The sequence below is a fragment of the Vipera berus genome (assembly GCF_964194415.1).
Source record: "Vipera berus genome assembly, chromosome: 4".
NCBI lineage: Eukaryota > Metazoa > Chordata > Lepidosauria > Squamata > Viperidae > Vipera > Vipera berus.
The window spans coordinates 39191780-39263868 of record NC_138206.1 but is presented as its reverse complement, the minus strand read 5'-3'; the positions used below and the strand labels follow the sequence as shown (position 1 = coordinate 39263868).

The window sequence follows — 72089 nt, the reverse complement described above, 5'->3', positions numbered from 1 at the left end:
GAGGCTGGTGTAGCACCCGGAAACCTGGCGGGCAAAGATCAACCAGAGGAATACCACCCTCTGGGCCCAACCAAGTCACCGTGATGCAAGCCAGGTCCACATGGTCACCCTTGACCAGATCCCAGACAAGAGGAGCCTTATTAACAACAGACCTGGCGTTCAAGTACACCAACCGGAGCTCAGGTGGCTGCACATCCTCGCTCCCGGGACCTCGGGGCAGAAGCAGAGGGTTGGAGCGCCTCACCGCTTGTAAATAGCGGAGAGGCCCTCCCAGATGTCGATACGGCCCTCTGTTCGTACACGTGCTGCCATTCCCTAACGTCGTGGGAATAGGTAATCCCACAACCCGCTCCAGAGCTCCGGAGGCAACTGACCCCCGCTCCCCCCCACACGATCAATCCCAGACCTGGCCTGAACAACGGTTGATGGACTACCCCCCATTTCCAAACAACCACGAGAACCCACCCCCCTCCCTAACCCCACAAGAAATTTAAGTAAAAAACTAACCAGGGGCCTCTTATTAAATTTATACCGGAGGCCCCTGCCCCTTCCCAGCCATCTCTCAGGGTCCCAACAATCAGGCCCTTCATCAAGATTAAAAGTGGCAAGAAAGGCGGGTTGCACCCAGGAAGGGGGGGCACCCCTGAGGGCGAACAAGTCCGTGCTGGTATAACAAAGATGAGGCATAAGTGTCCGAGCAAATCCAGGGGAAGGCAGTCCCATAATTATTTAATTATGTTAGGGTTGAGGAGATCATTTATAAACTCTGTTGACTCAGTGCCCTGCCCATTGATCGTGTAATGGGGCCACCCATCCTAGCTAACCATAACTGCTTTAATTGTCCTGCATCTCCTTGCGCGTATTCCTGTCCTGCTACTTTCTTTCCTCCTATTGCTCTTTTCTTTGCCCTTCCTATTCCTGTCAATCCTGCCTTTCCCTGCTGTGCCCCCTCTCCTGGCATATATATACTGTACATATATATATATATATATATATATATATATATATATATATATATATATATATATATATATATATATATATATATATATATATATATATATATATATATATATATATATATATATATATATATATATATATATATATATATATATATATATATATATATATATATATATATATATATATATATATATATATATATATATATATATATATATATATATATATATATATATATATATATATATATATATATATATATATATATACACACACACACACATATATATATATATATATATATATATATATATATATATATATATACATATATATATATATATATGATGTGGATTGTGTATTTAGGAATCACACAAAGTCACTGGAAGGTGGAAAATGATAAGAATAAGAATAGGAGGAGGAGGAGGAGGAGATTTTTTAATTGTACTAATTCTTTGTATTCTTTCTGTCATCAGTTCAGTTAACAAATAAATATTCCAGCCTTGCTATTTCTTCCAGTAAAATGTAATTATCAAAAATAAATTCTCCATTTACATTCAAATTATATTTATAAACTTAAATGAATTGTGAAGACTAGCATATACCACTGAAATTTTTAAGACACAAATCAAATTAAAGCATAAAACTATGGTGAGAATGCTTCATTCTCCGGCTAATTAAAACAGGAAATAAAAAGATATACTTAAAAGGATTATCATCATGAAATTACAAATGACCTGGCAACGAGACAAAGCAATTACAAAACTATTACATGGCTATTGATAAGACATGCTGGATTTACCACATATTTACAGGAGCTGGCCCAGACGTTTAGATTCTTTTATTATAGAAAATCTTTTTTTCCCCTAAATGAAAGAGTCCTAGCAATGGATGGACTACATTTCATGAAAACTGGGAAGAAGATGTTTTGCATACCTAATCTGAACTTGAAGAGATATATTACGCTCTGTGACTCAAGCATTCTGTTGTGTCTGTACAAATATACAGAGTATGAGAAACAAACAGGACAAAGTGAAAATCTAATTCAGAAAAGTAAATAGTATTAGCAAACATTATTAAAACCGGATGGAATAAAAGTCATGAGCTGACTGCAGTACTGAAGGATGTAACTTATAGAAAGGAATAGAACAGACAAAATGAGAATTGGCATTAGATATGAGGGAAATGCACACATGAATTCAGATCCAAGAAACTAAGCAAGAGGATCCAAGAAGCTAAGCAGGAGGATACACTCAAGAGAATATGGGTAAGAATCAGTAGTGGATTCAAATACCTGAACATCCAGTTCTCTGCGTGGATGCAGGCCTGAGCCTCTGAGCTTAGAATGGACTTCCAGAAGTGACATCAATGCACTTCTGGTGGGCCATTCTAAGCCTGGGAGACCTCCTCCAGGCCTCCTAGACTTAGAACGGATTTCTAGAAGCAGCATGGGTTCAGCCAGTTCTCTGTACTGAACCGGTTGAATCTCACCTCTGGTAAGAATATAAGGAAACACTTTGTCTAGTAGTGTGAATGATATAAAGTCACAAACTTGTTAATGCACTCATGGACTACCAAAATTTTAGGAATTATGAACACAGAAACAGTGGGAGACATCCAGAGGCTTCTGCAAAATCCAACAGTTTTATAAAGCCATTTGAAATGATGACTGCAATGTTGTGATACAAGCTCTGCCCTTACTTATTTGTGTGAGTCATTCTAACATATAGACAAAAAGTTCGGAACATATCACAATCACTTATCTTGTGTTTTTGCCTATCTTATTTGCCTATCTTTTCTCTCCTCTCTTAAGTAAATGCCTCTGAAATTTTATCAGTAATTGATCTTCTATTGGAAAACCAACTATGCAAAAACTGCAGTCCAAGAAGGGAGATTTCAAAAAAACAACATGTCAGGAGCTATTGCAACAATAGGCTATGAGTTTTTTTGCTGCCAATTATATCAAGATTTGCAATACAAATTTTTCATACCTTCATTAACTCAATACTCAGACTACTTATTTTTAAAATCTCACTTGTCTTTTGACTGATTAGAGTAATGCATTATCTTATAATGTTGCCAAGTTTGTTTAATGTAGCAAGATTTGACAGAACCTCACTAGGAAATGTTTGGCATAATTAAACATGTTCCAATTATAGAAATAATATCTAACTCTTAAATGTCCTGTTTATCTGTTTCCTAAATATATTTACAATAATCTCTTCCCTGATACTGAAGGCATTTCAATAAGAATCTCATTCTAGTGACATAATATTCTAGAAAACTGGCACATTCAATGTACCCTCATTTTGGAGAAATCAACCAAATAATTTAGTGTTCTTTTTATTTTTGGGATTCTGTAGCTATAAATGATCAAAATATCCCCTCACCAGCAAGCAATACCAAGATGAACAGAGATTAAAATTAGATCAACAATCAAGAAGTAAACAACATTCCAATCAAGAAAGCACCAACTCAGACAAACAAGCTAATGGTAAACAGTAGCCTAATCAAGGAAACACCAAGACCAGTCCTACCAACACTGACAGGGCAAACCACTAGTACAATATATAAAACGAGACCAAACCGCATTCCCTTCTTGCTCTGATGATGTTACCTAATTTAGTAAAAAACCATTTGCAAGAAAACAACCAAAGAAGTCCAAAGAACAGCAAGGACTGCACAACTGAAGAAGCATTATAAAAACTGCCTAGAGTCCTTTTGTAATTTTGTATCATATCATTCGCAATACTAAATATAAATACATCAATGCATTTTAAACTTTACATATAAATCAAATCACATTAATCATGTAAAGTATTGTTTTCCTAATTTTTGGTGACCATTCCTAATTTTTGATGTCTCTTTTGACACCATAGATAACACTACTATGCTTTCACAAATCGTTAAAAAGTAGACTGGAGTTTAGACGAAAGAAAGGCTACTTGCCAGCTGAGAAACTGAAAGAAAGAAAGCAGCAGTGACAAACTGCTTCCATAGTGTTGCCAAGAACATTCATCCATATCTTTGTACACTTGCCAGAAGTCAGGTATTCTTTACATTACCTAAATTAAAATCCTACTGACTTTTTATCCTTAAAATATTGAGACAGTTTACAAAAATGAGGAGGCAGGAATTCAGATTATATCAAGATAAACACTTACAGTAATGTTAAGAGGATAATGCAAAACATTCAAAAGACTTATTGTCCAACATGCAACAAACAATATGGATCAACTGCCTCTCTTGCTGTGAGTTTTGCAAAGCTTGTATGTCTGCTTTGAATGGCCTCTTGCTTGTTACTTTACACAAAAGTGCAAAAAGTGGCATTGAGCAGTTTCCCTAAGTTTGAAGACCATGTTATAATTTGACAGTCCCACACATTATTCCCACACCTTCAGAATGTTTTTTTGAATGCTTTGCACAGCCCTTTTCCAAAATTAAATTCTAACAACCTACCATAAAAAATATACAACATCTTGAATATCTCTTTTCATAAGGAAGGTATCTGAACAGGTTTAATAAAAAAATGCAAATTATTCATAACAAAACATACATAATGCTCCAGATGAAAAATAATAAACAGAATGTATAGTTCAAAAACAGCAAAACTAAAAATGCAACTATATTATTCAATTGATTTTTTTAAAAAAATATTTTAAAAAGATTCTTTTAATGTAAGCCTGCCTTCCCTCCAAAATTGATTATGCTGTTAAATACATACAGGGAGGTATCACTTTCATTTTAATGTTTGTAACCTGACAACACAGTTTATTATTCAGTAAAGGTAAAGATAAAGGTTCCCCCGCACATGTGTGCTAGTCATTTCCAACTCTAGGGGCCGGTGCTCATCTCTGTTTCAAAGCCGAAGAGCCAGCGCTTGTCCGAGGACGTCTCCGTGGTCATGTGGCCGGCATGACTAGATGCCAAAGGCGCACGGAACACTGTTACCTTCCCACCATGGTGGTCCCTATTTTTCTACTTGCATTTTTACGTGCTTTCGAACTGCTAGGTTGGCAGAAGCTGGGACGAGTAACAGGCGCTCATTCTGTTACGCGGCACTCGGGATTCGACCCGCCAAACTGCCGACCTTCTGATCGACAAGCTCAGCCTCCTAACTTTGTTTTCTGTATAGGACAGTTGGCATTTCCCCCATTTCAGTACCTATTAATAAATCACTGTAAAAATTGCAGAATTGCACTGAGATGGGGGAAATGCCAACTGTCCTATACAGAAAACAAAGTTCATTTTAGCATATGAGCTGCTTTGATAATTTCTCCTGGGTGTTTTTTCAGTGATTTAAAGGCATCATTAAGCAGCACTGAAAGAACTGGGTATGACCCTGATTTTCTTAAAAAAAAAAGATTCTAATTTTTCAGCAAAGTATTAGCTATGCTCCTCATCAAAAAGGTCACTTACAACCCTTCCCATCAAAGCAAACTTTTGCAGCTTAAGGTAAAACTATCTCCCGAAGAATGATAAATATGCCATTCCAGTGAAATTGGGAAAACAAGGTATATTTGTGCAGGATAAAAATACAGACTAATGTAAAGGGTTCCAATGGTCAGCCTTCTTTATTTCATTAAGATTGGATTTCTGAAAATGAAATGACTTGCTTGAAGCAAAGATTTAATAAATCCTCAACTAACTATAGATTGCATTAAATTTTCAGGAACTTTTATCTCCCAACTTTCTGTGCACATTGGTGCATATTCCCATTATAGAGATAAACTAATTTTTCTGTAAAAAAAATCAAATCACAAGAAAGGACTTAAATAGTATGCTCTTGTACAGCTCAATAGACACTGTCAGAGGCAATTTCTTTATCTCACATTTTGGGCAGTTTATTCTAAGTACAAACATTGAAAATAATTATTCTAGTCCTATTATGTATATAGTTGGGGTATCTTGTTACAGGTAGCCACTGACGACACCAGGTGGCACCTGTAAGTGTCCTGATTGGCTGGCCACTCCAAGGTGGGAAAATCCAACATTCTGAGTGGACCAAGCGGGGTATTAAAGGACGCAAGGGGGGTTTCTTTGTTATCTTAGTGCTGTACTCAATAAAGGTTGTTACTGCTGAAGCTGTCTCTGTTGCCTCCACGTGGTCCTGAACTCACAACCTAACAGTGGCGACGAGGATGGGATGCTGCTTGCTGAATTAATTCCGTAGAAGGGGAACCGTCCGATTAGAAGACATCCGTCCTTCCTTGAAGCAGCTTCAGGACCGATCAGAATGTCAAACCTTGGAATCATCCATGAGTTCGACATCCGTTTCCCAGAGAGATGGGAGTCAGACTGGGACAAATTGAAGGCTACCTGTTGGTCAATCGCATAATGGAGGACTGCATGAAGGTAGTGGCTTTGCTGTGTCTCAGCAGTCCAGCCGTTTATGATGTAGCTGTCGGGTTGTGTAATCCAGCAGCCGTAGCATCTGTGCCTTATGCTGAACTAACCAAAAAACTTAATGGTCACAAGAGGTCCGAGATATACTGGTGCCTGCAGTTCATCCAAAGGAACCAGTTACCAGGAGAATGTACGAGCAATTTCATGGCAGCGGTGTGTCAAGCCACACGCTTGTGCAACTTCCCTGACCTGGAAGACCGTATTCGTGACCGGGTAGTTTTTGGACTGAGAGATGAGCGGGTACAGCAGAAGGTGGTAGCCAAACTGACCATGGACCTGCAACAGGTCCTAGACAAGATAATGGCTCATGAAGCCACCAGCCGCAAGGACTCCTTCCGACAGAGCAGCAGTTCGAGTGGATCAGTGCACCATGAGAGCATTGCAGACAGTGGGAGTGAGGAACCAGATGAAGAGGCAGAGATTGATGCGATCTCACAAAGGATGGAGAGGTCTCAAATAAGGCGCGACAATGGAGGAAGCCATAAGAAACTGAGGGCAGCAAACAAGCAGTTGAAGTACGCAAGTTACAACCCCAGGGAGTCTGACCAAAGGTGTGCCAGCTGCAGGGGCAGTCATTCGAGAGCATCCTGCAAATTCTGCAGCGCAAAGTGCCATTTTTGTGGGAAAACCAGACACATTCAAGCCGTCTGCTGCAACCGCAATCAGGACAGTCTCAACGAACTAGAGGCATCACCAGCAGGTACTAAACCCCCACCATTAATTGGCACTGAGCCCCCTTGGCCCCAGGCAAAAACAATTGTGGGAAGTGAGGGAGCATTGTCCATGTCACACTCCACAACTTATCAGCTGCACACACCAAAAATTAAAATTCTGGTCCACTTGCAAGGAATTCCTTGCAAGATGGAGATTGATTCAGGTTCTTCTGTCTCAATAAAATCTTATGAGATGTTACAATTTATTAGTGGTCAGAGCAGGAAGCGGATTCCCTTAAGACCCACTAAAATCCAGTTAGCAGATTTCCAATGGGCCCCAATCAAGCTGAAAGGCAAAGCTACCTTAGTAGTTAGTTATAAGGGTTTCCAGGGCCCATTGGATGTGTTGCTAACTGAGGGCAAGAGGGCTAGTCTGGTGGGGCTGAACTGGTTCAATGCCTTGGGCATTTGGCTAGGGGGGATTAACTCCATCCAGCCCAGGAGTTCGAAGCAGTCTGCAAAAAAATTGCAGACGTGTTCAATGACAAACTGGGAAAATACACAGGTCCTCCCATTAAATTTAATTTAAAACCCGATGTCCTACCAGTGCAAATTAAAGCTAGGAGGGTTCCGTTTGGTCTCAAAGACAAGACTGAGAGCGAACTGGAAAAGCTGGTAGGGCAAGGAGTTTTGGAGCCCGTGGATAGGGGAGTCTGGGAAACCCCCATTGTCACCCTATTAAAAGCAAATGGGGAAATTAGAATCTGCGCAGATTACAAGGCAACTATAAACCATGCTTTAAATCCGCATGCTTACCCAGTCCCAACGGTGAAGCAGGTCCTTGCAGCAATTCAGTCCAGTACTGTCTTCGCTAAACTAGATTTAGCGCAAGCCAGCAACTCCAGGTTCAAGGTGTTAGTGATGACTTACAAAGCCCTTCATGGCATGGGTCCGGATTACCTATGGCAACACCTGCGGCCGGCGTCAACTTCCCTCCGTCCAGTGCGCTCCCACAGAGAGGGCCTCCTCAGGGTGCCTTCGATCAAAGAATGCCGATTGGTGGCCCCCAGGGGGAGAGCGTTCTCTGTGGGCGCGCCAGACCTATGGAGCCGCTTACCGGTCGAGCTCCGGATGGCCCCCGACCTTCGCTCCTTCCGGCACGATCTCAAAACCTTCTTTTTTGAACAAGCTGGCCTGATCTGACGGGATGGGGTTGGGTTTTTTATAATTAGTTTTAATTTTTAATATGTATCAATTACTATGGGCATAGTTGTTTAATCACTTTTTAATTTTTGTACCCTGTTTTTATTATGTATTGCCCTGTTCACCGCCCTGAGTCCTTCGGGAGAAGGGTGGTATACAAATTAAATTATTAAATTAAATTAAACTCCCGGTCACCCCTGAAACGGCTGAGGTTCAGATGATCGTGACTCACAGAGGAGCGTTCAAAGTGAATCGCTTGCAGTTCGGCATCGCTGTTATGGGGGAAGGGGTGTTATGTATATAGTTGGGGTATCTTGTTACAGGTAGCCACTGATGACACCAGGTGGCACCTGTAAGTGTCCTGATTGGCTGGCCACTCCAAGGCGGGAAAATCCAACGTTCTGAGTGGACCAAGCGGGGTATTAAAGGACGCAAGGGGGGGTTCTTTGTTATCTTCGTGCTGTACTCAATAAAGGTTGTTACTGCAGAAGCTGTCTCTGTTGTCTCCACGTGGTCCTGAACTCACAACTTAACAAGTCCCATTTCTGAATTTTTGAAGAAAGAGAAAGAATGCAAACATCCAACCCAGCTTTATTGTATTATGATTGGTGACCAAATGATTAACTAAAGAGAAATAAATACTCTGCGTGGCTCAATCACACACTTTGCATTTAATACCACCTTCAAACATTTACCTTTTTATATGATTTACTTAATTAAAAATATTAGTAGCCCAGGAAAGTTTGTGACAAGATACAATCCATAAAATAAACAAGTAAAACAGAAAACAACAAATGAAACGAACAATATAAAATTGATAAAGAGGAATTTAAGAGGTGACGTGACTGCAGAAGCCAAGTCCTGAATGACAGTGAGAAGGAAAAAAAGACTTTACTTGGAATCAAAGAGCAGATAATGTCAATGCCAGCTTGGATTTTAATGGAAGAACATTTTGAGTGAGGGTGCCAGAAGCTAGCAGATTTCACATCACATCTCTCCAAACCATAGGAATCTTCATTGATACCTTGATAACAAGACTCAAGTATTATTCCGTTTAAACTGAAACATTAGGTTTCACATAGATTTCGCCCATTATCAGCACATTGTTAATATTAAAAAAGTGTATGGATAAAACAAAAAACAAGGGTAGATGCATATAGGGGACATCATTCCATTTTTAATGTGGGTAATTTGACAACACAGTTTATCATTTAGTAGGTGTTAATGAGCCATTACAAACAGTGCAGAATTGCCTTGAGAAAGGGGAGGTGCCGACTGGCCTACATGGAAAACAAAATTTTAGCTTATGTCCTTGCTCTTAATGTTTATGGTTTTAATTGTTTTAATATGTTTTTTGTGTTATTTTATTACTTATATTGTTTTAATTCTTGATTGATATAAGTTGGGCAGTTATATAAATGTTTTAAATAAATAAATAAAAATAACAGACTCTTTGCTTTTTAAATAAATCTGTGCACACAGCAGTGAAGGAATGAAGGTTGGCTTAATTTTTTCCCCCTTAAATCTTTACTTTAATATCAGCTGAGGAAAAAGCTGCTTATAGCTGAAATATATCAAAACATTTATATCTGAAAAATATAAATGAAATGGAATATAAATAGAAACACTATTATTACTTTCTAGAAGGAGTTAACAAGACAAAATATGATGGATATTGTGAAATACTTTGCTGCTATTATTTAATAATTATTACTTTTTGCTTCAAAAAAGGGACGCGGTGGCTCAGTGGGTTAGGACGCTGAGCTTGTCGATCAGAAGGTTGGCAGTTTGGTGGGTTGAATCCCGAGTGTCGCGTAACAGAGTGAGCGTCTGTTACTCGTCCCAGCTTCTGCCAACCTAGCAGTTTGAAAGCATGTAAAAATGCGAGTAGAAAAATAGGGACCACTACGGTGGGAAGGTAACAGCGTTCTGTGCGCCTTTGGCGTCTAGTCATGCCGGCCACATGACCACGGAGATGTCCTCGGACAAGCGCTGGCTCTTCGGCTTTGAAACGGAGATGAGCACTGGCCCCTAGAGTTGGAAACGACTAGCACGCATGTGTGGGGGAACCTTTACCTTTACCTTTACCTTACTTGAATGACAGATTCCCTATTGAACTCTTAAAATGACAAATAACATAATAACATTCTTGTAATGCAATCATTTCAAAAATAGGTACAGAGAAATCTACAAATTATCTTAGTGAAATGCTTTATTTCTTTAGTTGAATATTATACTGTACAATGTAATGATAAACTGTTGAAAAGGAATCGGATTTGTAACAGTGAAATTCAAATACCATTAGATCTTTGTAGGAAGACTAATTATATCTTTGTGCTTTATAATTTGGTAATTTATATTGTTATCTATTGTAAATGAAATTATCTTAGAAAATAGTTTAAGTGACCAGTCCAAACTTCCTTTTTTCTTGACCTCCTTAATAACTTGTTACTTTGTGTCCTGGTAATATAAAAAGTGTCCAATGTTTGAAATATGAAATTAGAAATTACCTCAGTTATGAAATAGCTGCTTCATTGTCTTGCATAATCAAGTAATAGATTCCAAGGATGCATTTTCATGTTTTTCTCATAATGGATGAGAAATAAACAATTTCCAATAGTGCCTTATTTGTTTGTTTGTTTGTTTGTTTATTTTCAGGATCCAATCTGGATCCATCACTGGGACCAGAGATTTAGTCTTCCAAGCTTCGGACTTGTGCTGGAGTCTATCCTCAGGGAACTTTTCTTTCACACATTCTGCTGAAGTAATACAAGAAGATATTTCATCCTGCAGATTTGCTGATCAGAGATTCCCTGAGTGCATTTATTATTTATTTATTAAATTTCTATGCCACCTAACCACTGATACAACAACTATTGTTGATAAGAAAGACAACAAAATCTGGATAATGCACATGGCGGTACCTGGAGACACCAGAATAGAAGACCTGTCCATTCGGACACCAATTCTTCATTCAGAGAAGATCATAAAATAAAAAGACCTGCAAATAGAAGTAGAAAAACTGTGGCAGAGGCAAACAAAGGTAGTCCCAATAGTAATATGGGCCTTGGGTGGAATCCCAAAGCAACTGGATAACTACTTGAACACCATCAGCATTGACAAATTCACCATCAGTCAATTGCAAATGGCTGCTTTACTTGGAACAGCTTCCATCCTGTAACAATATCTTTAACATCATAAAACATCTAAATCTGCCTAACCCAGGTTCTTAGAAGGAATTCAGTAGGTAGACCAAAATGCCAAATCCAGGCTGAACATCTGGCTGACTGTGCCACAAACCAGACTACTACTACTACTCTTACTACTACTAATAGTAGTAATAAGCACAATCATTCTTTTAATCAGGTATATTACTTTATAGCCAAACTATTTTTTTCTTTGCCTTTCTTACATTATGGAATGTAACTCCAGATATGCCAGTCAGTCAAGTGCCTTTCCCCATCCAAAGTTATAGCTCTCTGGGTCAAGAATTGGTGTCTGAATGTACAGTTCCTTGACAAATTTAAGCTAGAGTAGTTATGGGCTCTTTTCAGCTAGCAAAATGTCTTGAGACAATACTGTTTAACAAATCAGAAGTAATATTTGCCCATTTCAGCTCACAGGTGCCAATTTAATTGTATGCAGATCAGTGAAGCAGCTGGACATGAAATAGGCCACTGAAGGAAAAATATCCAGGGAACTGGAATGGATAATAATTTGAGCATGGTCATTTGACTTTGAGTAAAAACTCTGAGTTGGTTTCTTTCTGTGAGCCATTTGTTTTATTTTTTCTTATTTATCCATGGAATACTCATCAGGATTTTTAAATAAATAAATAAATAAATAAATAAATAAATAAATAAATAAATAAATAAATAAATAAATAAATAAGACTATGTAATTTACTATTTGTAATCATATGAGTCTTGGTTATTTTATTCAAAGGAAGAAATATTTTGAAAGTTATTAAAATAAAATATATGTGGGATATTTCCTATACAAATGTGAAATTTCCTGTAAAATCAAAGCTGCTTGCTTTGATAAATTATTTCACTTGTGGTTTAATAAAAACAAACATGCATAGATAGACCCCATATTTTTGCCAAATAAGAAATTTGTCTTGTTGCAAATATACATATTCTTCTTCTTGGTATGAAAAAAGATATTTTTATTCTACATATCATCAGCCAGTTTACTGTTTTTCTTCCTAATAAATCATTAAATATCTCCAAATTTACAGTGTCTTTGCTAGCTGTCAGAAAGAAGTTTTTAAATCATCCCACGTGGAGGCTGACAAATTGATTCATTAATTTATTTAGGTGAAAATGTAAGCCTTATAATATACACTTCCACAAGTCAACTAGCTAAGATAACACTTCTTGGATCTAAATAGTTTCAAGTGAAGTCAGTACTAGTATGAGCAATTTTCAGTACCTGACCTTATCTTCTGATCCTTTAGAAACATTTTTTGATTTCACTGTTTATTTATTTAAGAAAATGTTTATGGCTACCCAATTTATGGTGACTCCAGAAAGCTTCCAAGGCTAAAACCCCAATATAAAAAGCAATATCTCCCACACACCCTATGATGACAAATATCAGATGAATCCCTTGATGGACACCATATCATTCTTGAGTCTCCAGGCCCATTGGTAAAATCATATTATCATGGCTTTGTAAAAGAGTGTCAAAGTGAGGGTCTATCTTAACTCTCCAGAGATAATGTTCCACAAAGAGGAAGCCATCATGAAGAAGGCAACCTCAAAAAGCACCAAGGACCCCTCATTTCAACCCTGTGCTACAAGTATTCTCCTTCATTAATAATGATTCCATTTGACTTCTTTTCACAACTTGAATCTCACCTCTACTCTGTGGGTCAAAAAGCTATAATCAGTTGGGAATATCCTAGTAATAGCAATTAACTGGGTACTAGTCAAGAAGAAAATTTCTTTTGAAAGGAAAAGTCTTTTATTTGATTCAGAAGGATTTGCTGTTTGTGAAAAATGAGTCACAGTTATTGTATGAGGAATGGGTTAAATACATCCAGGAGGCACAATCTTTTGTTATGATGGAAAAAAATGTAGTTAAGTTCACAGAAATACATTCTTATGGTATATTGATACTATATGCCTATTCAGTCTGTAAAAATTTATTTAATAAAAATACACCAAATAAGCAATAAAACATAGGAACACTCTTCTTTACATAGTTCTGGTGCTTTAAAGTCTTCTCTAAGTGGTTTACAAAGTCAGCATATTGCCTCCAACAATCCTCACTTTACCAAGCTCGGAAAGATGGAAGGCTAAGTCAACCTTGAGCCGGTAAGAATCAAACTGCCAGAAGTCGGCAGAATTAGCCTGCAATAGTGCATTCTAACCCCTGCACCACCACAGCACCTATGGAACCCAAGTAATGGGTTATTGACCTGAAATAATGATGGTACACTTTTTGCCATCCTAATTATCTTCATGAATTAAATTTCCTGATGTATTTTCTAGGATGAATCTAGAATAAAGAGGAAAAACTAACACAAGATTTTACCACAAAAGATTATCTAGTTAAGTATAACAATTTTGAAATATCAACCTTAGAGATAAATGAAAAGGATAAAAGTTAGAATTGTTCATATTGATTTAGGACTTTTAAATTATTTAATTTGTATTTATTTTCAAGATTTCTAAGGCTACTCAACTCAAACAATATTATTCTGGTGGCATATGAATAAAAACAAACAATAAATCAAAAAAGAAAGAACATTGTCATAGTATAATAAAAAGCCATTATAATATATAAAGTTAAAATATAAAATGGTGACCAGCATGTAACAGAATTACGTCAAGTCATCCCGCTATATAAAAATGCTGACTAGATAGATTTTCTGCCACAAAGTACAATATTGAAAGGATTAGGTTTGATATGTTTTTCATTCTACACTCATATCAAGCTAGCCATTTCCTTGTTGGACTGTCAACCATTTGATCATTTTACCTGTCCTCATTCCACATCTGCTAGCACTTAAGGCTTTTCTTTTATGAAGAAGCTGATGATCTGGACTTGACTCTGTCACCTCAAATTCACAGGATTTTTAGGTGACAGTCTGTGAATGATATAACAAACCAATCTGTTCTAAATGGAATGTTTCCCAGCAGAGATAAAACCCTATCTTTTTTTGTACAGGCTACACAGAATTTGATGCACACAGTTACAAAATAGCAAATAAGGAGGAAAACATATTATTTATAAATCATAAAATCAATTGCTACAATGTAACATGTAATCATCTAAGAGAACGATAATTACATGGAAAAACAGATGGGTATTCTGATTAGATAAAAAAACACCGAACAATGAACAAATACAACTGGTATTAAATATGTGATTTGTGACTCCTTTCATTCAGATAGACAGAGAAATTGCAGACAGTACCATATATCACTTAGTTTTTCCTTATAAGATTTATGCATGGCTGCTATGGTACCTGGAATAGAGAAAAAGAATGAATGCATTACAAACCTTACATATAAAAAGGTGAAAGATATCAAGGTTGCTTATATGCAACAATTTCAGTCTCCTATACCATGAACAAAAGAAAAAGAAATTAAATTATCTGAACCATTTTCAACCCCCCTGTCTCAAAATGGATCAAAGTTACTGAAGCTTACCCTGTATGAATTCAGTTACTTCAGTTACTTACTTATTTCAAATTCTGTGCCATCCTAAAGTCTGCCTATTATCATAGTAGAGCTTTAAACAGATTTTTGTCAAATAGATAAAAAGCATTGAATTACCTCTTTCCTTGCATTGGAAAATGAATAAGATGTTGCTTTGACACATGCAATAATTACTCAACATATAATCTGATTATTATATGTTATTGTGACCAAGAATAATTGTATGTCATGTGACTAAAGTATAATATTTATTTAAGACATCATTAAAATCACTCTGACAGAAATGATACATTTGTTTCATGCTTTGCCAAAAATGGACATGTATTTATTGCGAAAAACTTGACATTATACAGTAGTTCTTCACCTATTTTCAGTTAACCTATAGCCCTTCAGTCCCTTTTACCTATTAATACTAATGTAATTATACAAAAGCTTGCTAAGTAGGTAAGGCTGTACTCATAAATGTTCATAATGAAATGAGAAAAACCTGCTAAAGAAACAAGGAAAACACTTGCAAAATTCAGTTCAGCCACTTAGCTTTCTTGGATTATTCTGCTGTACTGTTCCAGAATACAGAATAAAAGAGTTGGAAGGGACCTTGGAGGTCTTCTAGTCTAACCAACTGCTCAGGCAGGAAACCCTAAACTATTTTAGACAAATGGTTGTCCAATCTCTTTTTAAAAACTTCCAGTGTTGAAGCATTCACAACTTCTGGAGGCAACTTGTCCCACTGAATAATTGTTCTGTCAGGAAAGTTCTCATTAGTTCTAGGTTGCTTCATTCCTTGATTAGTTTCCATCCATTGCTTTTGTCCTGCTTTCAGCTGCTTTGGAGAATAGCTTGACTCCCTCTTCTTTGTGGCAACCGTTAGATATTGGAACACTGCTATTGTGTCACCCCTCGTCCTTCTTTTCATTAAACTAGACATACCCAAGGCCAGCAACTATTCTTTACATGTTTTATCCTCCAGTCCTCTAATCATCGTTGTTGCTCTTCTCTGCACTCTTTCCAGAGTCTCAACATTTTTTTTTACGTTGTGGTGACCAAAACTGGATGCAGTATTCCAAGTGTGGTCTTAGGAAGGCATTATCAGCACTTCACGTGATCTTGTTCTATCCTTCTGTTAATGCAGCCCATGACTGGGTTGGCTTTTTTGGCAGCTGCAGCACACTGTTGGCTCATATTTAAGTGATTGTCCACTAGGATTCCAAGATTCCTCTCACAATTATTACTATTGAGCCAGGTAAGATCTATACTAGTAATTAATTAATAAATATTAAGTGATTAATATTTATATGTTACCTATATGTAAAGGTGTAGGTCTATATATATGTTGTTTATAGTGTGTTTAAATGTGTGTTATGTATGTGCACACTCTGAGAGCAAGCAACTAAATTTCATTTTTAATGTGTGCCATTGTGCCCACTGCTTTGAAGGAGCAGGCAGGACAGCAGGTTTAAACAGAACTTAACTTTATTCTGAACCAGGCAAAGAACAGTAAACAGCGCTCCTATTTATACTTACAGCTGTCAGATGTTTAACCAATCGGGGCTGTGCCGGTTTCCCGCTTTGTTTGTTCTAGCCAATCGGTGTCGGGCCGGTTTGACAGCTCGGAGCTGTCAAACCAGTGGCGCGTGCGCGGTAGCCGGCGACTTTGACAACCGAGAGCTGTCAACCGGCTTGCGCCTGTGTGGTTAAGCTCCGGCAGCTTTTGACAGCTGTCAAAAGCTGCCGCGGCTTTTACCTCAGCCCTGTTGAACTATAATAATGACTGATGTGTATGATTAAACATGTAAATACATAACACCCCTTACCCCCTCCCTCTGATTGGGTCGAACGTTCCCCCGGCTGTTTCTTTGCGGTTTTCCCCATTCAAAGTCTTTCAGGTAGGCGGGGGGTTTCCTTGCTCTTCCAGAACGTCGGGGGGGGGGGTGTTTCATCTGCCCGTTCCTCAACCCTTGGTGTTGTGTCCCTGTTAGAGTCCGGCTCGGCGGGCAGGGGGTTTGGCTCCTCGGTTTCCGGGTCCCTCTCGTTGGATGCGTATTGCTGGAAAAAGTCATTATGCTCGGGGTTTTGTTGTGATGACGTTTGCTCGGGGGGGGTTTGGAGTGACGGTATTTGTTCGGGGGGGTTTTCTGGTATTTTGTTGCTCCCCCTTCCCCCCATGTTTTGCGGGCTGCGTTGCCGTAACTGATTGATGTGTCTACGGAGGTGGTTGTTGTTTCTGGTATCGATGATGTATGACAAGGGTCCAGTCTGTTCTATGATAACCCCTTGTATCCACTTATTGCCACCTCCGTAGTTTCTTGCCCAGACGGCTTGCCCGGTATTGAGAGTTCTGTGCCGGATGGGTAGTTCTGGGTCCGCGGGGTTTCTATCTGGATGTAAGCGATCTAGTCTGGTCGTAAGTCGTTTGCCCCAGCGGAGTTCGGCTGGGGATTTTCCGGTGGTCGTGCAGGGGGTGGTGTGTTGTGCTAATAGAAATTGTGCAAGTCTGCGGTGCCAATTGCTGGTGATGATTTTCCGCAGTGCCTCTGGTTGACATTACCATCACCTCAGCCAAGCCGTTCGTCGAGGGATGAAACGGAGCCGTGGTGGTGTGTCTAATAGAGTTCGCCGTTGTGAAACTCTGGAATTCGTGGGAAGTAAATTGGGGGCCATTATCGGAGACTAACACATCCGGAAGCCCATGTGTGGCAAACAAACCCCTTAACACTTTTATTGTGGCTGCAGAGGTCGTGCTTGTGACTGGGGCCACCTCCAGCCATTTGGAATAACTATCTACCACGATTAGGAACATTTGTCCCTGGAAGGGACCTGCAAAGTCTAAATGGACGCAGGACCAGGGTGTTTTTGTTGTTTCCCACCTGTGTACAGGAGCTTGGGGCTGGGCGGCTCTGACAAGTTGGCAGGGGTAACACCCAGCCACGTGTGTTTCTATTTGTTTGTCGAGGCCAGGCCACCAGACGTAGCTTCTGGCTAAAGCTTTCATTTTGACAGTTCCAGGGTGACCCTCGTGCAGGCTTGCTAGGACTTTGGTCCTATGTTTCTCAGGAATTATTACTCTGCTGCCCCATAATATGCACCCCTGGTGGGAGGATAATTCTTTTTGTTTTAGAAAGTAGGGTTGGAATTCTGGCCCTGGGGGTGTGGGTTGCCACCCTGAAGTCACGTAGCCTAAGACTCTGCCCAGGATTTTGTCTGCAGCTGTGGCGGAAGAAATGTCCCTGACTGATAAGGGGCATTCTGGTAATTCAGAGATAGCTAGTATTTTTCCAGCTGGTGCAGGGTCAGGGTCTATCTCTGGTAGGGGAAGCCTGCTAAGCCCGTCTGCGTGACCCATGCTTTTCCCTGGCTTGTGTTCTAGTGTAAAAGAATAGGCTGACAAAAAGGTAGACCATCTGAGGATGCGGGGAGACAAAATTTGGGGCGTTTGTTTATTGACTGTAAAAATTCCTAACAGAGGCTTGTGATCTGTAAAAATGGTAAATTGGCGTCCATAGAGGTAGTCGTGAAACTTCTTCACGCTGGCCACTATGGCTAAAGCCTCTTTATCGATTTGAGCGTAATTGCGCTCAAGTTTTGAAAGCGTTCTGGAATAGAACGCTATAGGAGTTTGGGTTCCTTCCTTTGTCAGGTGACTTAGGACTGCTCCGATGCCGTAGGGGGAGGCATCGCATGCCAAGCAAAGGGGTAACTGTTCATTGAACAGTGCTACGGTGGCGTTGCTGGACAGTAAGTTTTTTAGTAGCCTAAAGCTTGAATCGTGCTGCGGGGACCAAGACCATGGGTTGCCCTTGTCTAAAAGCCTATGGAGGGGTTCTGCTATGGTAGCCTTATGTGGCAGGAAGGCGTGGTAAAAATTAACTAACCCCAGGAAGGCTTGCAATTCTTGTTTGTTTTTTGGAATAGGGGCTGTTTTGATGGCTTTTATTTTAGACTCAGTGGGGTGTATCCCTTTTGCATCAATTTTGAAGCCTAGGAATTCCGCTGAAGGCACCCCTATGGAGCATTTGTCCCGCCTTAATTTAAGTCCTGCTGCTCTGAACCTATGGAGCACTTTTTCCAGCTTGGTCGCTAGGTCCCTTTCGGATTCCCCTGCAATTAGAACGTCGTCAAAATATGGGCAGACCCCATGGATTCCTTTGAGTGTTTTCTCCATAATTTCCTGAAAAATCCCTGGGGCTGCAGATATGCCGAATTGTAGGCGGTTAATTTTGAAGGCTCCCTTGTGCGTGACAATTGTCTGTGCTAGGGCGGTGTCAGGGGTGACAGGCAGTTGTAAATACGCCTGTGCCAAGTCTAATTTAGCGAAAATGGCGCCTGACTTAATGGCCGTGAGTATGTCTTTGACAGCCGGAACCGGGTAAGCGTGGGCATTTAATGCGCGGTTCAGGGTGGCCTTATAATCAGCGCAGAGTCTAATTTGTCCATTGGGCTTGATTGGGGTTACTATAGGTGTTTCCCATTCGGCCCCTTCGACTGGTTCTAAAACTCCCAGTTTAACTAGCCTGTCCAGTTCGTTTTCTATTTTGTCTCTTAATGCAAATGGGACCCTCCTAGCCTTAATTCTTATGGGCATTACGTTAGGGTTCAGTTTTAGTGACACCGGGGGTCCTGTATACTTTCCTAACGAGCCGTCAAAAACGTCCGCAAACTGATGGCAGACGGTGTCTAAGTTTGACAGCTGAATGGCGTTGACACCTGTTAGTGCTATTCCTAATGCCTCGAACCAGTCCAGCCCCAGCAGGCTGGTCCTGTTTTCTTGTGTGACTAATATAGTGAGGGGTCCCTTAAATTGTCTAAATTCCGTTGGGACTGAGGCTTTTCCCCTGGGTTTAATGGGGTTTTTTTGAAAATCCGCCAGGCGGAGTTTGGTGGGTCGCAAAACAGGTTGCTGCCGACTACGGCTGCAAATGTTTTTGTAAGTTTGCCATGAGATGAGAGAGACGGAGGACCCCGAGTCAACCTCCATCTCACAAGGAACCCCGTGAATTAGGACATCCACCTTAACTTTGGGCTTAAGGATGGTGTGGATCGTATTTTTCCCTGTATTTCCCTTAACATTTAGTACTAGGGGTTTAGAAATTTGTTTTTCCCTGGGTGTGGGTCGGTTCGTACCTGCAGACGTCACCTCCAATTCGTGTAGGTTTTCTCGGCTTAGGCTATGGCACACGGCTTTGAGGTGACCTGTCTTCCCGCATCCGTGGCATTTGGCACTGCGGAACTGGCACGATGCCCTCGGGTGGTTTCCACCGCAGCTGGCACATTTGACCTTGCTAGGCTGGTAGCTGGGGCTCTTGTTGTTGTTGAAGGAACCCCCTCGGCTGTTGCTCTGGGACTTGAGCCTCTCGAATCGGCGTTGAACGGCATCGATGTCCGTGGAGACGTCGTCGTCCTCTGGGGCGCTGTAGGCACCGTCCTCCTGGTGCACGGACCCGCTGGGTCCACTATCAGGGGATCGGGGGTTGTCGCTGTGACTATCTTCGTAGGCGATGACTTCCATGGCTACTTCTGCCAGCGTTAGAGTGGGTTTGGCAATTAGTTTTCTTCGCAGGCGCTCGTCCTTCAGCCCAATAATGATCTGGTCACGGATCCGGTCCTCCAGGTCAGGGAACCGGCATCGCCATGCAGCGTGCCTGACTCGAGTTATGAAGTCGTTGGCAGGTTCGTCGGGGAGTTGTACGCGCCGGGCGAAGTTCACTCTCCAAAACAGCTCTGACTTTGTTGGCATAAAATGTTTGCTCAGTCCCTCAGTGAGTTCTGCGTAAGATATGGTTGCGATGGGTTCCGGACTGAATAGACCCACAGCGGCATCATATACGGCAGGCCCGCTGAGCCAGAGAAGTGCTGCTGCTTTGGCCCGGTCATCGGTTATCTTCTTTACCACCAGGTACCCTTCCACCTGGCCTAAATGTGATTCCCAGCACTCTGGGTGGCGGGTGTTGAATTCGCGGATATGGCCGTGGTTCGTCATGCTGTCCGGTCGTGGGTACTGCTCGCGTTATGGTGGAAGCTGTGCTTCCAGTCAGTGACTTCAGCTAGTGACTTAGCTCGAGACTAAGGAAAAAAATCTCTTCTCCCCTTAGACGGTGACTTCAGCTACGCGAAGCAGAGCATCCCACCTTCATCGCCAGTGCTTTGAAGGAGCAGGCAGGACAGCAGGTTTAAACAGAACTTAACTTTATTCTGAACCAGGCAAAGAACAGTAAACAGCGCTCCTATTTATACTTACAGCTGTCAGATGTTTAACCAATCGGGGCTGTGCCGGTTTCCCGCTTTGTTTGTTCTAGCCAATCAGTGTCGGGCCGGTTTGACAGCTCGGAGCTGTCAAACCGGTGGCACGTGCGCGGTAGCCGGCGACTTTGACAGCCGAGAGCTGTCAACCGGCTTGCGCCTGTGTGGTTAAGCTCCGGCAGCTTTTGACAGCTGTCAAAAGCTGCCACGGCTTTTACCTCAGCCCTGTTGAACTATAATAATGACTGATGTGTATGATTAAACATGTAAATACATAACACCCACAGTAAAAAAATGACAATAAAGGTTATCTATCTATCTGTCTGTCTGTCTGTCTGTCTGTCTGTCTGTCTGTCTCTCTCTCTCTCTCTCTCTCTCTCTCTCTCTCTCTCTATATATATATATATATATATATATATACACACACACATACACTTTGAGAGCAAGCAACTAAATTTCATTTTTAATGTGTGCCATTGTGCTCACAGTAAAAAATGACAATAAAGTTATCTATCTATCTATCTATCTATCTATCTATCTATCTATCTATCTATCTATCTATCTATCTGTCTGTCTGTCTGTCTGTCTGTCTGTCTCTCTATCTCTATACACACAAACATATACATATACACATACACACATACACATATACACATATACATATACAGGTTCAAGTCTGTCAAGATCATTCTGTGTTTTTTGACAATAAAGGTTATCTATCTGTCTGTCTATCTGCCTCTCTCTCTCTCTCTCTCTCTCTCTCTCTCTCTCTCTCTCTCTCTCTCTCTCATACACACACACACACACACATTAAAATGTAATCATCAGTGATATGCATTTGTGTTCTCATGTAAGTGTGAATATCTTAGCTCTGTAGTCTAAGGATCCTATGGGTAGGATACTGCAACGGTTGGGTAAGGTACACAGAGGCTGGCACAAGTCAAGAAGGTTGTGTGGAGGTTCTGGATATGTGTCGAGTTGGGGACAATGCACAGAGAGCTAACATACAAAGGTTGTCTAGGTTGCTTAGGTATGTAGAAGAGGTCCTGTGTGGGTTAGAAATAGCACATGATGGTCAGAAATGGTGCACGTCAGGGAGGGTCTGTGGGTGTGCATGTTGGGAAGTTGCATGGGGTGAGGTGGTTGGGACGGTGCACAGGGATTTATAAGAGGTACATGTTTTGGAAATAGCACACACAGGCATTGCTAGTCAAGGAGAAAACATGGGAATGTGCAAAAATTACCAAATAGTTGGGGAATGTCTGCAGGGTAAGTGTGCCAGTCTAGTGATATTACTTCTCTAGGATTTACAGGTTCTCAAGTAAGGTAATTATTGATTTCAAAAGCTCATGTTATTTTGTCATTTTGAAAAAAAAAACTTATTAGGAATCATGACCAAGAATCACACTGATTGCTAATTCAGTGGATTGGATTGGTTAACAAAATTGCAAGGAAACCCCATATATTTTTCATTTTTCATTGAAGACAGATAAATTATTCGCACTACTTAAACATACTAAATATATAGTTTAGTTTAATGCTTATTGTTGTATCAATTTACTTTACAGTGGTTTAAGAACGTTCTCAACTAAAATCTTTGCAAGTATTATAAGTTGTAAAGAAGCCACATTGACAGAGTTATTTTCAACTCTGTCTGTGTAGGTAACCTACTCTGAGACATTGGCACCAAGTGAAAATAGTTGGTTTTCATGATTATTTTGCACAGGAAATTGTGTGATCAAATGCACATTTTTGATACAAAGTTCTCAAATCTAATCTTGCAAGCGGAAGGCTAAAGGCATTTACATTTAAATGCACTTCAGCTAGAACTTAAATCCCAATTTAACTCCTGCCAACAAAACTAAACTTATATGTATAGAAAAAGTCAGCCTGATAGATTGAGAATCATGTATGATGCATATGATTTTGAATTTGATGCTGGTTAATGCTATCCGAATAGGCAGATAATTATAAGTTACTCACCAAAGCCTTAAGAACTTGAATGCTGTTATTTATTTTAAAAGTTACTAAATTGAATTTTCCAGGTTTGAGATGAAAAAAAGCAGCATAAGCTCATAAGATGAAAGAAACAACAGCAGGGCACACACAACATCTACCAAAACAGCAGAAGTGAATATTTAGAGTGGCAATTCTGAAAAGCAAACTCACAAATGAAAAAATGTTCTCAATTGTTTTATAAATAGATATGAGCATTTTAGATTCCATTTGACCCACCACTGAAACTTGATTATGGGCTGATTTAGTGGCCCATAATCAAGTTTCAGATGACATCTAAAATGCTAATATCTATTTTTATCCATAGCTATCCAACTTTGTCCTCTTCAGACATCCTTCCCATAGCACAGTACTCATTTTTGGATATGATCTTGTTTTTAAGAAGTCAAGCTCTGAGAAGATATAGATTTACTACTCCAAAAAAAGTCTCTTTTAACCAATTACATAGTTAAAACAAAATATAAAGTTCCTAGCATTCTCTAATAACATTTGTATATTTAAATAATTTATATCACTACCAACTTTCTAAAAGTAATAAAACAAAAACATCAGCAGTTGGGATTGTAAGAACAGATATGATAACTGCTCCTTGGACAGGTTCAAGATGTCTTCTTAGCAGCAATCAAAAAGTCATTTTTGTGACACACTTCTTTTTTAAAAAAAAATCTGTCTAGACTATAATTTGGATTTTTAGTGGTCTTTCTTATGGTATTTAACTTTTTTGGAATCAGCCAAGGTTGCTAGATATTATCACCTGTTGTGATTGTTTTCATCCTGCTTTTCAGGCAAAAATAATATTCTATATTTGATTAATAAAAATTTAATACCTTTATTTGCAGGCACACAGTAAAAAAGAGATGGAGAGTGAAGATGAAGAGGTGAGACTTGGTAATTATATTATTACAAATTTATAAGAATACCCAACTCTACAATGTCTTGGGGTGGTACACACTAAAACGAATGTGTAATGCAATGAAAAACATTCCATGAAAATCCAGTTAAAAACAACTATATTCAATAAATATGTAATCAACTGTACATGACTGCTTCCCACTCTAATCCAAGGCTTTAAGAGCCATTTTAAACCCTACAAGGGTGCTTAGAGAGAGGTTATGTCAGAGAAGGATAACTTTCTAGGTTTCATTAAGTGACACTACCTGGAGAATACCAATTCTGCCTGATTGTACAGGCTAGGCAGCAACCATGGATAACATGTACTCCATTAGATTACTAGGATCTGTGCTATGAAGAGCTTTTTAACTAATAACCAGCACTTTGAACTGTCCATTGAAGTTCACTGGTATGTGATATGGGACTGAAAAGATATGCCCCTAATTCTCCAAGCCTCCATGTTTTGGATTACCTGTAGCTTACAAATAGTTTTAAAGGACTGCCCCATATGCATTGCAACAGTCTAGTGTATGATGTGGTCAAAGTGTGAGCAACTATATGAAGGACTTCCCTATCCAAGTATGGCTACCATTGGTGCCCAAGATGGATTTCTGCAAACGGCATGGATCAGAACTACTGGAATGACCATGTTTCTCATCATTCCATCTGCCATTCACCCCACACAACCTCAGGAAGTCGAGTATTAGTTTTTTTTAGTTGATTTTAAATATTCAATAAAAGTTTCATAAAAATGTAAAAAAATGAGTCTGCAGCCCATGAGAGGATGTATATGAATATATAATTTGATTAAGATTTTGTGTGTGTAAAAATTAAAAGTACTAATTTAAGTAATGTTACAGTATCGTATTGTTCATTTTTCTAGATTTATATTTATGGCTATTTATAGCTCTCTTTCATATAGCCATGCCTTATCTTGATAAGCATAATGCTAGTGCTGGTACTGAAACTGCAGTTCCTCAGTTTTGATTCTCACACTTTACCTTCTGGTTGCCTGAATAATGTTTGATGTAAAGGATTTGATTCCCAATTAAAGTTTTATGGGCTTGGACTTAAGTTTTCAGAGTGCAGCATCATATTTCCACTAAGGTTACCTAGCTATTTGGCATTTTCCATTTAGGACATTTGGGCAATAACTGGAAAGGAACAGAACCAGTTCAAATCTGTCCATGTTCAAGTATCTCTATTTTCTCTCCCCCATCCTCTCTTTATCTACACATTCACACACACGTCATATAACAATCTCCCCTAATATATTCATGTTTCTATTAGTTATGGGATGTGTGGAGCCTTGGAGGGATGATAAAAGGTCTATTCTTCACAAATGCCTATGTATATTCCAAATTATTTTCTCTAGATTGAAATGGATGATCTAAGTAAATCAATTTTCTTCAGTGCTTCGATTTAAATAGAATTGCTTTGACAACCGGCACTGAATTTACATTCGAATTGTATTGCAGTCACGATATACCCAAATACATTTTCCTAATATATGCACATTTTATGCAAAATTCTCTAACATAATTATTCCATCACTTTCCCTAAAATATGTTGTTTCCTTATAACTTTTACAAATGAATTGTTGTTATTTATTAATATTAAATGAAATCAGACTTCTGGTGCATAGCATCCTCAAATATATGCACATGTTGCAAGGCAGCACCGGGTTCCCAATGGATATCATAAATTATGAACTGTTTTGGGCTGTGATAGGATTTGGGTATCACATTATTTGTTTAAAAACAACAACAACAAAAAAATAAAACAACATATTTTTAAAAGTTCCTAGCAGTAGCTTTTTCTTAACTGCTGTTTGGAGATATTAGAATTTAGAGACATGCTAAATAATAGTTATTGATAGTTTTACTTCCCATGAGTATGTCTAATCCAGGAGTCAGCAACCTGAAACAGTGAAAGAGCCACTCGGAACCGGTTCCCTCACAAAAGGAAAAACTGGGAGCCGCAAAAAATGTGTGCACATGCGCGTACATGCGCGCATGCGCAGAACAGGGTTTGACTGAAGAGTGGAGCCAAGGCGAGATATGCACCTGCCCTGCATATTTGAATTGATTGGTTGAACTTTTTTAGTCCCACTTTTTTTTTTTTTTGGACTGCACATGGCAGAGGACTGGGAGCCGCAGGAGACAGCTGAAAGAGCCACATGCGGCTCCAGAGCCGCGGGTTGCAGACCTGTGGTCTAATCTCATATATCTGATGTGAAGACTGGATATATGCCTAAAGATTGGAAAAATGCCTACAAAGAGAAGGGAAATCAACGTGAATTCAAAAACAGTAAGGCAATTAGCTTGTTAAATAAGTGTGTCTGGGAAAGGATTTAGAAAATTTGAATCAAAACGTACAAAAAGTAACAATGAATAAATTTTAGGAAGTACTGTATGATTTTACATTGGGCAGAACGCTACAGACCAGATTTTTACTCTTTAGCAGATCACTGTCAATTGCATTTATATGAGAAAATTTCCAGGATGTTTGTTAGTTTAGAGATAATGCATGATAAAGTGAGAATTTAATTATGGAATATTTTGCACAAATTTGGAGAAGTATTAAAAGTGGTATATAATAGAAGTTAAGCAAGTGTGAAATAAATGGAATATTAGCAAACAGTTCAACATTGAGCAGGAAGTAAGAAAAGGGTGTACAGTGCCCACTTGATTATTTATAGATAATACAGCATTGTAGCAATGCTGGAGCTCATTTGTTAAAGGATGTACTATAAGATATACGACTTATTTCTATGCAGATTATGTATTGTTGGCTGAGAACCAGAATGATTTGCCATGAATGTCAATAGATTGTATTTAAATTTAGATCTGAAATTAATGAGTCCAGGACAAAATTAGAGGTGAAAAATAAATGAAGACATTTTAAGACATGCAAATGGTAATGCAAAGGTCATGGGCAGTACGTAGCTGATGGTGAGAAATGAATGTTTGTTGAAGGAAGTGACAATGTCTTGTCTTCTATAAAATCTTTGTTACAACAAAGTGAGAATTGGGTATGTCAGGAGAAACATAAAAGCTGAATGCAAAGGAAAAGGTTTACTTATATAGTTAAAGGAGAAGAGATAGGGAAAACAATATATAGGTGCAGAATGAAATCAGTTGAATATAAAAGTGACTGACTAGTATGAAAGAGGTTCATTGAGAAGGAAGGTCTTACCAAGACAATGAATGGAACTGAATTGAGGAACAAATATATGAAGAAATAATGAAAGGCTAGAGAAGGGGAAGGCTGAAAAAATCATGGTTGTACAGAAATGATGAAATCCTCAGAAAGAGAGAAATACATTTAAATAGCAAAAAATGTGAAGAGGTAGGTGGATATGGTAGAAATAATTTTGGTGTGAAAGAATATAAAGGTATGAAGAATATAGCGAACAATGTTTGTGTAAACTATTTCATTTTTTCTTATCTTATGAGTTTGTTTAGATAATCAGATAATTATTTTTTGTTCATTTCCTGTTGTGGGAGATGAAAATATAGCCCCCTCCTCATATAATAAGATGAGGCTGGAGCAAACCTTTGATAGGCCCCACAGTAGTGATTTAAAACAAAGCTTTGACTTGAACTTTATACTATTTCACAGTATGAATGTACTATTTGTATTCTGTGCAATATGACATTGCAAAGTAGATAGGTCTATGTATATTTGGAACATGAGTATTATAACCATGGGAGAAATAGGGAACTGAAAGTAGGTGATGGATGCAGGTTCCAATGTACACGGGTATATTTGGAAAGTTATGTTCAGCAGAAGGTATATGTGGAAAGTAGGTCAGCAGAGAGTCAGTAAGAGGTCAGCAAACATCAGCAGAAGTCAGCAAAAGTCAGCGGACCATCTGCCTACAGTCTTAGAACAAGAAAGGGTATAAAAGGTTGGGACTGGACCTGATTGATTTGCCATTGGCCTATAGCTGTCCTATTGGAATTTGCTATAACCATTTGGTCTTCATTGCAATGGGTTATTAATGTATGTGATGATGTGTTATTATGTTTGCTATGTTCCATATTATTAGAAAAATAAACCTCTGAATCTTAAAGTAAGAATTATTGGTTTGTGTTGCTGTCTCTTGTCTTTTCCATTGGGTTTTTGCCACGACACTGTGTTCTGATGTTTATCCAGGAAAACAAAATTATGCTGAGTATGTACACAAGCATATACGTTTACAGAGATTATAAATACTATTCAACATAGTAAGCATATATGCATACATACTTATTATTAAATAAGTAGTGTAGCATAACCTCCTCAGAGGCTGCCAAAGCCCAGACCCTCCTAGCCCTCCCCCCTTCAGTTATGCTTAGCAGCCGTGCTCTCAAGGCGTTGATATAATGTCCTTTTTAGCGGGAACTCACATGGAGTGAAGGGGAGGCAGGTTCGGGTTGTCAAAGGGGCTTACAGGAACAAAGATGACCAACCCCTAGCCATGGCGGTCAGTGTGTAACAGTGTTTATCAACCCCCTAGCAGTTGTGACAATAATAGTCAATGGCTTGCAGCAACTGCTTGGGCAGCAATGGAAAGCATGAGCAAAGATAGTGCTCTGCAGCAACAGCTCGCCCTGCAAGGGCAGCTCCCCACAATGTCTACAGCTTGCAGAGGTAATAATGATCAAAGTTCAGATGGCCGCTGATCTCCAAAGCAGTAGCAACCAGCCTTTCCTTCTCGTAGTCCCAGGTCTCTCTATGCCAGATCCCCCCTTCCTTTCTAGTTAAAACCTGAATTTAAAACCAAGCTTTCCCTCTTCTCACTCTCTCTTCCCTTCGCTCGGGATATCCCCCTGCAAAAGAAAGCAATAAAACTCCGCTTTCTCACTCTCGCTCTCCTTCCCTCTATTTCAGAGGAAAAGAATCACATAAAACCCCAAAGTCATCTTTGGCTTCACCTGGTCTCCCCCCGAAAACAACCACCACCACCCCTCCTCCTTTTCTCTTTTCCCTTTTCTTTCTTTCTGCCCAATCCACGCCCATTGCGCCCAAACCGGCAGCAGCTGTCTGAGCTTCCTACTTCCCTCTCTCCGGCCAGGCTCATGCAAAGCCTTTCAGCTAGCCCAGCTACAGTAGCATAGCATTTTATTATTGACTTAAACATATGGTTTTTCTTTTCAAAAATATTGTTTTAAAATATTGCATGAGTAATCATTTTCATTTGCTGTACAAATTAGAATCTTCCTCCCAGAACCAAAACTTGGAAGCTACTTTTTTCACAATTTAATTATTTATATATTCACATTATACAATATTAGTATATATCTACAGGACCATAATGAATACATATGCAAGTACATATACCTACTAAAATATATCTGCAATCTTAACAAACGTATATTTGGGTTATGTCTGAAAATAACATTTACGATTTCTCATATATCAGTGGATGTTTGTAGAATTGTCCTCCTAACAAACAATTGTTTGTTCTTACTAAAGTATAACAAATTCATTGTGCAATTTCATTGTGGAAAAAGTGACAGGGAGATGATCCAATAAAATTGCTTACAACAGATATTGCAAACAAAAGTAGATACAATTTTTGTGCCATTCCACTGATTGAACTGTCTGAGAGATTGAAAAGCATTGTGAAAAAAAGCTCCTTACTCTACCATTGATAAAGCTTGTTGTTAAATGTGTTCTATGTCTTAAATTTTATATATATATATATAAATTCATATTCATGTATTTTGTAATTTCTAAAATAAGGTTACCATTCACACCTACTTGAGGCAGACCTAATCTACTTAAATATCCCTCACTAATAAATTAATTAATAAAATAACTACCAGTATAAAAAATAATGACAGCTATAGAACAACTACACTTCTTAGGATAGTTGTCAGATTGTTAAACATTGCTGATTAATATAATATGTTGGAGACCTTTGCTAGACTTGACTAAATATTAATCCAGTTTAGCATTCTGAATTTTGTATGAACTAAACAAATATTTCTTGGTACACTCTTCACTTTACTCTATTAAGTAAGTAGTTACAATTCTTGTAATATGATTTCATTTAAATTATTATAATCATAGTTAATATTATATACATTTTGCATCAACTTTCATCAACTTGATTAATTTTGTCTAATAGAAATGAGACAGTGGTTGAAACATCTGCAAAATGGTGAAAATTTCTCTTTCATTCCTTTCCACATAAGGATGACACAATGATAATATTCTTCACCTTAGCATGGGCTTGCCAAATCAACCTATTTCAACAGCTTCCATCAGGACCCCAAGGCAGTTGGCAGAGTCAGATTTTTCAGGTCCTTTTGGAAGGCCAGAGAGTAGGGGTGGATCTCACCTCAAAAGGCATAAAATTGAAATATTTTTATTGAGATTGACTATAATAACAACCATGTGCAACTCTGACTGGGATATATGTCTTTCACTTTTTTATATTCTTATGAATTAGGGAGGTGACTCTGAGCCATTAATATTATGTGTCTATTATGGACTTCAGATGTTTTTTTTACTCATAGATTTTGTAAGGGAGCTCACATATCTCTGTCAAGGTCATCTTCTTATTTATATGCAAGTATAATGGAATAACGGAAATTATGCTCCATTGCAATGTGGAAAGAACAATCCAGTTTTCTTTCTTATATCTTACAACAAAATGTTGTAGATAGATCAGGCTTGGCCTTGATTAACATTTTGTTGAATACTTTTTCAGGTGAAATAAATCCTTGCATTTCCGTTCTCTTTAGTATTTAAACATGAATGGATCTGAATAATTTCATATAAGCGTCACACTCAAGTAATTTCTCCCTCTATTAATTACATCAATGCAAATGGTTCCTTGTTATTTAGACATTTTTGCTTCCCTAATTCCAAAAGGAGGTGATCCATGAATGACAAAAACAAAGCCTTATGGATTTATGAAGTGGAGAGATGTATTATTCATTAAAGGAAAGATTGGCGGGGGAGGGGAGAACATATGTAATTTACAGTGCAAGAAGCAGCAGCAATTGCAAACTGACAATTTATCCACGTTTTCTCTAGTTATTTACTATGCAGCTAATATTGTTATCTAAAAAAAATTAAAAATACATTGTAACTTAGCAACTGTCACATTACATGGGTCTCATGATGTATCTAACTATGTGATTAGACTACATACCATAAATATGTATCCATTTATTTTTTGTCCAAATAGAAAGTGCTGATAGCACTAATCCTTCTGAAAGGCTGCTAAACATATAAAACAACTTATTGACACAGTCTTTGAAAATTGCACACAAATAAATTTGACCTATGTCAAATTATATTTATGTAATGTCTTACATAGCTAGGTTTAATGATTTTCATTTCAACTTACAATTTAAACTTATTTCACTATGTTAATTGTCTGTATGTGTGGATGGATGGAAGGATAGATAGATGATAGATATTGGATATTGGAATTCAACATTATGCAAACAGAAGCAATAGAACACAGTCAAACTAGCGTTTTGGCCATTAGGAGACCTGATTTCAATAAACTTAGAAAGAGCTTGGGGATGATGCGAAACAACCCCAGAAGCTTGAGAAACTTTGAAAGTGAGATTATAAAAGTCCAGTCTAGCATAATACCAATGAAGAAGAAAAATAACAGCTCTCAAAAGAAAACAGCATGGCTGCATAAAGAACTCTCTGTTAAATTAAAAGACAAAAAGGACAAGTATAAAAAGTGGAAATAGGGGAACGCAACTAAGGCAGAATATCAGCCCAAGCCTGCCAAGGTGAAGTGAGGAAAGCTAAGTCTCAAAATGAACTAAGTCAAGAGAAAAGACATTTATATATTCACTTAGAGTGATCCAGTTAAAACTTCTTTTGCATGATTTTCTTGGACTTTGCCATATATTGTAGCACCATATAACCTTCCAGAAATATACTGAAAGTGAAGACTTTCTATTTCTCAAAGGTTGAATTGGAATGACATTCACTCACTATTTTAATGCACCAGATCAGTCCCAAATTAAGCTAAGTTGTGAGTGCAATATTTGAAAGGAAGCACAATATCACTTCTACTAATCATAGTTGAACATTTTAAATGTGATAAAGCTGTCATAGACTAGGATAGCGCCCTATGATTTGTACTCATAATATACTGACTCCATCAGTTTCTTTCTCCAACTTACGCACTTTCATCTGAAAATCCCAAAATGGGGAAACTGTACCCATGTTTGCATGAGCTTAAGTATAGCTGCCTACATAAACTGCTTCAGGCCATTAGTTTCCTAGATTACAAGAAAGCATAAGTACAAATCTTATTTTAGAGCTCTTGCTAATGCATGGAGCTCTAAGAGAATAAAAGAAGGGCTTCACTATTTTCCAGTAGTCTTCACATTCAGTTTATCATCTGAAGAGACCTGGAATATTCTGCATTCCACTACAGATAATTTCTACAATCAGGACCACCCAATTTCCTTTTCTTTGAGAAGGCCTTCAACTCAAATTCATAAGTTTTCTTAGGAATGAATAAAGGTCTTGTGCATCAAAGATTTTTTAAATTAAATTTATATAACTATACCCTAAACATCAGAAAAATGTCCCATGGTCAACAAGGTGTTGCCCACCTTCCTTAATTATGTGGCCAATTCCACCTGACAAGAGTAATTAAAGAAGCTGTGAAAGGTGGCTACTAAGATTATCTTCTTATAATCTGAATCAATATTGTAACTTAAATTAAGGTGAATCAGATAACTTTGCCCGCAAAGAATGACAAAATATTACTCAACACAAATTTATGTTATCTTTATTTGTCTTTCTCCTATGTTTGTACAACACTGCAGTACCAGCTTGTTCTGTCCAGGTGCAATGGAGGCAGAGAAGACCAATCTATAGCCAAATAACTGAAAATAAGCTATCCATGTTTAAACTGATATGCCACAAGAATCTTTCCATTTGTGCTCCTGCACACCTGTATGTGGTAACCCAGTGGTAACAGAGTCTAAATTAGCTTGAGGTTAACTGTTCCAACATAAATTTCTCTAATCTTTTAACAGCATGTCCACCATTCTACAAGGCAGCAATAATTTTTATCTAAAGAAAGAGTGTTATGTACTAGAATAAGGTTAGCTTGTAAAATAATTAGAGTCAGATGTTATTTTCATAGCTTCTTCCTCCAAATCAGTGCAAGAAATCAAATATATTTAAGACATTAAGTTAAAAGAAGACTGTAGCAACATTAAATGCTTTGAAATTTCCAGCTTGCCAAAGGAAAGGTTCTATTCTGATCTCTGTATTATCAAAGCAAATTAAACAATGATTTCCACAATGTTGATAGGATAAAATTCTTTACCAAAATAAAAATGATTGCTGGAACTTAATATGGATGGTTGGGCAAATTAATTTTAGTGAATTTCAGTATAAATCAACCATGCATACTTTCTGGACTTCCTTTCTGTCCATCAAATTTCATATTTCTTAAATATTTGTGCAATTTTTGACCATGGTAAGAATTAAATGCTTCATTTTCAGTGTGTATATTTGAACTTAAAGTATACATACAGAGCCATTACTGAGATAATGCAATACTACATACGTGTATAGATGTAATGCAATGAAAAAACAATTTTAATCTAGACATACATGGCAAGGTTAGGTTCTCAGAGATTATAGTATTTCTTGATCAGCTTTAAATGTACATATACATTCTATAACCTTCTTGACTTTTTTTTCCCTTTACAAAGGAATGACATTTTCTTTGATGCTTATGAAAAGATTTAGTAGCCTTTTATATTAGTGCATCTAGAACACACACATTTATCTATCCCATAGAAAAACCATTCCCCCTTTGAAATACGCTTTTCTGTAATCTTCAGTAATGTTTTGCTGATTTTGGAGGGGAAATGAAAACAACAATACAAATATTTCTATAAACATAAAATTTACAAATATAGAAAGATTGAAAATGTATTATAACTTTTTCTGCCTTCAAATCAAATTGATACATTTATTTGGTTTTAGTTTAATTTTTTTCCATGGCACCATCTTATACAAGCCCTTGTGCTCCAGACAAAAACATAGGACCTGGGTTTTTGGAAGCCAAGAATAAAAGTAATTAGTTTTATTCACCTATCTTTAGTTGTATCCTCTGTTTTGAATCAGACATACATTTTAAACAGAGATGCAATTTATCTCCCTATCCAAAAGAAACATTGCAAACTATATACATTTTTGAATAAGTAATACATTGATGAGGTTTGTTTATTTATGTTAACATTAATATTGTTAGGAAGAACATGAAGAAAAATCAATTTCTATAAGAGAAATCAAGCTTTGCTTTCAAAAGATGCCCATCATGTATTTTAAAAATAAAAATGAATTCCTCTAAATGTCAAAATTGTGTGTACTTCTATTTATCTTTTTTCTATTTTATTCATAGAAAAATGCAAACCACTCTGAACTTATTAAAACCTGTTCTTGAAATATGGGAAATACTACTTACTAATATTGAAACTGCAGCATTTAGCCTAACTTGACTATCATTGCAGTCAAATGTATATAGCTGTCATTTAAATATTATCTTGCATATATCATGGAGATACTGACAAGTCCTTTTTGCTGCAAAGCTCATCTGAATAATCTGAATAAAAACAACAACTGATATTTCAAAGGTGAACACTAAGATATTTCATCTAGATTCTGTCCTGGCCACTGCGTTCTGCTAGCTGAAAATTCAGATGTCACTTCTGACGATGACAGAAACTGGCAGATTTCCTGACAGTTCAGATGATGGATAAAAAGAAAAGACACAACATCTACAGGATTTAGCCTTAACTTTCTACTTAACAGAAAAAAATCAACAGACTGGAACAATCACCAAATAAAATGTTAGAATAGCTAAAGCTTGCTCATAGGTGTTTTGAGCACTTACTGTGATCCCAAATTTGTATGTTACATTTTAGATTTCAGGGTATCTGTTTTCTTGTTTTTAAGTCAGAAAAAAATAGCCAACCACATAATATCATTGTCTCCCTCAAAAAGAATTTCTCAGAATTCATATCAATAAATTTCCACATAAGATATAGTAAGAAGACTAGGCACTAAAATCTAGCTGTAGGTAGTTGTGACTTCTTTTTTAAATAATAGTGAGGAAAAAATCTTGGAAACTAATGAAATAAAGGTAAACTCAACTTGGTCCACATAATGACTAATGCATCATCATTCAATTCATATATGACTCTATGATTCTTATAAGAAGGATATAAATGCACAACAGCATTCATAGCATGTCTGAGTATTACATAATAAGTCACTTTCATGCAAGATGGGCAGCTATAAATATATAATGAATGAATGAATGAATGAATGAATGAATGAATGAATGACATGCAGCTGAGCATTTCAAAAAGTTGCTTCATCTTAAGGATTTAGTCCAACCATTATTGAATCAATGATCTGAACAAAGCTTGCCAGAGAGGTTTTTCATAAAAATATTGATATTCTGTCTATTACTCATCTTTTGGTCAACAGGCTTTACACTTCTAAATCTCACTAATTTCTCTTATAATTTATTTAATATACAAGAATATTCTCTCCTCTTTTATTTATTTATTTATTTATTTATTTATTTATTTAATTAAATTTTTATACCGCCCTTCTCCCGAAGGACTCAGGGCGGTGAACAGGGCATATCTTAAAACTACAAAAGTACAAAAGTTAAAAAAGAATTAAATTATTGCCCACAATAAAAACAATAAAATATATATATAAATATTAAAACCCTAAGTAATTCCCCATCAGGCCAGGCCAGCTTGTTCAAATAAATGGGTCTTTAACCCGCGCCGGAAGGAGCGGAGATCCGGTGCCATCCGGAGCTCAACCGGCAGCTGATTCCACAAAGCCGGAGCGCCCACAGAGAAGGCCCTCCCCCTGGGGGCCACCAGTCGACATTCTCTGACTGGAGGCACCCTGAGGAGGCCCTCTCTGTGGGAACGCACGGGGCGGAGGGGAGTCGACGCCGGCAGCAGGTGGTCCCCGAGGTATTCCGGACCCATGCCATGTAAGGACTTAAAAAACATCACTAAGACCTTGAACCTCACCCGGAAGACAACTGGTAACCAATGCAGCTCGCGGAGCAAAGGTGTAACATGGGAGTACCGGGAAACTCCCAAGACAACTCTCGAGGCCGCATTCTGTACCAGTTGGAGCCTCCGAGTGGTCTTCAAGGGAAGCCCCATGTAGAGAGCATTGCAATAGTCAAGACGAGAGGTCACGAGCGCATGAGTGACCGTACACAGGGCATCCCGGTCTAGATAGGGCCGCAACTGCCGCACCAGGCGAACCTGTGCGAAAGCCCCCCTGGTCACGGCTACTACATGATCTTCTAAGGTAAGCCGTGCATCCAGGAGGACTCTATTTCTGTCCCCTATATGTCCATTCAAATTTGATCTGAAGGCCAGTGCCTTATGAGGGAGAAAAAAAACCTGGATGCCCCTGAAAAATCCTAGAATGCCCAAAAGTAATGATGGATGATGCCATTGTAGAGTAATGCAGTCTCTGACCCTTGACAGAGCTGTCCTAACTGATCAGATAGCAATCTAGGCAGTTGGAAAGCCACTGTGTGAATGTCTTTAATGATAAGAAAAAAATTAATTAAAGAAATGGAGCTATGAAGTATAAAATCCATTTCAATCACATCTTTCCTAACAGGGAGGGAGGGAGGAAGGGAGGAAGGAAGACATTTGTGCATCTGAACTGTGACAAATGGGCTGAAAAGGGGATTTTATGCATCAAGCAGGTTTTCTGAAATCTTTTTTGCCCCCTGTAATCTTTCTTTTCAAATGCTTTTCTCTAGATCAAGCAGAAGCTATCTTACTTAGTATATAATTCCTTAAAAGACATCAGGCCTCTTTGCTTTTCAGAGAGAAAGAGTTCTGAAGTATAGAGGCACCATTAGAGAAAGCTTGATCCCCTGTCACCAGCAGACAAGCTTGTGAGAATTGGAAGTGAACCTGGGAACTAAAAGACCAGATAGAAAAGATGGATTAAAATGGCTAAGCCAACTATAATCTTTTCTTATCTTAAAAAGGTTTTATATATATAAAACTGGATTGACATATTAATAACTAAAATCTCAGAAAAGATACAGATTTCAATGGATAATTGTTTAGATTATACGAAAACACTTAAAGAAAGCTTTTAGCTGATATAGGCTTTATACATTGGAAGTCAAGAAAGACAACAAAATTGAGATCACCAAAATGGGAATATAAAAAAGGAAACAAGAAAAGGAGCGTGATCAGCTGAGACTAGAAATTCTGGATAATGCCTCTTTTGTGGGATTTACAAAGTAGGCTAGTGAAAGCTTTGAACACGTCTCTTAAATGTCAAAGACTGATGAAGGATCAGAACCTGCAATGCCATTTTAATGATTTGATGGAATGATTTTTAAGGTGCGATTGTGGAGAAGAAACAAGAAGAAAAATAAAGGTCACAATAAAAGTGATCTTAATTTGTACAACTATTTTTTTTCAGTGATGGTGTTCTGATCCTTCTTTTCCAAAGCCTAAAGAGCTATGAGCTGATAGAAACAAGCATATATGAAATAATTAGAAATTTATCTTAAGCAGTTTGAAGGAAAGAGTCATCATTTTGAAGATATCATTTTGAAACTGTTAAGAAACTTCTAAGATGAGATAAAATTGAAATAAACTTTTGGGCAAAATGTCTCTTTTGTTTTGTTTTTCTCAAGATTTTGAGTTCAAATCACAGACTTATTGGCTTCAAATGGTGTGAGCTATTTTTTTTTTAATTTTAATCCCATTTATATCCCGCCCTTCTCCGAAGACTCAGGGCGGCTTACAATTTAAGCACAAACCAATGTGCTTAGCAATAGCCTTCATTCTATGTATATGCCTGCTTATTAGGGCTTTCGCCCCCCCCAAAGCGGCATTATTACAAAGTCAGCTTATTGCCCCCAACAATCTGGGTCCTCATTTTACCTACCTCGGAAGGATGGAAGGCTGAGTCAACCTTGAGCTTTACTTGTGTGTTTATATACAGGACTATATACAGTACACACATTAATTAATCTTCATATAAAATAGAATAATATTAATAACTATGTTACTACTCTAAATATATACAAAGCAGTTTATGGAGAGCTAATACAGTATTATCATCTTTCTTTATATTTAATGAATATACTAACAAAAATCCCATGCCAGCTAATAACAGCAATAGGTATATTACCTAATTTCAATTTAATTTCAAAGGAACATGGTACAGTACTATAAAATTGTTTAGTAATGTAAGGCAGAAAACAAATTCTAAATATTTTTGTTGTTGTCTTTTCCTGAATCATTACTCCAGAACTCAAATTTATGTGAATATCCCTTTATATAGTGCAATATTATCATGTTGTCAAAGTGAGTTTGTGGATCCTCAATGACACTCTTTAACAGAGTCAGAGAATATTGTTCTGTATAAGGGATAACTTCTACAGAAGGCACATTCATGGGATAATTAGCTAGTCTGTGCAAATTCTTTGAAATAAAAGGTTTGGAATATGCACAAGTACAGGCAATATACCATGTTTGGAACTGAAGCTGCTTTGCATGCACACATAGGTAGAGACAGCCAATAGCAGTTGCTGAAACATCTGCATAAAAATGAAAAAATATGTTGTATTTATTTATTTTCCTAACGCACTTACATTTTTATTCTTTTGACACTAAAAAAGCAATTGATTTAAAAATTCAAAAAGAGGGTTCCATGCAGTCTGAAGAATATACAATATCTTGAACAATGTGCATAGTACTATAATTACAGAACATAAGTTTATATATATATATATATATATATATATATAGATAGATAGATAGATAGATAGATAGATAGATAGATAGATAGATAGATATAGATATAGATATAGATATAGATATATAGATATATATATTACAATCTATTCATATATACTATCCCTTTTTTAAAAAAGTTATTTCTTTTTCAAAAACTTGACAGTTCAATAAAATATATCAGATAATCTTTACTTTAGATGACATGGAATAATGAAAGTATGGAATCATTATTGTATAGAGTGCACTAAACCAAACAGATACAAAATCTCTGTTTTGGACCTTTAAAAAGAAATGCTCTGTTCTAGTTCTTGGTTTTCAGGCTCTTTGTAACTTATGGAAAAACACAGCATTCAGAAGAAAGAGGCATCCCTCATTAAATGCTAGCAGAATTAATTGGTGGCAATGACTACATTAAAATCACAATGAATCATTAGTCAACCATTCATCCAGAAAATGCATAATAAAAATAATGAAATAAACACTGTCTCTCTCATGACAAAGGCAGGAGGTTATCACACCCTGTTGCTTTTATTAAGAGTGGTTTCTAAATTAGTTTTTAAATTTTAAAAACTAAAAGTTCTGTTTGGATTCCATACTACTATACAGATTAGTTTTCAGTATTTAGGCCCAAGTCAGGTGCTATAGCCCAATAGGTGCTATACTTAGCCCAATAGGTGCTAACAGCCTTGGTGGAGCAGTGGGCTAATGCCTTCTTAAGTAACACCAGCTGCCTGCAATTAGTGCAGGTTCGCATCCCACCAGGCTCAAGGTTGACTCAGCCTTCCATCCTTCCGAGGTAGGTAAAATGAGGACCCAGATTGTTGGGGGCAATTAAGCTGACTTTGTAATAATGCCGCTTGGGGTGTGTGAGAAAGCCCTAATAAGCAGGCATATACATAGAATGAAGGCTACTGCTAAGCTTGAAAGCCGCCCTGAGTCTTCGGAGAAGGGCGGGATATAAATGGAATTAAAATAAAATAAATAAATAAAATACTTTCTTACATAACAGTAGATCAGTCTATGTAGGAAAGGGCTCTGTGCAAGGACGCATATCCTGAAAATTGCAAATCCATGTTGGGCTTGTCTGCCATTTATAGCAACTAGTTCAATAACTCTTCAGTTCTGGTGCCAAATAGAATAAAACGATTCAAGACAGCATATTTTGTTGTTTCCTCAATTAGAGAAGATCTTCTTTCAGTTTAACTCTGGAAAACCACTACATGACATGCTAGACTGAAAGCGTATGGGTAGAATAGGATATCTTGATGGATTGCTGATTTAGCCATTAGACCTATTTTCTTTGAAGTGCTTAAATTTTTGAAGTTATGCAAAATAGGAAACCTAGCTGTAATAAGAAGATAACATTCCAAATAATAACATATTCTTTAAAAAAGGATAAGTTAAATTCAGTTTTTCACAAATATTTGCTTTGTAGGAAGCCATAATTCAGCTGGATACTGTATGGTTAATGATTTTATAAGTTACATTGTCAGTTTTACATGGATTCCCTACATCCTGAACAGCTAAAGGTATATAGATGCCTAGAATTAGTCACAAGCTAAAGGAAAATATTTTGAAACTATTTGTTCTGTATTTTATCATATCTTTATATTTTCTTTCACCAGTATGGAATTACTTTGAAAATCAGATGGAGGATGTAAAATATTTAATCTCAGGATATCATGCCTGGATATAAACCAATTGTATCTATTACTAAATAGATTGTCAGATATTTCTGACAATATGTTAATATCAAAAAAGTTATCACACCTAGGTAAACTGCACGAAGATTGTGATACATATAAAAAATGATTCTTGACAAAGGTAATGCCGAGAAATGAAATATGACATTAAATATAATACCAGAAGCAAAACTGATGCATGATAAAAGTGAGAACTAAACATAGTGTCTTCTGCACCAAATAATAAGTATATCAGTTTGAAAATTCACTGTTTAAATGTATATTCTTGAAATTTATTTTATAAGAACAAAGCTGACAACTGTAATGAATATGAATCTCTTGCTATCTTTTCCCATTCAGAGTTTATTTAGACTGAGTGAAAAGTGGGTTAGTCAAAAAGCATTTTGTCTGAAGAACCTGCTTTTAAATTTGGAACATATATTAAACAGAGTGTGCAATGTTGCATAAATTATATGTATGATTATAATCCCCTAAGCCAAATAAGTCAATATTCAACTATCTGCTATATCAAGGTCTGGAATATTTCATATCTACACGATGGTCAATTAATTTTCTCTTTCTCCAGGCAATATTGTTAAGATTAGTTGCAAATGGTGCTATGAAAATTTATATATTCATTTATTTTTGATAGATCAGCTTCACATATACATACACTTTCTCAATCTTTCTTACATATTAATTTACATTTATTTTTGTATAAAATGTTTAAGTACTGTACATCACACTGTTGATAATTTTACTTCTTTGAATACTGTTACATTCCCTAATATTCATGTACATTCAACTGATAAACAGTTTTATGATACAAATTACATGTCTTACACATCAGTCTCTAATGTATGAAATCATTGAAATTAAAATAGGCTCACAAATGTATTTCCTATTGCTAAATGGAATATAATATTGTTACTCTATAACAGCATCACCAATAGTTACACAGCCCCCTAATTTTCCCCATCAATGGTTGACAGCAGCTGAAAGTAGAAGAATACACAGTATTAAATGTGATCACAAAAATCAGAAGTAAGAAAGATTTCTCTTGTTTTTTATTTGTGATTCTTCTAAGCAAAGATGACATTGAAAAAATTAATGACAAAACTCTCTTTCTACATCTAATATTGTCATATCAGTCACATGTATTCCACACATATGGGACAGTTCTACCTTCATCAGAATCAGTACAGAATTGCCAATAAAATAAAATGTTTTGAGGATCAAAGCTATTTCAAAATAGGGCCAAATGACATATTTACTTTAAGACCAATGCTTTAAGGTCAGAAAGGGCACTAGTAGCTTCTGAAGTGTGTACAGCACCTATCTTGAGCTTTGTAGAGTACACTTGCTAAATTTTCATTTTTCTTTTCCTTTCTTCTTTTTCTTTTCCTGCTATTTTTTTCTCTTACACATATACATACGTACACAAGGACATAAAAATGCAATAAGCCTCCATGTCACTATTGTACAACACTACTGTTCAACCAGTATAGGAAAAAAATCAAGTCAGTCCATGTGACAAAACAGTTTGCTTACATTTGTTTTAGATGTAAGATGCCTTTAGAAAGAATGGGAAGACTTTGGTCCTGAGAAGCAAAAATCAGCTATGATTTTTGCTTCTTTTGCTTGGAGGTGTATATATCTATGCAACTTTAAATCTACTGAAGCTCATCACTTCTATTTCTAAATAAAAGCAAATGAGGGAGATGGACAATTTGAAAGATAAGTAAATAAAAAATCATTAGTTATAGGGAAGTCTTCCAGGAACATAATAAACAGAATTAATGTGAAATTTAAGCCACAGAATCTACCTTCTTAATAAAGAAGATTTACTATTCTATGCCAGTTTTCTTCGACATCTAAAAGGAAGCATTTCTCATTTTTTGAGAGAATAGAATAGAATAGAATAGAATAGAATAGAATAGAATAGAATAGAATAGAATAGAATAGAATAGAATAGAATAGAGCTGTAAGGGACCTTGGAGGTCTTCTAGTCCATCCCCCCGCTCAAACAAGAGAACCTACACTGTCCCAGACAGGTGAACATTTTTGTATCTTTCATTTCTTAAGAGAATACGTGAATCATTAATTCAAATTTTGGCAGAGCAGGAACAAACTCTTTCATGCAAATATCAGGATGTATTTATTGGTGAGGGTGGTGATGGAGGAGGAGGAGGACGGTTTTAAAAGCTTATTATGTAGAAGATTCAGTTTTACTTGAGATTTTCAGTGAAATACTGCTTCATACTGGTATTAGATATTTTTAAAACTCTGAGATAATTCTTGCTAATAATTTGAAAAATGTTGAAAATGAAGAGTTGTGCCCTGAAAATAAGATGGATATATCTTTCCTTGGTTTTTAATATCTTATGCTTGGTAAACAGGAACATGGTAAATTCTACCTAGTGACAGATCACCAGCTATCTAAACCATGCTTTGGCATAAAGTGCATGTATAATAAAATTCCCCATCTGCTCCTGGATGCCATTTCTAATCTTTTGTTCAGTGATTATTCAGTGATCATAGGCATGCATTTTTCAAAAACTGAATCAGATTGAGAATTGTTGGTTTATACTTGCACAGACTTTGCATCATTTGTAAAATCCAGCAAGCAAACCCAAACACCAGGCATTTATTCAACTATAATTGCAGTTGTATCTCTCTGAAAATGAGAAATGATGACTTATGCACTGAATTTGGTATAATGCTTACAATTTTGAACATACTGCCAATGTCCAGTAGTTTTAAAAAAAATAAATTAAATTTTAGAGATGAAAGAAGCTTAAGAATTGAGTTTAAATGAAGGGTCTCAGTGAAATTAGATATTATTTGGAAAAAGCTGCACAGAGTTTTCAAATATATTCAGTGAAATATTCCTACAACAATAGTGGTTCATCTCTCTTTTCTTCATGCTTTAATCTAACAAAAATGTGTAGGTGACAGAGATGTAGACTTTCCAATCTAAACCTCCTGTTTTTTAAACCAGGTCAGTTGCTAGTAATTCTGGATGAAAGTGTAAGACTATTTTCAAGGAGCTGGTGAAGTGGATCGATATAAGTGGCTAAGGGTGATCCCTCAAATAATCATCCTATGCCATGTAGGACTTCAAAAGTCCTAACCAACACTGTGAATTAGATCTGAAAGCAAACTGTCAATCAATGGAACACATAACTGCCCATGCCCCTGCATTTTGCCCAAGCTGAAGCTTCAAAATACTTTTCAAAAGCACTCCCATGTGGAATGCATTCCAGTAATCTTTTAGGAGTGAATAGGGCATGAGTGACTGAAAATAGAGCCTCCCCATCCAATAATGAGTCCCACTGGTGCAGAGCAGGGAACTCTGCAAAGGTCCATCTTGTCATGACCTCTTGTTCCCAATGAACACTGATGGGAACTAATTTAATTTAATTTAATAATTTGATTTCTATACCGCCCTTCTCCCGAAGGACTCAGGGCGGTGAACAGGGCAATACACAATAAAATCGAATACAAAATTAAAAAGCCATTAAACATCATGCCCATAAAATCAATACATATTAAAGTTAAAACTAGTTTTAAAAAACCCAACCTCATCCCGTCAGACCAGGCCAGCTTGTTCGAAAAAGAATGTTTTGAGATCGTGCCGGAAGGAGCGAAGGTCAGGGGCCATCCGGAGCTCAACCGGTAAGCGGTTCCAAAGGTCTGGCGCGCCCACAGAGAACGCTCTCCCCCTGGGGGTCACCAATCGGCATTCTTTGATTGGCGGCACCCTGAGGAGGCCCTCTCTGTGGGAGCGCACTGGACGGAGGGAAGTTGACGCCGGCCGCAGGTGTTGCCGTAGGTAATCCGGACCCATGCCATGAAGGGCTTTGTAAGTCATAACTAACACCTTGAACCTCACCCGGAGAGCAACCGGTAGCCAATGCAGCTCGTGGAGCAAAGGTGTAACATGGGAGTATCGGGAAACTCCCAAGACAACTCGCGCGGCTGCATTCTGCACCAGTTGGAGTCTCCGGGTGGACCTCAAGGGCAGCCCCATGTAGAGAGCATTACAGTAGTCTAGACAAGAGGTCACGAGTGCATGAATGACAGTGCGCAAGGCATCCTGGTCTAGATAGGGCCGCAACTGGCGCACCAGGCGAACCTGGGCAAAGGCCCCCCTAGTCACAGCTCCAATATGCTCTTCCAAAGAGAGCTGTGAGTCTAGAAGGACCCCCAAGTTGCGGGCCCTATCTACGGGGGGTAATAGCTCACCCCCCATGGCCAATGATGGACAGCCACGAACAGCCACTCAGTCTTGTCAGGGTTGAGTCGAAGCCTGTTCCTCCCCATAAAGACCCGGACTGCCTCCAGGCAATGGGACATCACGTCGAGGGCATCGCTGGGGTGGTTTGGGGTCGAAATAAAAAGCTGGGTATCATCAGCATATTGGTGATACCCAACTCCAAAACCACGAATGATCTCACCCAGCGGCTTCATATAGATGTTGAACAGGAGAGGTGAGAGAACCGATCCCTGAGGGACTCCACAAATGAGAGGTCTCAAGGTCGATCTCTGCCCCCCTGCCAACACCGACTGCGAACGTCCCAGAAGGTAAGAGGAGAACCACTAGAGAACTGTGCCTCCCACTCCCAACCCTCTGAGACGTCGCAGCAGGATACCATGGTCGATGGTATCAAAAGCCGCTGAGAGGTCTAAAAGGACTAGGACAGAGGAGCAACCTCTGTCCCGAGCCCGCCAGAGATCATTCACCAGCGCAACCAATGCCGTCTCCGTGCTGTACCCGGGCCTGAAACCCGATTGGTACGGGTCTAGGTAATCAGCTTCATCCAAGAACAAAGGGAGCTGCTGCGCCACCACGCTCTCAACAACCTTCGCTAAAAAGCGAAGGTTGGAGACCGGACGATAGTTGTTTAAAATTGCTGGGTCCAAGGCAGGCTTCTTGAGGAGGGGTCTCACCACCGCCTCCTTCAAGGTGGCGGGAAAGCTACCCTGACTCAAAGAGGCCGTAATCACTGCCTGGAGCCAGCCTCATGTCCCATCCCGGGCTGCATAAGTCAGCCAGGAGGGGCACGGGTCCAACAAACATGTGGTGGAGCTCAGCTTCCCCATGATCTTGTCCACTTCTTCAGGAGTCACAGGATCGAACTCTTCCCAGATTAAATCGACAAGGCTGCCCGTATCCTCTTCGTCAGACTCTGCCCAGTCGGAGTCCAAACCGGGCTGGATCCGAGCGATTTTGTCCGACAGAAATCGACTAAACTCCTCGGCTCGACCCTGCAAGGGTTCCTCCCTCACCTCCTGATTAAGAAGGGAGCGAGTTACCCTAAACAGGGCGGCCGGGCGATTATCTGCGGACGCAATGAGGGTGGCAAAGTGGTTAGACCTAGCCACCCTCAACGCTGCGAGATAAGTTCTCGTAAACGACCTTAGTCGTAACCGGTCGGATTCGGATCAGCTGGACCTCCAACAGCTCTCTAGGCCCCGTCTCCGACACTTCATCTCGCGGAGCTCCATGGAGAACCATGGGGCCCGTTGAGATCTGCGTCGGGTTAAGGGCCGCATGGGTACAACTTGGTCGAGTGCCTCTGTGGCTACCCTTTCCCAGGCTTCCACTAGGGCATCGACCGAGCTGTGAGCAAAGGAGGCAGGTGGGGGCCCAAGCGCCATTTGGAACCGCTCAGGTTCCATAAGGCATCTAGGGCGGAACCATCTTGTTGGCTCAGCAACTCCATGACAGGGAGTGGCAAAACGGAAGACCATCCGCAGGAGATGATGATCGGTCCATGACAGGGGTGAATTAATTGGAGAACCCCCCCCAAGATCATCTAACCACTGTCCGGATAGAAAAACAAGATCGAGCGTGTGACACCCCCCCGTGAGTTGGGCCCAGAATAACCTGCTTCAGGTCCATGGCCGTCATGGAAGCCATGAACTCCCGAGCTAACTCAGATGATCCCCCCAGGGATGGTAGGTTGAAGTCACCCAAAACTATAAGTTTGGGGAACTCAACCACCAACCCTGAGAGAATATCGAGAAGCTCAGGCAGGGCTGCTGCCACGTGTCTAGGTGAAACATACACCAGCAGCAAGCCCAACTGAGCTCTGGGACCACATCTCAGGAGGAGGGACTCACACCCGACTATCTGGACCATGGTGGCCTCCCGCGGACATAAGGTCTCCCTCGCAACTACTGCCACTCCACCACCCCTACCCTGAGCCCGAGGCTGGTGCAGCACCTGGAAGCCTGATGGGCAAAGATCAACCAGGGGACCCCGCCCTCTGGGCCCAACCAGGTCTCCGTAATGCAAGCCAGGTCCGCATGCTCCTCCTCAATCAAATCCTGAATGAGAGGAGCCTTATTCATTACGGACCTGGCATTAAAATACATGAGCCTGAGCTCAGGTGGCTGCTCATCCTCGCTCCCGGTACCACGAGCCGAAATCAGAGGGTCGGTGCGCATCACCGCTTGAAGACAGCGGGGACGCACTCCCGGATATTGATACGGCCCTCTGTTCATACACCTGCGGCCATTCCCTACCGCCGTGGGAATAGGCAATCCCACACCCCGCTCTGGGGCCCCGTAGGCCCCCAACCCAAGTCCCACCACGGTGTGAGCAATCCCCAGCCTGGTCTGAGAAACGGTTGGTGGAACCCCCCCAGTCTCCAACCAAACCTTTTTAGAACCCTCCCCTCTCCCTAACCCCATAAAAAATTGAGCTAAAAATGCACCAGGGGCCTCTTATTAAATTTGTGATGGAGGCTCCTGTCCTTGCCCAACCATCTCTCAGGGTCCCAGTAATTGGGCCCGTCATCAAGAGGATAGGTTGAAATAAAGGCGGGTCGCACCCAGGAAGGGGGGGCACCCCTGAGCGCAAATAAGTCCGTGCTTGAGTAGGATAAAACCATTTATCAGGTAAATCCAGCCAGGCAGTCCCATAGTCACTCGGAAAGATGTAAGACAGAAGATCAACAATGTCCGGTCCACCAGCTCCCTGCCACTTGAGCTGGCCAGGTGACTCCCAAGACAGATCGGGCACCTCTCTCTCACAGAGAGCCCAGACCTATCCAGAAGCGGACAGAATACCAACCCAATAAAGCATACCTCCCTAGATCTCTCACCTCTAGGGAGATAGCCGATGGTATAGGGTGGTGCCATTGATGGTATAGCTGAGCCACCCTCTCACAGCAGCTCAGCTCCAGACCCTCTGAGTCTGATGGGTTCGTGAGGGGAAAAGAGGAATTAGAGCAACAATTAACCGACATAATCTGAGGATGACAAAAGTTCCAGTCACAAGAATCTTCTCAAAAGCGAGAAAAGCGAAGAAGGCTAAAACAGCAGATTGATCCAAGCCGAGTAGTTCAAGTCCAAATGGCCACAGGCCACAAACACCACGAGCTGACCTGTGCCGCCTGACCAACAGCGTGCAGTGCCAGAAATCCAACGCCCAGCTGAAGGTCCCTTTCGCCAGAGACAGGCACGAAACAGACTCCCAGTGGCCAGCAAACAGTAGCAAACAGCAAGAGCAAAAAGCCATTTCGCATACTCTCAGCTTTCAGCGTTCCGCGTTCTGGAGGCCGCTCTAGGCCGCAGCTCTATGGCTCTGAGAAACAGCTGCTCAGAGCCCTCCAAGCCGCAGCAGCTCACCGCTCCACAGAGGGCCTGCAAAGAGGAAAAAACGCTGGAAAACGCTCCGAAGAACAAAACGCTGGAGTACTTCAGAACGGGTCTGCATCGCCGACGGAAATATCAGCCATCTCTCTTCCTAGCTCTTTCAGCTCAGCATATTCCAGCGCAGAGGGGAAACACCTCTGCAGCCCCCCTTCGGACTCCGAGGACACCAAGGACGCCAAAATAGCCGGAGCTCACCACGGAGCTCACCCAAGCACGTCCGCCATCTTGGGCATATATACCTCTCTTCTGACCTCAGAAGAAGGAAGTGCCATTCATTTCTAATCCTGAAGTGGTCCAGAAGGAAACTATGGTCAATAGTATTAAAATCTACTAAGAGGTCAGGTAGAACAAGGATGGAAGCCCTACCCCCATCCTACTCCTAACAGAGGTTATCCAAAAGCATGACCAATGGCATTTCCAATTCATATCTTTGCCTAAATCTTTTTTGGAACTGGTTCAGATAATCATCTCATGCAGAATTTTCTAAGTTGTTGTACAACCACTTTCTGTACAATATTTCTCAAAATGGAAGGATGGATAGTGGATGAAAATTGTCCAGTATGTGGGATTCAGTGATAGTTTCTTGAGGAGAAGGTGTACCAATGCCTCTTTAAGGCATGGAGAGACAACTATTTCCCTCAAGAATGATTGCCAGAATCAACCCAACCATCACCTCCTGGCCAGTCTTGTCAATGAGAAGGCACATGGATCTAAGGAACAGGTGGCTAGGTTTACAGTCTTAAAGACTTTGTCCACCTCCAGTCCAACAGGTTCAAAACATTCTCAGAAAACAGCACAAGACCTCACCCAAGACCTCATAAGATGTATATAAACACTAGTGTCCAACTGAGATTTTTTGGGTATATTTGTCCAAAAAGAATTAAGAAAAGCAAAGAGAATGTGGAATATCCCTTGAGGATAGGAGATGTTTTGGCAACCAATCTTTGCAAATTATCACATTTCCCATGACATGTAGCTTGTGAATTGATAAGTTCTGTTCAGAGCTACTTTATGTCCACAACACATTTTCAAAACTCCTGTTGGCCTCTCCAAGATTTGGACTCCTGGGTCAATGTATAATATGAATATTTGTATATTTAGGTCTGTATATTCAATATTTAGCCTGAATGAATTATTGATACAAGTGACTTATGGTTATTTGTTTTGCACAACTTTCTGCAAATAGAATATTATAGGATGAAGATCATTAGTCCTGGTCTACTTTTCAGGCTTTTATCTTCTTCCTTTTTCTATATATATCACAAAAAGGTGACACTATCCTCAAGACTGATTCCTGATATAACCAGTGACCACATTTTTGTTTCTTCCTTAGATTATGTCCTTCATTTCTTTTTTTAAAAAGCACATTAATATTTGCAATTACCTTATTTGCATATTCCGGACAAGACTGAATGGCTGTACGTACTGGCAAGCCAGGATACTCAGAACATCCCATCCCTTAACATCGGGGACAAGTTACTACCCCCTGTTGATAGGGCCCGCAACCTGGGTGTCCTCCTAGACTCGCAGCTCTCCCTGGAAGATCACATAGCAGCTGTGACCAAGGGGGCCTTCTCCCAGGTTCGACTAGTTCGCCAATTACGGCCTTATCTGGACCTGGATGCCTTACGTACAGTCACCCATGCTCTTGTGACCTCTCGCCTAGACTATTGTAATGCTCTCTACATGGGGCTGCCCTTGAGATCCACTCGGAAGCTTCAACTGGTGCAAAGTGCAGCGGCACGGACACTCTTGGGAGCCTCCCGATACTCCCATATCACACCTCTCCTCCGTGCGCTGCACTGGCTTCCGGTTGCCTTCCGTGTGAAGTTCAAGGTGCTAACAATGACGTACAAAGCCCTACATAGCATGGGTCCGGACTACCTACGGGAGCACCTTCTGCCAATGTCAGCACCCCACCGTCCTGTGCGCTCCCACAGAGAGGGCCTCCTCAGGGTGCCACCGCTCAAGGAATGTCGGCTGGTGGCCCCCAGGGGGAGGGCATTCTCAGTGGGTGCGCCAGCCCTCTGGAACAGCTTACCAACCGAAATCCGGATGGCCCCCGACCTCCGCACCTTCCGACGCGAATTAAAAACTTACCTGTTCCAGCAGTCCGGCCTGGCCTGATAGCTCTAATTGGGGTCCCAGTTTGTATTTTACTATTGTTTTTTCACTATTGTTCATTCTGTATGCCCACCTTATTCTGTACACCGCCCCGAGTCCCTCGGGAGAAGGGCGGTTTATAAAAACAAATAAATAAATAAATAAATAAAATAAATATTCCACCTTCACACACTATAAGTGCACCTTTTGAGAACAAAACCTGTCACAGTTTAAGAAACATGCATTTCATCATGTTCATGAATTCCGGTGTACGTACATTTGGGATGTTTGTATATTTATACAAAACGCCTGACCTGATGAATTACTAAAGGGCTCCTAAAGGTGACACCTTGGAAATACATGGTAAATAATATTTTTTTTTTCTTTTCAAGAAAGCAATAAAATGAGGAGTTATTATCCAAACCATTATTATGTTAGGGAAAATGCTGTTTATTCTAATAAAATACTTTGCTTCAAATATTCTGCAGGAGAATCATAAACATTGACAAGAATGCTTTATTTGTCTCAAGTGTCCAAACAAGCTATGAAGAAAATCTATTTGGCTAAACAAAGAACAGATGGTAAGTAATGGGAAAACATTAAACTGAGTACACTCAGAGTCACCAAATAAAAAATTGCCAGGTTGCATTTTCCTCAGTTTTGATAACACTACCATGTTTAGAAAAGAAATGATCACTAGAGAATGGAACTCTCCCAGACCATTTCTTTTAATTACTTGCATAGTCTTATTGTAAACAAAATGTAAAAGACAGTAAAGTTTAACATTTATAGGAGAGAAATATCATTTCTCGGTTTCTTCATTTCTTCTTTTCCTAAAGCCCTTGTGGGTTGTTGAACTTCAGATGGATTTATTCTGTACTTTAAATAGCAATATTATTGGACTATATTAACCCAGAAAAGCCTATTGTTCAATCTTTTAATGGACTAAATGTTGAGAAAAGGCTACAAGCTACACTAGACAAGAAAACAAGCCAGACAATAGATTGCTTGGGATTGTTACAGGCCAACAATTCCATTACTTTTTTTCTTACTTCTCAATATTTTTATTATTTAGCAGAATATTAGGAAGAACTTTGGGACTTTATCTGTCTGCCCATCACCACAAAAATGTCTAAAAATTGGACACAGCCCAACCACAGCCCAAGAGGCAATAACCCAAAAAGGATCAAGTTCAGGCTAAAGCTAAGAGAAAACATCCATATATTTTTCCAAAAGCACTTTTGTAGGAGAGGCAGTTGGATATCAAATTCAGTGTTGCTGATTCCATTATTCTAAGCCAGGGGTGTCAAATTGCCGGCCAGTGAGCCGGTTGCATCATACAGAGGCTGAACCCACCCCAGCTCTGGCAATGCAAAAAAAGTCATGATACATCGTGACACGTCAAGTGAGGTGGCAAGTTTGATACCCGTGTTCTGAGCAATGATGTTGCTTACTTGTCATGTGACCCAAAATGCAGCTATTGTTAAGGAATTGGAAAGAATTCTGGAAACCACATTTTGCATGATTACCTTAACTGTTTTATTTTGCAATACTCCAATGCATTTTCAATATTTCCTAACCGATTTTTAAAACTATCGTGTCTGGATATAGTTGAAACTGGTTCAAATAATCAAATGGTCGATTGTTTAAATTAGAAATCTACATACTTGCTCAGAACTGACTATTATATTTAGTGAATAAAGTCTCTTTCATATCCCCTGAACTCAGTGGGGCTTAGTTCTGATTAGAAATGTATAGTTTTGCGATAGAAAAGAAGAATATTGGAAGAGCAAGTGGAAAAATTGCAGCAGTTAAAGCAACATTACACACTGCTAAAGGAAGAGATGGAAGTGGTGTGACTGCTCTGATAACAGATACAAGATAAAAGAATAACAGACTTGGAAAGGAACTTTGGAGGTTTTCGAATCTAATCCACTGCTCAGGCAGGAACCCATTTCAGACAAGTGGTTGTCCAATCTCTTCCAGATGCTGGGCTTGCTGGCTGGAAAGTTGACAGTCCAGGTTTGAAACCTGAATGCTGCATGATAGAGTGAGCTTCCATTTTTGCCCCAGCTCCTGCCCATGTAGTAGTTTGAAAGCATGCAAATGCAGGTACATAAATGGGTATCACTTTGGTGAGAAGAGAACAGCATCCTATGCCTTTTGTGGCCACATGATTATGGAAAGGATTTTCAGACAACACTGGCTTTGTTGGCTAAGAGATGGAGATGAGCACTCCTCTCTAGAGTCAGACACAACTGGACAGAGGAAGTTTTTACCTTTATAGGAAGAGATGGAATAAACCAACAAAGAGAATAAACAAGAATAGGAGATGAAATCATTGGCAGTCCAATATTAAACTCATTACTTGATAGTTTCCCCTTCCATCCCCAGTAAGGACTAGATATAGTAATAGTAATTATCTCTAAAAAAAACTTCAGAAGTTATTTTTAAAATCTGTCTTTATTAAACTTAATCTGAATTCATATTATTTTTTTCTAATAATGCCTTTGAACATAACATTGACTTCAGTGAATTTTCATTGAGATTATCCTAAATATTGAAATTATTTGTGCATTCTCTTTTTCCCTATTCAGATAAAAACATACTTATATACTTTGTCAGAATGAATCTTTTAATTGCTATCTTTGCTGTAATCTATTTAAATGCTGTTTATGGGAGGCAGTGTTCTGTGAAAATAGGTTATATCAGTCATTTTACATTAGGTTTGCTTCATTACATATATCTATTCTCTTTTTACCTTCCCTAAGTAAAAAATAGCAAATGGAAGTATTAATCACTGCATCCAAGTAAAGCATATGAAATTATATAAAAGGTAAAGGTTCCCCCGCACATGCGTGCTAGTCGTTTCCGACTCTAGGGGCCGGTGCTCATCTCCGTTTCAAAGCCGAAGAGCCAGCGCTTGTCCGAGGACGTCTCCGTGGTCATGTGGCCGGCATGACTACACGGAAGGTATGAAATTATAGTTCCCTATAAATAAAATCTTAGTATTGCCAGCTGATAAAATAACTAACATGTATTAAAAAGCCATTAGTCCTACTTAATTTTTACCCTTGGTGAAACAAAAATTGCAAAAGAGGGGATTGCCTATAGCTTGAGGACTATGGGTTACTTATCTAATGGCTGAAGATGGTGCAGTGGCTCAGTGGCTTAATGATGCTGGTGATGGTCTCTCAGCTCCAGGAGAGACCATGGCAGGGTGAGCCACTGTAAATCGCCTCAACTTCCATCCTCCTAAGAATTTGAAAGCATATTCTATGCAAGTAGATAGATATGTACCACTTTGGTGGGGAGATGAGCTGGTGCTCTGTGCAGGTGTCAGATTCCTGACAGCTCTGGACCTTCCCAGTTGCAGTGTCCATTTGCAAGGCAGCTTCAGGAAGAGAGTGGGCCTTGGATGATGATGCAGAAGAGCTGCTCATCTTTCTTTCTTTCTGGTGTAAAGCCAGCTCACCTTCCTGTGGCACACCTTGGGAAACATGCAAGCATGTCCTATAACAGGGCTGGTACCTTGATAAGCCAAACTACTACTCTGCAATATAATTGTGCTCTCCTGACTACTGTAGCAACCCCAGATGATGATGATGATGATGATGATGATGATGACGACAATGATAATGATAAAGTTAATAATAATAATAATAATAATAATAATAATAATAATAATAATAATAATAATAATAATAATAATAATACCAATAGTATTAGGAGTCCTTGGAGCAATACTCAAAGGGTTTCCTACATACATGGAAATTTTGAACTTATTAGACCTGAGTATCCTACTCGGAACTGCCCATATACTCAGATGCTATCTTAACAGCTCTTAGGTCCTTGGTTAGGACTAGAACTGTTACGTTTTTATCAGTCCCAGACTGTGAATTGAACTGAAGATTAACCATAATAATAATATTAATACCTTATACAGTATCTTGTCTAATCCTTTATGTATGAACTGTGCCATTTTGTTTACAGAATGCTTAGTACATGGTATATTCTCTGCTGAAAAATAGGATACAAGGTTATTGAAAACCATATGTTAAACTAAATCATTTAGCTATTTTGTAACCACAACCTGTCATATTAAGTAGTTAAAGGCTTTTGGAAAGAACATAATTGTCTATTTCTGAGGTGCTTTAGGAAATAGAAATAAAAAGCTTCAATTACTTCTGCAAATATGTTCATCCTCTCAGAAATTAAATTAAGAATTTGTAAGTTAAGGTTACAAGTTGTAATGCATATTAATCAAAGTGAATAAAATCTATCAACAAGGGAGTATTTTGTAACTATGTATTTATAAATAAATGGCTAAAGTGATGCTAAAACAGAATGTCTTACTCTCTTTGTGTAAGAGAGAGAGAGAGAGAGAGAGAGAGAGAGAGAGAGAGAGAGAGAGAAAGAGAGAGAGAGAGAGAGAGAGAGAGAAGATGAGTATAACATGAGATAGTAGCCCAATGGCGCAACCACGATTGGCTTCTCCAAAACAAGCACATTTTCCAATCTGTTAAGAAAGAGGTGCTTTTTAAAGAAAAGAGAAGTGATCAAATTAACCATATTTAATTAATTAAAATCATAATTAAATGTAATATGGGTTCTATATACAAGAGTAAATATTATTTTAAGCCCAACCTAATCTACTTCAAGATGATGTTTTATTCACTGAAGATCATAAAGTGTAATCTATCACATTGATCCAGTTCACACTGGCAGCTAGATATTTTTCAACTTCCTAGTTAGGTTTGAAAAGGTCTGACTTATAGATACTGTATTTCTAATGTTATTTCTCCTAAATCGGTTTTAAACATAATTTTACATTATTCAAAGTCAAGGGAAATAGCACAAATATAACTTGATCTCCATTACCTTTACCCAGAGATGTGGTGGTTTATTTTACAAAGAGAGCAATTAGGAATGAAGTTATTCAAGCTTCTTACAACACTAAGCTTGTAGTTGCTGAGCAAGAAGTCCTGGTTTTAAAAGAGATCCCTCCAAGAATTTTAAGGAGAAGAAAGGAGTTTGCTTTTTTAGCACAAGAGCTCAGGCGACGTGATATCAAGTTTAGATGGGAGATACCAGTGGGTATGGTGGTGATGCATGAAGGTACGAGATATCGTCTTATTACAGTGATGCAGGCACGTGATTTTTATAGTAATGTTTTAAAAGCTACCCCCATACCACTTTTGGAATCTACAAAGAAGAATGGTGAGGGAGAGCCTCAAGGTGCTGAAGGAACAACGCAGATAGATGAGAAAGCTACAGGAGTGGATCAAATTTCAGTATCATCGGAAGAAGCTAGAGACCAGAGGATGACGCGTGCTGCTTTGAGACGAATGAAACGAGAGCAAGAACAAGACCAGCAGAAAGTTATGGAACTTCCAAAGCGTACCTATAGCGAAGCTGTGAGAGGGGCGCGACCTAAGAATGTAAAGGGGATTCTGGAAGAAGCGCTCCAAAAGCTTCGGGTCGCCAAGGATGGCAACTAAGCTTCTAACTTGGAATGTTAATGGCTTAAATTCACCACAGAAGAGAAAGAAAATCTTTCAATATTTAAAACAATTTAAGACTGATGTTATTTGTTTACAAGAAACACATATTAGAGTTACGGACCAAAAGTTCTTATTAAATTCAAGACTGGGTACACAATTTATTGCTTCTGCAATGAATAAGAAGAATGGAGTGGTTGTTTATATTAAGAATACTATGACAGCGGAGTTAATTGAAGCAGATAAACAAGGAAGATACGTTACAATAGATTTGTTAATAGAAGACAAAAAAACGCTTCAGGTTGGATTATATGCTCCTAATCAACAACAAGCAGACTTTTATAGTTTACTACATAGCAAGATCACTCAGTTGGATTACAAATCTTTTATTTTTATGGGAGACTGGAATGGTGTCTTGGATGTACAAATGGACAAGAGTGGTTCTTTTAGAAGTACTCCAAGTCATGCTAAACTGCCTAAATCCTTTTTTGAGATGAAGGGTGATTTGGAGCTGCGAGATATTTGGAGAGAAAGAAATTTACAAGAAAAGGATTATACTTTTTTTTCCGATAGACATCAATCTTTTTCTAGGATTGACTTTATATTAATTTCTAATGATTTCTTTTCTAGGATTAAGAAGATAAAGATTTGTCCAAAAACTATGTCTGACCATAGCCCAGTCTGGCTAGAGATTGATAAGGATAACAGAGATAGGCGCTCCTGGCGTCTAAATGAGAACCTGTTTAGAAATCAGGAAAATGTGGAAGAATGTAAAAAACAGATGAAGGTTTTTTTTGAAATTAATATGAATAAGGGTACTTCTATGGAAATGGTTTGGGATGCTAGTAAGGCTTACATGAGAGGTGTGTTAATATACATGAATAATAAATACAGACGTAATTTGGAATTCAGGAGGAAAGAATTAGAGAATGAAATTAGGGAAAAAGAAAAGGCCTTAATTTTGAATCCATCGGATGTGAAGATTAAAGAGGTTATTGATTTATTAAGGGGACAGTTTGATAAGTTATTGGCTGATCAGGTGGCAACTAATCTACGGTTTGCTAGACATAATACTTTTTGTAATGCCAATAAACCAGGTAGATGGTTAGCTTATATGTTAAGGAAGAAGCAAAGGGCCTCTAATATAGACAAAATAGAACATAAGGGTAAGGTAGTGTATCAACAGAACCTTATTAAGGAAACCTTTGTTGATTTTTATTCTAAATTATATGCTAGAGATAAGATTAATAAAGTAGATATTGATGTATATTTGAGGAATGCTTGTATTCCGGTTCTTACACAAGAACAAAAGGAAGAGATGAATCAATTGATAACTGAGGAAGAAATTCTTTTAGCAATTAAACAATTGAAAGTGGGTAAAGCGCCAGGAACGGATGGACTGACTGCTGTGTATTATAAAAATTTACAGTCTGAGATGATAAAGCCATTAAGGGAATTGTTTCAGACAATTCAAATGGGAGGAGGGGTGCCTCCGTCTTGGAAAACTGCTTTTATTTCTTTGATTCCAAAGGAAGATCAGGATGTCACTCAAGCAAGAAATTATAGACCAATATCACTTTTGAATACGGACTACAAGATATTTCCTAAGGTTTTAGCTAACAGATTAATGAGGGTACTGCAACAGGTAATTCATGGTGATCAAACTGGGTTTATAAGTGGTAGACAAATGAAAAATAACATGAGGCATATAGTTGATTTGTTGGAATTTCTGGAAAGGAACAACCAGATCCCTGCTGCGCTGATCTTTTTGGATGCTGAAAAAGCCTTTGATCAATTGGATTGGCAATTCTTGATGAAAGTATTAGATAAAATGAATTTTGGGGATAAATTTCTACAACCAATCAGGGCATTATATCAAAAGCAAACGGCCCGTATAATAGTAAATAATAGTTTGACCGAAGCATGTAATATTGAAAAGGGCACAAGGCAGGGGTGTCCTTTATCACCTCTATTATTTGTTTTAACATTGGAGATATTATTGATTAAAATACGGGATTCGGGAAAAATTAAGGGAATTCAAATAAGAGATCAGGATTACAGATTGAGGGCGTTTGCAGATGATCTGGTTGTTACGGTGACCCAGCCAGAAAAGTCTGTTGTAGGACTGATGGAGATAATTATGTAATATGGGAAAGTTTCTGGATTCAAGGTTAATACACAAAAAACTAAAATGCTGTCCAAGAACATGACAGTATCACAAAAGGCTGTTTTAGAAGGGTTAACTGGATTTGAAATTGTTAAAAGGGTTAAATATTTGGGGGTATATTTGTCACCCTCAAATGCAAAGTTATATAAAAATAATTATGAAAAGTTATGGGGAAAAGTTCAAAAAGAATTGGATAGCTGGAAAAAATTACAATTGTCTTTATTGGGAAGAATTGCAGCAGTGAAAATGAATGTTTTGCCGAAATTTCTATTTTTATTTCAAATGATACCTATTCTTAAAAAGGACTCAAACTTGGAGGAATGGCAAAAGGGTATTAATAAATTTGTTTGGTCAGGGAAAAGGCCACGAGTTAAATTTAAGATTATGCAGGACACGCGTGAAAGATGCCCAACTTTAAATTATACTATGAAGCTGCTGCCTTGTCAGCGATAAGTGATTGGATTAATTTAACACAAGGAAGATTATTAAATCTTGAAGGTCATGATGTGTTATTTGGTTGGCATGCATATTTATTGTATGATAAGAAGGTGGATAATGTGTTTAAGGTGCATATTTTAAGACATGCTCTGTTGCGAGTTTGGAAAAAGTATAGACATAAGTTAAATTATAAGATTCCTTTATGGGCAATACCGAAACATGCAATAGAAAATATAAATGTTGGGTTTAAACATGATATGACTACATATAAGGAAATTTTAAGTTTGGAAAGGAATGTATGGCATTTGAAGCCGTATAATTTTTTACGAGGAGAAAAGATTGTTCAAACCTGGTTTCAGTATGGGCAACTACAGGCCAGGTGGAAAGAAGATCAGAAAATTGGTTTTTCAATGACTGATGAAAATTTGGTAAAGCAAATTAGAAATCAGGGTCAAGCACATATCAAACGGATATATCTTGCATTGATAGAAATTGATTCAGAGACAGAACTTGTTAAAGATTGCATGATAAAGTGGGCTCAGAATATTCAAGAAGTTATTACAATGGATACTTGGGAAAAGATTTGGGTGAGAAATGTAAAATTTACACAAGCCCAAAATTGAAGAGAGAATTTTTATAAAATGTTTTATAGATGGCATTTAGATCCCAAAAAATTAGCAAGTATGTATCTGAACTATCAGCCTAAATGTTGGAGATGTGGTGGTGAAGATGCAACGTATTTTCATATTTGGTGGACCTGTAAAAAGGTTAAAGCTTTTTGGATCAAAATTTGGTGGAATATGCAGAAGATATTTAAGAGAAGGATAAAGTTTTCTCCGCAATTCTTCTTACTGGGTATTATTACTGATACTACTGTTGTGGACATTAAATTGATGTTGAATTTGATTACGGCAGCAAGACTTTTAATAGGGCAATATTGGAAGAAGGAAGAACTGCCAACTATAGAAGAATGGACTCTAAAAGTTTCCAACCTGGCGGAAATGGCAAAGATTTCGGCGTATTTGAAAGACCATTCGCAACAGAGATATATTGTGGAGTGGAAAAAAATGGATTGATTACATCCAGAATAAATATGGGACTAAAAAGTTTCATTTAGCATTTGAATAAATATTGATGTGATATTTATATTGCTTGTAGTCACTTTACAAGAGTTAAAGTGCGGTAGATTTAATAACTCATTGTTGTTAGCATATGGTAGATTATGATTGTTTCTACTTTTATACCTTGTATTTAGCTCTGGGAAGTCGGGGAGGGGGGAAGGGGAGGGGGGAGGGTTGGGAGGGGTTGTTTTGTTAAAGATAAAATGTATTGAAAAACTTTTCAATAAAAAAAAACTTGATCTCCATTACCTGAAATTATAGAAATTGAATCCACTTCCACATATATTTGGAATAGCCTCATATTATCATAGCTTTGAATGCTGCATATCAATTAATTTTCAGCTTTTCTATTTTTTCTAATATCCATAGATATCCTTAACTATTTCCAAAGAATAGACTGATTAATTTGTTCATAGAATTATTATTAAATTATTAGTTATCAAACCTACCATAATTAATTTAAATATATTTTATTTTAACCCTATTTTTGATCCTAACTTCATAAACCAGTAAAGAGCTTTTTTGGACAGAAGCTTAAAAGCTTCTGTTCCTATTCATAGGTAAAAGAAAAATCAATCAAAATTATGATGTTAAAGTTTGCTTTTGATTTACTTAGGGGCTGAGATGAATATTTCCCTCCAAGATCTGATTTAATGAATGCTATCGATTTCTCCTTTTATAAAGTGGAATATGAGCCTTGCTGACTGCACGTGAAATTTGACCTTCACATTCTTACAAGGATTGCAAAGAAAATCAAGCAGGAGGAGTACAGGAAAGTTGCAAGGACAACAGCCCAGAGTGATATCCTGAAAAAATATTGCAGGGAAATAAATCATTGGATTAAAAAAAACCCAAGAAGAAACACACATTATTCTTAAAATAAGGTTCCAACTAAAAACAATAACAAAAAAAATCAATCAATTGAAATAAGAAGTAAAATATACAAAGGGATGCATTGATTAGAAAACAGAAAATAAGAACAAATACAAATTATTCCTTTCCAGATAGTGTTGTTGAAATGCTGTTAACATACAGAATAATAAATAAATTACTCTATATACTTTCTAAGCCTTTTAAGACTGCTTTTCAAATATCAGTAAGTTTGGGGTTTTTTTCTTGCTGTATGTATTATTATATATCTGTCAGTTATGTCTATGAGATAGATATATTATATTTGCTCTGTTGCCCAAAGAGCCTTTTCAGAAAATATAAATGGTTTGGTTAATATCTAAAGAAGTAATTACAGTGCAATTTCTTTTGTCTCCAAAATATTTTTAATGGTCCCTGATCAGTAATATTATTAAAAAATGTTCAACGTTAATATATTTTATACTATATTTTCAATTTAAGTATACAATTGCACTCTCTTCACTCAGTGCCTCTTCCAAAACTGGATCAGAGAAGAAAGATAAATTTTGAGAAATTAAAAATCAGTGAATTAACTCATTAATTCACTTAATATAGCTGAAAAAGTCAGCCCTTTCATACAGAATTTATTGCCAAGGCCTTGCAGTACAGAATATACAAAGAATGACTCTACTATTGCATCACATGGGAGAAGAAAGACTAGGAAATGGAATATATTGTAGCCTTACCATTATATTTTTAATTCAGTGTGCTTGTGAGCTGTCACAACTTACTGGGAAAAGGGCATATTTTAGTTTGTGGTTGAATAAGAATGTTCTGAAAATAGATAAATATAACTATGGCATTTCAACAATCTTGAATTATAATGAAGATAGGAAAGGAACGTTGTCTTAAGACAGATAGGAAGATACACCTTTAGGTAGGAGATAGGTGGCTTAGGTTTTATGAACTGTTATCTCAGGTTTCAAAACAAGAATACTAAAAGTATTTCCCACCTTTGAACGACATTTCCCATGGAGAAGCAATTTCTAATTTCATTTTTTAGTTAGCTGATTTACATCTCTGTCACTGTTGCATAGGAACCTGGCACTCTAGAGCAATTTCCTGGTCTGCCTCACCCATGCTTGCCATTTGGGTCTGTGAGCAACTGTTTAATTTTTTCAGAATACCATAGAATCTCTAATATATCAAATATTCCGTAGCAGGACCGGAAAATTGAATGTTTGTAGTTATTCTATAGCGTGGCTGCTGCCTTCCACCTTTAAGAAATTCTAAAATAATAAGGAATCTATCAGAAAGAATGTTTTCCGCGGTCTCTTAATAGCAATCAATTTATTTTTCTTTTTGGTTTAAAGCATTAGATATATCACTTTAGTTGTATTGAACTGTGAATGGTATTATATGCAACTAATTATTCTTATGATCAGCTACTTTGTTTCATCTTCATTTCAATAAGATAATGAAAACAAAAATGCAGTAAGACACAATTTAACTTGTACAGAATTTTAAATATGTCTTGTATCCAATAATAAAATTCTACAATACAAATCATCTCCTCCCAACAATACATGTTCATCTTTGCATAAATGTCAGATCCATTGGTCAAGTGCTTGTAGACACTCTTGTAGAATCCAAAAGCACTTTATTACTTGCATCATTTGGAGGATAACCACTCCTAACATGTTATTTTTTCCCCTGCTTAAGTGTTGCTCACAAAATTTTTAGGCCAGATGCTATAAATTGTCCCACTTAGGAATTTGAGTTTTATGAATTATGGTACCTTTTTTTATGAACCATGGTATTCTTTTGCTGTGCAGGAGCTTATAATTCTGCAATAAAAAGCATATCTTTAGCCTTTCCTACTAGGAAAATAGCCAGATGATACACAATTTTAGAAATCTATTTTATTAAAGCTAACTATTAGAATACCTGGTTTCCTCCAGATTTCCATAATCCCTAATAATTGACAGTCCCAGAGATGGTTTATAAGGTAATAATCTGTCTGTTTATCTCAACACTATAAAACAAGCTGTAGATGTATGATACAATGTTATATTTCTGGTTAATGGAACAGTATGCTTTTGTTTCCCACAGTATTGATACACATCTCACTGTAGGATATTCAGAATGACACGACTATATCCAGATCAGTATCTATTATTTCTTGTTGAGCCCAGTGATGATGAATTATTCCATTTTATCTCAATAAAGGCAATTATTTTTGAAGGAAAAGAAGTGATATTTTTGTAGTACATCATACAAAATGATGAAATATTGTGGAAAAGAAATACAACTTGCTTATCTTATATAGATAATTATCAGAATTTCTTATTGACAAAAGTCTTGTTTCTGTTCCATGTATTCATTTTCATGAACTCCATTATTCTTTTTTTCAAAATGAAAAATTGGGCTGTAACCAAAATAAAAGCAATTTCATATCATAGACCTGGGGCACATCTGAACATCCTGCTTAACCATTGCAATACAAGTCACTCACTTCTTATGGAGGCAGAAACAGGTGACATAGTGTTTCTCCCACCCCAAACCCATTGTAAAAGTAGAGGGGTATTTTCAAAAACAAATGAGGATAGGAAGGGAAACAATAGGAAAAGAACGCAACTCTGGAAAATCTGTCGAAAAAAGGTGCCAGAACTCCATTCTGGTGCGTTCTATGACAAAAAAGCCCTGTCAGCATGCATTGTTAATGATAGTCTAAGCTTGATTGTGCTATTTGCATCTGTTTTTTCACAGTAAATTTGTCTATATTTATGTTTGTGTTTGTTTGTGTGTATAAGTGAGATGCTTAGATGGTTATGAAAACAGGATATGTGATTTTGCTACCTATTTTAGATTTTATTTATTTAATTTGGAAAAATATGAAGAAACAAACTAGTAATTCCTGAACTGATTTCAGCAATCAACAACAACAACAACAACTTTATTGATTAGTCCTTGGGCCATATCAAAGTGCAAAGTTCTAGCACAAATTGTTACTAAAATCTGATAAAATCAATTTAAAATGAAATTTGACAAATACAATTTAAAATGGAATTAGAATAAAATACGATTTAAAATGAAATGGTAATAAAATACAATCTAAAATGAAATGGTAATAATGTACAATAATTTAAGATATAGATAAAATATGATAAAATTATATTTCGCAGTCGCCCTTACAATCTACCCCAATCAGCCTCAAATATGCAGATCTCAACTGGACCATTTTGTTTAGGTACTGTGCTACGTTAAATGTTATTTTCAAGTTCTGGCCAGACATAAGGTAAGTTGTTTTGATATGGGGATCCCAATGGGTCATTCGTTTGGTATATAGACCAAGATACCTGTCTCTCACCCTCTTATACAGGCAACAGTCAAATAGGATGTGAGCCAGGTCTTCTACTTCTGCTGCTCCGCAAATGCAGAGACGTTCATTATAGGGTATAGCATGAAATCTGCCATATCTGACCATTGTGTCAAGCTGTTCGAATCTCGCTTGCGTAAATATCTCCCTGAGATGTTTTGGGAGTTGTGACTTCAAATAACTGTCTACTTGAAAAGTATGTTTGTATTTACTCAGCCATTTCAAGTTACCCACCTTACCAAGGATAGCTATATCATTTTGTGCTTCTATATCCTTAATTCTTTAGGCAACTCTTTTTTTGGGGGGGGGGATTGTTCTCCTGTTACGCAAGAGACGGGAAGGCTACAGCTTCTTACAAAATTTGTTAGTTTGGTGATCCAGGATATTTGTGATTGTAGTTTTATTTGCTCTAGTAGGCATAACTTGGGTTTCATTTCATTAACTTTGCACCAGTAGTTATATGCTCTAATTTTAGATAATGCATGAATTGTATGAATTCCCAATTCAGCTCTAACTGCTGCTGCAGATGTTCTTGGATCTACACCCAAAATACATCTCAAATGCTGGGACTGTGTTTGTTCTAGGACTGTGGTTGAGTAAAGACCCCAAATTTCTGCTCCATACAAGAGCATTGTGGTAACCTTAGCCTTATAAACCTTGATTAATGGAGCTAGGGACCCTGGGTAACTATAGTTCTTTAGTTTGAGCAGTAAATTCAAACGGGCTTTTGCTCTAAATGTACTCTTTTATTTATTTATTTATTTTTATTTTAATCCCATTTATATCCTGCCCTTCTCCGAAGACTCAGGGCGGCTTACAATTTAAGCACAAACCAATGTGCTTAGCAATAGCCTTCATTCTATGTATATGCCTGCCATCATCATTTTGATGATGGCAGGCCTAAGGTCCAGTCTTGGAAAAGGTTACACCCAAATATATAAAACTGTTAACTTGTTCAATTGGTTCACCATCTAATTGCCACTTATGTCTCTGATGGTTTCTTTCAAACACCATTATTTTTATTTAGATTTGCTAATGATTAGGGAGTTATCCTGGCAATAAGAGCTGAATCTTCTTAACAGCCTACTTGTGAGTATGATAATAAAATCATATCATCAGCATAAAGCAAGCTGTTACAGTAAGTATTTAGGATCAACGGCATGTGTACCATGGTATCCTTCATTAACCCAGGCAAGTCACTGATGTATAAATTAAATAATAATGGGGCCAGGATACACCCTTTCCTTATCCCTTTATTTGTGTGAATCCTGTTAGGGCCTCATTAACCCCATACCGCACCCTCAAACAGGTACTTGTGTATGCCCAAGATGGAGGACGCGCTCGGCTGAGCTCCGCGAGCTCCAGCTGATAGGCGTCCCCTGGGAGCCCCTCACAAGCCTTTACGGCTTGCTGAGATGGGATTGGGGTTTGCCGAGGGGCAATGTGGCAACGCGGAGGCTGACGAAGCCAGCAGCGGTCTTTTTGGATTTGTGCTGTTTGAGCGACCGGCTGCTGGCTGCTGGCCCTGCTACCTACCGGCTGCTTCCTCCCGCCGTTTCTCACTCTCTCCGGAGCGTTCGGGCTGCTCATAGCTGGCGTGGCGCTCCCTGCTGCTTTCGGGCCGTCCGGGCCACTTTGGTTGTTCTCGGGCCGGCTCGGGCTGATGAGGAGGACGCCCGTCGGTGAGGAGTGTGCCCGTGAGGCCCGTAGGGCTGTCCGGTCGGCGGCGGTGATGATGGCGGCGGCGGCGGCGTGGGCGGCGGCCTTGGCGCGGGTAGCAGCCTGCGCGACAATTTTTTTGGGCCGCGCTCGGCGGTGATGGCGATGGCGGCGGCGGCCCGGGTTTGGCGGCGACGGTGACGACGATATGCTCCGGACGCTCGGGAATTCACCAGCTGGCTTTAGGGCCATTTTTGTCTGTACCGGCGTTCCTGAGACTGTTGCCCCGTCTGCGGGGGCCGGCTGCTGACTCTGGTGCCTTTGGGCTTTTGATCTTTTCGCCGGCGGCGGGACTTCCATGTGGCCCCAAGCCGCCTTGGCCCGCTTTGGTGGTGGTGTCGCCCTCGGGCCGTTTTGGCGGTGGAGAGGGCGACTATTATTACGTACCTTGGCGACGATGGTTGACCTATACCCTTGCTTCAGGCCGCCTCTTATGGCGACGGCGTCTTCGGACCGCTTGGGTGGCGAAGAGGACGACCGGGAGTTATCTTACCGGAGCAAGGACGACATGGGGCCCCTGCATCGTGTACCATCTTTGGACTGCTCTTGCAGTGACGCCGGTGATTCAGACTATTTTTATTCTGGCCTGCCTACCCTCCTTGCCTTGGACACACTTCTTACCATCTGCCTGCCTATCCTCTCCCCTCTCCCTTTGGACTTTCGACATACCTGGGTATCGGCCACGGTGGGAGAGTGGCTGGACCTCTCCATTTGCAACCTCATAGAGGTGGGAGCTCTATGGGGTTTGCCTACCCAGAGGATACCTGATCCACCCCCAGGAATGGAGTCTCTACCCGTTGTGAGAGAACGGGCTGCGGCCTGTCTTGGGGGCCACCCAACTGAGTGGCAGTGAAGTTGGGTGGGGATCCAGACTTCTGTCATGTTCAATCCTCCCATGGACAACTCAGGGATGCCTATCCTGGACTGTTTGGACTTTTTTATACTTATGCGGCAATATACGAGCACGCGTTTGTACGCCCTCAGGGGTGCCCCCCTCTCCTGGGTGCGACCTGCCTCCTTAAACGTTGATAACCTTGATGACGGGCCCGAGTTTTTGGTCTCTGAGAGATGGCTGGGCAGGGGCAGGGGCTGTTCATGTAAATCTAGAAAGCCTCTGATTATTTTTTTATCCAAATTTTTTATAGGGCTAGGGAGCGGGGTGGGAGATACCGGTTGTTTGGCTATGGGGGGTGGCCGATCTACCATGGTTCAGACCAGCCTCGGGTCTGATAGCACGGGGGGAGAACGGGGTGGCGTTGTCGCCGGGGCTCATGAGCGGGTCGTGGGTTTATCAATTCCCATGACGGGGAATGGCAGCAGGCGGATAGACAGGGGGCCGTATCGCTACCGGGAGGGCCGTCCCCGCTATTTGCAAGCGGTGAGGCGCTCCGACCCTCTGCTTCTTCCCCGAGATCCCAGGAGCGAGGATGTGCAGCCTCCTGAGCTCCGGCTGGTGTACCTGAATGCCAGGTCCATGGTTAATAAAGCTCCCCTCGTTAGGGATTTAGTTGAGGGTGAGCATGCGGACCTGGCTTGCATCACGGAGACTTGGTTGGGCCCAGAGGGTGGGGTCCCTTTGGTTGACCTCTGCCCACCAGGTTTCCGGGTGCTACACCGGCCACGAGCTCATGGTAGGGGTGGGGGAGTGGCGGTTACCATTAGGGAGACCTTATGTCCGCGGGAGGCCACCGTTTCTCAGATAGTCGGGTGTGAGTCTCTCTTTATGAGATTTGGTCCTGGGGCGCAGTTGGGCTTGCTGCTGGTGTACATTTCGCCTAGTCACACAGCGGCAGCCCTGCCCGAGCTGCTCGATATCCTCTCGGGCTTGGTGGTTGAGTTTCCCAAACTTATAGTTTTGGGAGACTTCAATCTACCATCCCTGGGAGGTGCATCGGAGCTAGCTCGGGAGTTCATGGCTTCCATGGCGGCCATGGACCTGACGCAAGTAATTTCAGAGCCAACTCATGAGGGAGGCCACACCCTTGACCTGATTTTTTTATCTAGACGGTGGTTGGATGATCTAGGTGGGGGCTCTCCATTTATTATGCCCCTGTCATGGACCGATCATCATCTCCTGCGGCTGGTCTTCCGTTTTGCCACCCCCCGCCGTGGGGGCACGGAGCCAATTAGATGGTACCGCCCCAGACGCTTAATGGATCCTGATAGATTTCAAGCGGCGCTGGGGTCCCCACCTGCCTCCACTGCTCACAGCTCGGCGGATGCCTTAGTGGAAGCCTGGGAAAGGGCAGCCACTGAGGCACTTGACCGGGTTGTACCCTTGCGGCCCCTGACCCGACGCAGATCCCAGCGAGCTCCATGGTTTTCCGCGGAGCTCCGGGAGATGAAGCGTCGGAAACGGGGCCTAGAGAGCTGCTGGAGGTCTAGCCGATCCGAACCCGACCGGTTGCGGTTAAGAACCTACATTAGGTCTTATCTCGCAGCGATGAGGGTGGCGAGGTGCAATTACTTCTCCACCCTCATCGCGTCCGCAGATAATCGCCCGGCCGCCTTGTTTAGGGTGACTCGCTCACTTCTTAATCAGGAGGTGAGGGAGGATCCCTTGCAGGGTCGTGCCGAGGAATTTAGTCAACATCTGTCGGATAAAATCGCTCGGATTCGGACCGGTTTGGACTCCAGCTGGGCAGAGTCAGGCGATCAGGACACGGGCGGTCTTGTCAATGTTACCTGGGAAGAGTTTGATTCTGTGACCCCTGATGAAGTGGACAGGATTATGGGGAGGCTGAGCTCCTCCACATGTTTGTTGGACCCGTGCCCTTCCTGGCTGGTTTATGCAGCTAGGGAGAGGACACGAGGCTGGCTCCAGGCGGTTATATCTGCTTCTTTGAGTGAGGGTTATTTCCCCACCATCTTGAAGGAGGCGGTGGTGAGACCTCTCCTCAAGAAGCCTGCCTTGGACCCAGCTGTTTTGAACAACTTTCGTCCAGTCTCCAACCTTCGCTTTCTTGCGAAGGTTGTCGAGAGTGTGGTGGCGCATCAGCTCCCTCTGGTCCTGGATGAAGCGGATTATCTGGACCCCTACCAATCGGGTTTCAGGCCCGGGTACAGCACGGAGACGGCATTGGTCGCTCTGGTGAATGATCTCTGGAGGGCTCGGGATAGGGGATATTCCTCTGTCCTAGTCCTATTAGACCTCTCGGCGGCTTTCGATACCATCGACCATGGTATCCTGCTGCGGCGTCTCAGGGGATTGGGAGTGGGAGGCACAGTTCTTCAGTGGTTCTCCTCCTATCTCCTGGGACGCTCGCAGTCGGTGTTGGCAGCGGGGCAGAGATCGGCCCCTAGATCTCTCGTTTGTGGAGTTCCTCAGGGGTCGGTTCTCTCGCCTCTCCTGTTCAACATCTACATGAAACCGCTGGGTGAGATCATTCGTGGTTTTGGAGTTGGGTATCATCAATATGCTGATGATACCCAACTTTTCTTTTCGACCCCAAACCACCCCAGTGATGCCCTCGCTGTGATGTCCTGTTGCCTGGAGGCGGTTCGGGTCTGGATGGGGAGGAACAGACTTCAACTCAACCCTGACAAGACTGAGTGGCTGTACATTCCGGCATCCCGGGACATTCAAAATGTTCCCTCTCTTTCTATGGGGGGTGAGCTCTTACCCCCCGTGGATAGGGCTCGCAACTTGGGAGTCCTCCTAGATTCACGGCTTACCCTAGAAGATCATATAGTGGCCGTGACTAGGGGGGCTTTCGCCCAGGTTCGCCTGGTGCGCCAGTTGCGGCCCTATCTGAACCGGGATGCCCTGTGTACGGTCACTCATGCGCTCGTGACCTCTCGCCTTGACTACTGTAATGCTCTCTACATGGGGCTTCCCTTGAAGACCACTCGGAGGCTCCAACTGGTACAGAATGCGGCCGCGAGAGTTGTCTTGGGAGTTTCCCGGTACTCCCATGTTACACCTTTGCTCCGCGAGCTGCATTGGTTACCAGTTGTCTTTCGGGTGAGGTTCAAGGTTTTGGTTACGATCTTTAAGTCCCTACATGGCATGGGTCCGGGATACCTCAGGGACCACCTGCTGCCGGCATCAACTCCCCTCCGCCCTGTGCGTTCCCACAGAGAGGGCCTCCTCAGGGTGCCGCCAGTCAAGGAATGCCGACTGGTGGCCCCCAGGGGGAGGGCCTTCTCTGTGGGCGCTCCGGCATTATGGAACCAACTGCCGGTGGAGCTCCGGATGGCATCAGACCTCCGAACTTTCCGTCGTGGCCTGAAGACCCACCTATTTGAAATGGCTGGTCTGGCCTGACGGGGGATTATGGGTTTTAATTTGTCGTTTTAGATTTTTATTACTGTTTTAACTGGGCATGGGTTTAATCTTTTTTAATTTTTGTATTGTCTTTTTTATATATGCCCTGTGAACCGCCCTGAGTCCCTACCAAGGAGAAGGGCGGTATACAAATTAAATAAAACTTAAACTAAACTTAAACTTAAACTTAAACTTAAAGGTAAAGGATCCCCCGCACATGCATGCTAGTCATTTCCAACTCTAGGGGTCGGTGCTCATCTCTGTTTAAAAGCCGAAGAGTCAGCGCTTGTCCGAGGACGTCTCCGTGGTCATGTGGCCGGCATGACTAAACACCAAAGGTGCACGGAACGCTGTTACCTTCCCACTGTAGTGGTCCCTATTTTTCTACTTGCATTTTTATGTGCTTTCGAACTGCTAGGTTGGCAGAAGCTGGGACGAGTAACAGGCGCTCACTCTGTTATGCGGCACTCAGGATTCGACCTGCCAAACTGCCAACCTTCTGATTGACAAGCTCAGCATCCTAACCCACTGAGCCACTGTGTAAAGGGTGTGTAAAGGGATTTAATCAAAGCTAGGAGTCTGGGTTCTATTTTAAGAGATGTCAATTTACTCCATAGTACTTCTCTATTTACCATATCAAATGCTGCTGTAAGGTCTATGAAAGCAGCAAACAGGGGTCTCCTCTTATAGACATATTTGGCAATTAGATGGTTCAAGACAAAGCAGTTATCAATAATAGATCTGTTTTGTCTAAAACCTGCTTGTTCTTCTGTGAGGATGTTGTTTTCCTCTACCCAGATTTCAATTCTGTTCAAAAGGTACCTACCATATATTTTTGCTACAATGTCAATCAGGCTGATGGGTCTGTAGTTACTAGGATCCTTTTTATTCCCTTTTTTATATATGGGGACAACTATTGCCATCTTCCACCCATCTGGTATATGGCAGTTGTTATTTATGTGTGTAAAAAGACCTGCTAATACAGGGCCCCACCAATTGGGAAAATTCTTAAATAATTCTGCTGGTAAAAAATCCTCGCCTGGGGCTTTATTGCTCTTTAAGCTTTTAATGATGGACTGTATCTCCTTATCTGAGACTGGTGGCCACAGGGGGGGAGTTCCATTTTCTGCTGCTTCAAAGGCTTGGATAAACTCTCTGCTGCAGAGTGCTGTCTCTTCCTCCTTTTCCCCATTCAAGTTTGTTAAAACAGGTTTAAAAATGTTTAGAACTAGGTTTAAAAAGGTTAAAATGGGTTAAAATGGGTTTAAAAAGTTTAAAAAGGTTAAAATAGATTTAAAAGGGGTAGGTTAAAAATACAATATTAAAAGAGGTTAAAAAGTTAATAAAATAAAATAAAATAAAATAAAATAAAATAAAATAAAATAAAATAAAATAAAATAAAATAAAATAAAATAAAGCTTTTACTTTATCGTATCGTATCGTACTTTTGGAGGAGCTCTTTACAGCCTTTGCTGCCTGTCCACCATCTTGGCTCCTCCCACAAATCAGTCTTGAGGGCTCTAGGAACTGCAAAGCATGCCAGAGGGTTCCCTATGGCTAACATGCTACAGATTGTTCACTCCTAGTTTAAAGGATCAACTGAAAGTAGTCTTATCCAGTTACTGACTGTCTGTTTCAGTTTAAATTGTACACCATTATTCCTTCACAAGAGTCATAAAGTATAAAACTTGCCTTTTTCTGAAATTGAAAAAAAATATATATATTGCCTTTCAAAAAAAATGAAATCATGATATAAGCATCAATAAAAGGTTTCCAAGGCAGCACTATAAGTCTTAACAAATTAGAAGGCTACTTTCAAAAGAATTTGATTCCCTTTCTGGAGGAAGGAAAAACTGAATCTAGTTAAATTTTCATAGTGATTGTATTTTCAGTTTAAGACCAATATAGGAAAAAGCTGTTTTATGTACTTATTTTTATGAGACCCCACAACCCTTTCAGCTTATCCTAAGAAATTTACTTCTGTTATCCCCATATTGTGCTAGTTTAGGTTTATGAAGATGAAAAAAATTGATAAAATGGCAGAAGGCATGGAGTTATTTCACAGCACAAATTATGAGAGAATTTTTACTTTCTCTCCTGCCCCAACTTTCAAATACGACCTTTTGCTAAGATTTAATGTCAGTATTGCCTATAGGGATAAAACTTCCTTTGTGCAGTGATGGAGCTAACACATAGGCATCATGTTGAAAGTTTAATTGGATTACAAATCTCATTAGTCCTGATCCCCTTGAATATAAGAGCAAGGAGATATTTTAAAGACAAATTTAAGTCAGCCAAGGAAGCCTGCTATAAATTTGACACTGACTGCT

The 72089-nt window shown here is 39.4% G+C and overlaps 1 long non-coding RNA gene across 1 annotated transcript; it reads left to right on the top strand.

Moving 5' to 3' along the window:
• Nucleotides 1-22318: 22318 nt before the first annotated feature.
• On the top strand, nt 22319-60646 carry LOC308667360. Its single transcript, XR_014026269.1, has 4 exons — nt 22319-22405; nt 23992-24030; nt 50807-50899; nt 60162-60646. It is a non-coding gene; the product is annotated as an uncharacterized lncRNA (long non-coding RNA).
• Nucleotides 60647-72089: the final 11443 nt, after the last annotated feature.